Below are 72,089 nucleotides of genomic sequence, written 5' to 3'. Positions count from 1 at the left end.
ATATTAAATTTAAAAAAAACAGAAAATGATAAAATATTTCCTTCAAATTTAAAGTTTAGTTATATTAAATTTAAATTCACTATTTTAAGATGTCATTCAAAATTTATCTTATGAAAATATTGAATTTTCGAGTTCTTCCTAGTCTCATGCTCCATGTTAAAAAGTTTACAAATATTATGCAAAATTAAATTAGTCTAGTTTAATTTTTAGTAATTGTTACTAGTATTACTATTTTAAATTTATTAAAAAAACAAAAGTTACAAAATCCCTTTAAATCATTAGTGTTTATTTTTCTTTTGATAACTATATACACAACAATTATTAACATGTTCAATTACATTAATGATTAAAGGACAAAAATAAGTTAATTAAAATTTAATAATAAAATTATCCTTTTTCTCATTCTATAAAAAAACTGAAATATCTCACTACCTGTTATTCACATTTCTTAAGCTAAATTTTTCACAACTTTCTTTCCACTAATAATTTCATACTGTTGTTCAAAAATAGAATGATAATTAAAAAGGTTATTTTTAGAATGCACTTCTCTATCATTATAAATAGAAAAAAAAAGTAATAAAAATCCACTTGCATTTAATTCTACCAGTTTTCCATTACTAGTTTTGAAAGTGAAAGAGTTATTTTGTTCTGTATTCCACAGTCACAGTGGGTGACATTTCTTCAATTTATAAGCGACGTTACACTTTCTGAAGCCAAAAAGTCCCTCTCTCATTTCATGTCTCAGTGTAGCTAGCAACGTGCATGACGTGAAGAAATGAATCTTTCATAGATCTTCTTCCCTTCCAATAACTGTGTTCTCCATTCTTGCATAGTTCCTCAAATTCAACAGGTACCATTTTCATAACACTTATCTCTCATTTTCTGGTTTTTCTTAGTGCAGCTTTCTTTCTGTGTTTTAGCTCACTCCCTTTTGTCTCTTTTATCCAATGCTAATGTTGATGATGTATGTTATGTTTCATGAATCTCCTCTTTTATATACTCTTGAGTGTGTTCTTATGTATGAAATAGTGACAAAATATCTTATAATAAGAAACTCTTTTGTTTGTCTATTTTTATCTGTTTTTGATTGGCATTTTTTATCTGTTTTGCTAATGTTGATGCTTTTTGTTTATCTGTTTCATGTTTCCTTATTGAATATGGCTTTTAGAATTTTTTTGAGCATTCATAAACCCATTGAGATAAAAGAGAGAGAAGTGCAGGAACAATAATATTAATTTGAAATATATTTGTTCTAAAACATTCTCATCAATATCTATATTTTTTACTTTTTTTTTATCATATTATCTAGCTATAATATTTGTGTTTTTCTATCTTTTATCTTTTTCTCATTGGGTATTTACTATTGTATTATTCAGTGTCTACATGTATTTTTCTAAAATGTGGGTATAATAGGTGATACTGTGTGATGAAAAGGAAGAGTTAAACAGAAATGATAAACATAATAATATCTGGAAAACTGGTATATGCTATAATCATTGCTGTCTGTTTTGGAATAATTTGCTTTTTTTTTATCAGAAAAAAACTAAAATAAATTGAATGAGACAATTCAGAGATACCCAACCAAACTCTTGTACACAAACCCAGAAAACCTCAAAATACAATACAAAACATACCAAAAGTGAGTCTAAACCCACCAAAATTGCAAGCAGAAATGATTTGTATTTTTCTGTAAGATTTCTATTGACCTATTTTAATATTATTGTTCATGTCAATGCTCTTAGAGAAAAATAGGATTTTTTTAATCGGTTAAGAATAAACAAATTAGTGGGATCATTTTAGGACGAAACTCGGCGTTACAAAACATCATTATAAACTCAAATGTCGAAAACATTACATTCTTATACATGATTGACAAAAAAAACACATGACAACAAACACAAAATTCAGTGATAATACATCTAAGACAAAAATTCATGCTTCACCCTATCCAAATTAGGGTTTTAATCTCAATGTTACATTCTTTCTCACCTCTGCAATTGCTCAAGGTTAATGGCTGCTCTGTGTTCCTGCTCACTTTCCTGATGCAATAATATAGAATAAGTCTATAGCTGCCTCCTAAAGTCATCTATATGTTCCCTACACAATTAGCAAAAAAAACATGAGTTTTTTTAAAACTAATCAAATCTCAGATCCAAATATTAATAAAAAAAGAATACACACTAAAGAAGAGAGATTTCAACAATCATTAATCATATGTTTTAACCCATAAATTTCAGTCCTCATACCTACTTTCCAACTTTTGGATTGTGAGATTGTTTTAATACAGAAAGGGACTAAGGTAAATTGAAAATCTTTATCTTATATAGATCATCTTCTCACACATTAGCTTGGCAAAAGGATATGTGTTCATGTTCCAGTTGCAGCTCAGCAACATCAGGTAGTGTCAAGTCCTCCTAAGCTTCAGAGAAGGAAACAGCAGTAGAGCTTGGTCTGGAGGTGGCTGATGGTAAACAGCCTTGACAACTTTGAGGAAGAAAAAACAATTGACAAATCAGCATTCATTGAGAAGAGAACCATTCCATTCCTCTTCTCAGCCTTTTAAGAGAAAAATAGGATAATGAATTCCCAAGGAAATACAGTGAGTATGGTAGTAGCCAAAGGAAAAAATAATGAAGAGTTATCTTCCCATGCTGATGAAGAGAAGACTGTATCTGCTCCTGTCATAAATAAAGATCTTAGTGCAGAAATTTCTAATATTTCTCTGCCTGAAACTCCATTTCGTCCTTTGAAGAAAAGACTAATTGTTCTTGACATAAATGGGTTGTTAGCGGATGTAGTTTCTCCTCCTCCCAAGGATCGCGTGGCAGATAAAACCATTGCGAGGAGAGCAAGTAAGAATTGTGTTGTTCTTTGTTTTCTATGAATTTCTTGTTCATTCTTATGCTAATTTAGGTTATGTTTGAATTTGATTTCAGTATTCAAGAGACCCTTCTATCATGAGTTTCTGGAGTTTTGCTTCCAAAAATTTGAAGTTGGCATATGGTCTTCAAGACTGAAGTACTCTTCTAACTTAATGCACATGTCTAGATTAACTATGGCTTATTATGTGTACTTTTCAATTTTTGTGTCTTCATTTCTCTTTCTGAGAGAATTTTGAATTGTCCTCTTCTTTTGGGATACTTCGTTGTTAGCAATCAGCTTTAGCACAAACTTACGGTTTCTTGTTATCATAGGAAAAATGTTGATCGAGTCATTGACTATTTGCTGCCATGCTTGAAAAACAAATTGCTTTTCTATTGGGTAAGTATTTGTTGAATTGTTCTCTGACTAAGGAAATATCTCTGTCACTCCTTGTTCATCTTGTATCTCTTGATTTAGTGAACTTTTTAAAAATAATAATTTAGAGATGAAGCTTTTGAAGAAACTATGTTAGAAATTAACTCGTAAGTAGTTTTTTACTCTTTTCTTCATTTGATGCAGACAATGATGAGTTGCATTAACTCATAAATCCTTCTGTAGCAACTACATTCTTATTATCTTTTCATGAAATTGATGACAACTACCACATTCTACTTACTGATCACTTCTATCACTTTTGTTAAGGTAAACCTTTTGGCACTTCTGATTCTGCATTTTATTGGCTTCTAATATGCAGGACCTTTCTCATTGCACTGAAACACACTTCAAGACTCTTGAGAATAAACATAAGAAGGTTGTTTTCAAGGATTTGAGAAAACTTTGGGATAAGCTTGATCCTAATCTTCCATGGGAGAAAGGATATTACAATGAATCCAATACTTTGCTGTTGGATGATTCTCCTTACAAGGCATTGCTTAATCCTGTAAATAGTTTAACTAGCTTCTCTTTCCTTGTTACAGCTTGTCAGTTTCTTGGTATCTCCTAATCACTACATCATTTTCTAACATTCTGTTTTAATTTTCTGATCAATTATTTTAGCCAAACACCTCGGTTTTTCCTCATACATTCAGTTATCATGATGAAAACGACAACTCTTTAGGTACAAGTCTTTCTTTCATGAGATCTACTAGTATACATCTGAGTAAAGAACTCTTTAGTACTTTCTTTCTAACAATTTCTTCAATTTATTGAAAATAATCGATTTGAACATGATGGATTAACACAACTATAATTCATGACAGGTGAAGGAGGAGAGCTGAGAGTATATCTTGATGGCTTGACAAAAGCTGAAGATATGCGAAAGTATGTTGAGGAACACCCTTTTGGCCAAGAAGGCATTGGTGAAAAAAGTGAATCCTGGAACTTCTATAGTCAGGTTATTGAGAGTCTCTATGCAGGAGAAAGCAATGTTTGATTTGAAGAGAAAATGAGACAGAAAGGGTAATCTTTTTTGTCCTCAATTGAAACAGTTTTGATCCTTAAACTTTCTTTGAACATTGCTGAAAATTTTGATATAAATTACAAGGTTCTGCTACAAAACATGATACATCTGTTATCATCGAATTTGAATGGTGTTTTGTTCCTGTAAACTTCATCAATCACCATATTTGGTGGCTGAGATATCCTTTAAATTACTATTGGAATTTATGAACTCTTCAAACATATTATTACTCATGAGGTATGAACATTGTGTATAAGAAAGTCAACACTTTCAACTCAAAATCTAGATATGATTTTTTTTTTTTATATATTGTTCTTCATACTCATTCCTGGACAACTTCACAACTAGAATCCTAACATTGTTTGGATTGTTTCTAAGAATTTGTTATTTGGATTTTTTTAAAAGTAAACTTTTCTAGTTAATTTCATTTTCAATATTTTAAACTGCAAAAAGAACTTACTCTTATTATTCTATTATTGATTATGTTAATGTTAAAGGAACCATAACCCATTTAGGTATTAAGCTAGTGAATTTTTACATGACCATTACATTCTTTATCCCTCCAATTTTATCCTTAAAAAAATATATTTTGAATTATACATCATGAAATGTATTTTCAATTGGAAATACACTCAAAATATATTTTGAACTATACATTAGAAAATATATTTTCAGATTTGAAAATACATTTTGCTATGATAATTCCAAATTGTATACAACTTTAAAATAGATTATGAATTACGGAATTCGAAACCTTTTCAAATCATCTAGTTCCGAATCTTCCCAAACCACTCAATCCAGAATAGGGTTGTTTTATAAATATGAACGGGAGGTACTTTTGACATTTCACCATCCCATGGAGCTGCAATTTCAATCAAGGGGTGCAGAATGCAATTCCCAACCTTCCCAAATCCAGAATAGGATTGTTTTATAAATATGACTAGAGGTATTTTTGACATTTCACCATCATGGAGGTGCAATTTCAACCATGGGGTGCAACTCTTTATATTCATGACGCACTTTTTATATGGGAGTTTTTTCCTGCACCCTAATAAATGTCTTTCTGCACCCCATCATTTTCAAAGAAGACTGTTTTATCTCTTTAAAAAATATTTTCAGATTGTTTTTTCTGGAATATTTTCAGAATATATTTTCTGAAACAAATTTTATGAATTCTGGATTTATCAATCTGGAAATAGATAAAAAATGTGTTTTGGAAAAGATATTTCAGAATGATTTTTTGTTTTCTGAATTTCCTATTCCAAAAATACCATTTGCTTATGGAATCCTTATTTCAAAAACACCTTTTGCTTACCAAATTCCTATTCCAAAATCATCCAAAACTATGAATGACAATTTCAATATTTTGGAAAATGTAGGAGTGCAGAAAGAAATATGAAGGGGTGCAAGAAGAAACACCCTTTACATATTCATGACACAAGCTGCTACTTTGACCCAAAAAGAAAGGCCATTACAATCTCGTAAGTTTATTAACTACAAAAATATATTAAAATTGCATAAATAATTTTATATAAACTAAAACAGTTTCATTTTTCACCGTCATTTTTTTTTAAAAAATATTCCAATAAACTATGTTATACAATTTATCATATTATAAAAAATTATTTAACTTTTAAGCAATACTTCTAATACGTTTTTCATCATAAATCATGACTAAAACTATAAGGATTTTAAATACTAATTACATTAAAATAATTCAAACAGTAAGGAACGTTCAAAGTAAAGAACAACATAATAGTTAAACTCCTTTATTTTTTTCGAATCTCAATTGTAAACATTATTATGAGATTTTAGTTTACTTTTTGTAGATTTTACTGTGCCAATCACTTTCACAAAAAAATAAACTTTACTATAGTACAATTTTTTTTTATAAAATTCACATTTTATTTATTTTTTGTTAATTTAAATATAGAATAGTCACTAAGAAAACTTACTACATGATGCATTTATAAAAAAGAAAGTTGCAGCTTCTAAAAATGAACAATATCTGAGTCTCCTATGGAAGACTTAAAATAATAAATTGATTAGAAATAATATTAATGGTGTTAGAAATGAGTGGGCCACACACAATTGAGACATCACAAGTGGGCTTCAAATGTAATTGGGACCATTATATTGAAACATACCAACACCAGACTCAACATGTAATTTGGTAACAATGCCTTTATTGAAAATAATAATATATTTAAATACAAGATAAACCTCAATAAATTTTTAAAAATATTTAAAGTTATAAATATCAATTCTTAGTCTCACATGTCATAAAAAATTAGTCTCCATAAACAATAATATATATATATATATATATATAAACTTTGAAAAATGTTAGGGCTACTAGTACCAAATATCTCTCTCAAATTCTTTTTATGCTTTGTTCGTATAATTAATTATAAATGGAATGAAATGTACGAAATGTAAAAAAAGTACTTTTTTTGGATAGCTTATTATGAATGGACAATTTATTTATTTTGTTTATTTTTAACATTAAATAAAATGAAATGATTTATGAATTTATTATTTATAAATAGACTTAGTTATTTCCTTCTCACGTCTTGTAATAAAAACATTGCTACATTTTTTTATAATTTGTTAATTTATTAGTAACTATGACTTGGTGATAGTGCCTGATTGCTGCATCTGTAGACTCTCATTGAACTAATGATAAATAAATATGTAAAATGAAGGAAATGGAAATTCAATAAAGCTTATATAGACAAATTTCTCATTAAATTTGTTTGGAAAATAAAATAAACAATTTAAATAAAAATAAAAAATTACTTATAAATAAGTTTTTATGAAAAAATTATGTAAGAATTACTTGAAAATTTTAAACTCAATCAGGTTTAGTTCTTTAAATAATTCTTTTATATATAATTAAATATTTAAATATATTACTATTTCAAATATATTTCGGATTATTTGTCATGGAAGCAAATATCCATATTATTTGAGATAAAATTAAACTGGTTTCCCTAACAAGTTTCAAAAACTCATTGGAATTAACATGTTCGAAAAGAAAACTGATACATATAGAATATATATAGAACTTGAATCTAAATATTTATAAGTGGTATGATATCAACCGATATACCATACAACCATCGTTAGAATTGATTCTGATCTCATATTAAACCTAACTTATTCTCACAAAATCAACTTATAAAGTGAGAATTGTATTCGTTTATATACTATAAATTGATTTTTTTTACCAATATGAGATTTTTAACAAATATCACTAAAAAAAATCATTAAATAAAAGTTAATTTTAAAGATAAAAAATAATTAGTTATTATATTGACTAAATTAAATATTATTTTAGAGATTCAAAAAATTATTAGTATCTTAAGTAGTTTAACTTACTTGATAAAAATTTATAAACTAGTTTCTAAATTGGTATTGTAACAATTAATTTAGATGCTAAAGTTGGTAACTAATCTTAATAACTAATTGATACTAATTTAAAAATTAGTTTACAAATTTTGATTAATAGTAGAAATTATTTTATATATCAATAATTTTTTAGTTTGTAAAATAATATTTAATTTAATTAATATAGTAACTAATTATTTTTATCTTTAAAATTAATTTTCATTTAATAATTTTTTTTAATGTATATATAATTATTTTTATTTATCAATATATTCCATTGGTATAAGTTAGTTGCACTTAAGAATTTGATGAAACTAAATGGAGTAAGAAAGGTACAGAATTCTCCAAATGAAGAACAAGAATGGTCATTTTCAGGGAAAAGAGACACATTGGATCACACAAACACAACATAAAGCTGCTAGATTTCCTAACATAGTTATTTGTAGGGTTTGTCTGTTTATCATTTTTTGAGTGTCAGATTTCAGAGAACAAAAAGTGATGAAACTCCTTTCTTCATTTCAATTTCTAGTTTCCACTCATACATAGCTTTTCTACCTATAATTCACTATTCTGCCACTCACCATTACCTCAACTTTTGTTTAGGACTTAGGTTCTTTGCCATTACCACACCACACTGTGTTTGTTGAAAAATGGTTTCAACACTTTTCACTGTAACATATCCATATCATATGACACATGATACCAACCATTCACATAAAAAAAAAGTAATCACATTGTTCTGATTCTTTCTCACATAATCATCTTCTTAGTAACTTACCAAGTTTTTCTATCAAATTTAGAATCTAAAACATTGATAGCTAATTAGATACCAATTTAGAAACTATTTATCAATAATAGAAACTAATTTAAAAATCAATAATTTTTAGTCTTTAAAATGGTCATTAATTTAGTCGTTATATCAACTAATTATTTTTTGTCTCTAAAATTAGTTTCTATTTAATTATTTTCTTGTAGTGTCTGAAAAATGTTGTTCAAATCTAAAGTAATTTTCAAAAACTTCAGAAAAGGATCATAGAGAAATGTGATAATAACTTGTTTTATCATGATAAATGGACCTATTAATTTGTCTTTTCATCATATACTTTGTTCATTCCATGCCACATTTAGTTGTTGTAACACTTTCTTTACAAGGTTAGAAGTGATTAATTTCTTTTATAAATTTTATAAGGAATTGGAAGCTTAAAGATGAGACGAGGAAGTAATTTCAGGATCTCTTTGTCCAACGAGAACCATATTCGCCCAATGAATAGGTGAAAGTAAACATTGTTTAAAAAATTATATCTCGTTCAGCAAGTGGTTATGCTCATCCAATGTGAAAACACCTTTTTGGGATAGTTGAAAAAGACGAAATTAGAATTAAAAAGAGACTTTGGTGGGGCAAAAGAAACGGAAGAAGCTTTTGTAAGCTACAATTGCAGGAAGGAGGGGGCTAGGGAGACTTTCAGTTCAATCTTGCCATTGTCTTTGCCATTTTTGTGTGTTCTCTCAATGTATAGGAGTAGCTAACTCCTCTTTTCATTGGGGTTGGATGTAATAAATCTCAACTAATTACAATTTTCTCCTTCAATAGAAATTTTGACATGACTCTTATGTTCTATCTTGATGTTTCATGTTGCATGGTTGATTATCTATGCATTTTGATGTTTTGAAATATTGAAAAATATTTTTAGAACTTTATTTCAAGACTGAACAACTCAGATATCTGATTATAGAAATAATTTATATCACTTACCATTTTAAACACTTATTCTCACAACAAATCTTGAGTAAAAAGAACTAATTTAATATGACTGTGATTAAAATTTTCACATAAAAATTTAGAACTTATTTCTAAGTAATTAAGACTATTGAGTTAAGTTTATGAAATCCAGATTCTTTATATTTTAGTTTGTAGGTTTTCATCTAAACTTTACCATAATTTAAGATGTCTAAGGGTATTGTTTGTTTCTAAGGGAACATTAATCCACCATACCATTTTCTTTTAGATTTTTATCATGAAATCCGATAACTGTGATTGAAACATAAAAAAAAAAAACTAAAAAAACATATACTTAGATATTTTAGATATATACTTAGATATTTTAGATAGCACTACTTAATTTTACTTTACAATATTACTAATGTAATCTTGTTTTTGGATTGCTTCGAAATTTGAGTATAATTAAATCTCTAATAATGATATGGTCATTAAATATCAATTAATTTAAAAATAAAAAATAATTAATCATTATATATATTAAATTAAATATATTTTATAAATTAAAATATTATTAATAATTAAATTATTTTGTATTATTAATAAAATTTATAAAATATTTTCTAAATTAATATTTAATACTCTAGTTACTAAATCAATTACTAATTTAATTAAATATTAATTTAAAATCTAACAATTAATAATTAAAATTAATGTTAGATATTAATTTTAAAATTATTTTATACAATTTTGTTAATAATAAAAATTACTTTAAATATCATAATTTTTTTATTTTATAAAATATTATGAATATAATGATTAATTAATTTTTTTTATTTAAATTAGTTGATATATTTAATTATTTTTTTTAATAGATAATAAATATTCTTTTTGTTAAACATACTTTTAAATTAATAAATTTTACTTAAAAGAACTAAGAAACGAGACTCCAATTTCACTCTACACCAATTAAGTAGCAAATTCATTAACACTTGAATGTTTGAGTTTGGCACATTTTTTTAATGGGTCAACACATATGCTTTTCACTCTTATTTGATACATAAAATCCTAGACATGCAAGAAGTTGATCATAAAGCATTTTTTGGGTCCAGTTATTTGCCTAAATACATGTCTTAATTAAAGATTAAAAGGTATAAAAGTGGTTCCATCTCTGCTGTTTTAAATCCCAGTTGTTTAATTGATTACACATCTTGTTGACAAGAACACAAAAAAGGTAGAAAATGAATTGTTGTTTAATTTTAGCCAACAAAATTGAAACACAAGAGATGAGAGCATGTGGAAGTGTGAGGTTTTAGATCATGTTGCCCTGTCAATTCATATTTTAAAAGTAGCAAATCATTATTGAAGTTTAGTCTAACATAATTTCATATTCTTCTCCTTATTATTTTAATTCCACTCAAATTGATTGCATTAAAGTGATGCTAATTTTAATATTATCAATAATTCTTAGGGCACGTGATGGCTATTATTGATATCCACTTTATGCTCAAGATTAATACATAAAACAAATCCCACAGAATTTGAAAGTTACGTATGCAACTGATCATATATTAAACATTGAAAATTTTCTCTTCTTGTTCTTCTAAAAATATTAAAAAAAAAGAGGAATGATCATGCATCATTCAATTATTGGAATCATGTTATGAAAGTAAAAGATAACCACGCACAGTGAATTCAGTGTCTTGTGCGCCCCACCAGACAAGGACGAAAAGAAAACAAAGTTTTGTGTTTAGGGTTTAACCAAGGATTAGGATAAATTTTGCTATTATTTTCTATTATTTTTACTATGAAACAATTATTAAATAAAAAATAATTATAAAAATAAAAAATAATTAATTACTATATTGATTAAATTAAATATTAAATATTATTTTATATATTAAAAAATTATTAATATATAAAATTAGTTTCTATTTTCTAAGGGCTTGATCACCACATTTGATTTTTTTTAAAGAAGGGACCGTGCGAATGCAGGTCTCCACTGTAACAAATTATGATGTAAGTTCTGTCACTTGGACAAACTTTAGACACCCTTTCTCTGTGTAATGAAAGTCACTTCCCTAGGTCACAGACCTTCTAGATCACCACATTTGAATTTGAAGTTTAAAGTATTCTTTGTTTTGGAAGTCAATGTTCTATCATAATTTTATTTTTAAAAGGCATCTCAATAGATTGAAGAATGAAGAAGTATATAAATTGTCATTGTCCTCAACTCCTGAACGATGTAAAACTATATTCGTATCAGACTTAAACTAGCTTTGGATCAACTAAAGGCTTGGTCTTGGGTTACATCCAAGTCATAGGCTGCGCTTTTTTCCTTATCTGATTGGTGTATTGATCCTTTGGTATGTATGAGAATGATGTCATGATGTATTTTTTTTTTTTTTTGGAGTAAGAGTGAGTGTTTTAGGTGATTCTTTCCGGATTTAATTAAGTAGTGGTATATTTAAGCATTGGCGGGGACGTGTCGAGAGAAAAATGATAAAGATTGTGTATTTTGTATAAGGGTTGAACCACTCCTAAAGTGATTCACATTTATTAATTGTTTATTGCTGATAAAAAAAATATTCGTACCAGAAAAGTTTCTATTTAATAATTATAATTTTCTTGTAATGTTTATATTTATATTTAATTTAACCCTAGATAATGAGTTTGTAAAATAAGGATTATGTTTGAATTATTTATTGTAAAATAAGCATTGTGTTACCTGTTTTTCTCATGTGAGAAATAGGGACAAGATGGAATCAAGAGTTCAGTATATTGAATAATGATCCACCACACTAACATGATCTGTTCGTTGTTTAATGGTCACACCATCTTGGGACCCTTTTGGACACTCCCTTGGGATGTTCATTACTCTTGCTTTTCTTTCTCAATATATGCCAATTATCTCTTTCTATCTTTCTTTTCATTTCTACACTACCTATTTTTTAGGTGAATGTCCAATACCTTTCTTTATAGCTCAAAAATTACAAACTTTATAAATCAAAAAGCTTACACCAGTTAGGCTTATTCATCAATCATATCATTTCTGTACTTGCGTACAATATATACATATAATCAAACAATAGCCATTTACTAACATCAATTTTCCTTTTGGTCAAATTATTGATTTACTTTACTTGAACTTTAAATTCAATTATTGGGTTAAAAAAATGAGTAATGATATTTTCATATACCCTAAGAAATTTTTACAACAACTTTATATCTATTATTTTGTTCTTCATCTTGATTTTATAATTACAAAAAATTGTTTATTTTTAATGATTAAATTACTCTTAAAAACATGCATGACAAGAAAGTTATTAAATAATTTTAGAGATAAAAAATAATTAGTTGTTATATTGACTAAATTAGATACGATTTTAAATACTAAAAAAAATATAAGTATCTAAATTAGTATAAATAATTTTTAAATTGGTATTAAATAGCTACCAAGATTTTAGCCGATTAGAATTTAAATAATTGATAGCTAAAATCTTGGTAGGCAGTTAGATACCAATTTAAAAATTATTTAGATATTAATAATTTTTTAGTCTCTAAAATAATATCTAATTTAATCAAAATAATAACTAATTATTTTTGTTTTTAACATTGATTTTTATTTAATGATTTTTTAGTAGTAACATTGTGAAATAGTTGCTTTGTCAAAAGATATTTTTTAATTTTTTTCTTCTCATGTGAAGTTATACAAGTAATTTATTTTACCAAAAATGTTGTTTGAGTAACTTGTTTTCTCCTTTAACTACATCTAAACATAGAGTGGGGAAGGGAAGGGAGAATATTTGAGGTTTTTATCATCGAAAGTGATTAGCATTTTGTAGACATTGATTGGTGCAAAAGTAGATGAAAAGATGAGATGGCAATGATAGAAAATAATGGGGTAAAGGTTGTTGGAACATAGATGTTGATGATGAGATTGCTTATGAGTTTGGTTTATGCTAAAAAGTAAGGAAGGTTCCTCGTGGTGTTTCAACTTTTTGCATGTGATGGTGTATCCCTCTTTTTCAAATATCTCCAACAATCGATCACCATCAACCCCCATTTCTTTATACCAATAATCAAATCATTTCGACCTTTCCATGCAGCTGGAGTGTTCCTATACCATGTTTCAATATAATACTTACTTCCACTTACCATCATCACTACTCTACCCTATAGACTCTATTACACAATAGACAATACTTTTACTCTTTTTTTTTTTATCTATAATAAAAAATTTAATAGATGGGAGTATTAAGGATGTTTCAATCCATATAAAAGTAGAGAATAGTTACTTATGGAGTTTTTTTAAACATGTGGATTGTATTGTGTAGAAGAAACTTGACTTTTTATTTTCAAAACTTACTTTTTTTTTCTTCATTTTTTCTCCATTGTCAAATAAGAGTCTGGATATTTGTACAACTTCAAAGGAGATGCGCCACTATACAATCATCTATGTGACAAAAAAATATTAATATTTTAATTATTTGTGGATGCCATGTAATTTGCTGGAATTTTTTGAATTTTTTTTAAATTTTAGCTTTCCGTTTTTAGTTTAGGGTTTTTTTTTTTTTTACTTTTCTCTTCCAACTTTTGTGTTCCAGCTTTTCTCTTTCAACTTTTTTTGTAGTTGTGATATGTGGAAGTTTGTTTTTTCTCCCGTGTTGCTTGCAATGTGGGTTTGGTTTTGTGTTCGTCGTTGTTGGGTTATTGAAGACTCTGTCTCTTGTTTGCGGTGTGTGGTTGGTGGTTGTTTTGACGATGGTTGAGTGGTGCATTGTTTAGGTGGTGATGTGTTATGAGTTGGGGTTTGTGGTATTACATTGATGGTAGTCTTCAAAATACTTTAAGCGAGAAATCCTTAAAGTGGTGTATTTCATTTCAGCAAAGGTAATACATTTTCTCTTTATTGGTTTATTTTTTAAAGATTGATGTTGTTTAATTTTTGTTGGGTGATGAATAATGTAATGTTTATTTTTGTTATTTGTCCTGTGGTGACTCCTATAACAATATGTGGTGACCTAAAGTGAAATTTTTACAGACACACATTTATAGAATTCCATTTTGCTATTTCATGTTAGGGGTTATTTGGTGGGTATGTCTTTCATTGTTATTGTAGTATTTTATTTAATAGTAGTATGTTATGATACACAAAGAAGAGGAATTAGTTAGAATTAGAATAATCATGAGTTAATTACTTGATATGCTAGTTAGATATAAATAAGAAAGAAGGACAAGGGGAAAGACAGTTTGTGGAACATATGATGAGTACTATGGAGAAGTGGATCAATGAAGAAGGGAATGCATCAATAAAGAAAGTGAAGACTATGTGTTGTAATGATCTTTTTCTTGATAACCCAATTATAGAGCTAACCAGTAGGAAAGTTGAAGGTGGAGATGCAACCAATCATCATTTTTTTTCAAATTCAAATTTACATAATATGCATAAGAATTCATTGTTGGGTCTAGATTTGATAATGAAGGTGGCTAGAACATCAATGACATTCTACCATAATATTAATTGTTGAATGATATGTTTTTTTATTATATGTATTAATTGTTGAATTAATATGTTTTGTATGATATAATGATAACTAAGGAAAGTAGAAAGGAGCTTGGTAGAATAAAGACAAAAGTCATTAATTTGTTTCGCCAAGCGAAGGAGCAGGAGATTGCAGGAGATTGTCATCACCAGCCTGGAGAAGGAGATGAAGGAAAGAAAAAATTCAAAATATAACATGTGGGGTGAATAGAAGGTGACAAAGTTGTTCGTCGTTGAGGCACTTTGTTTATTTTTATTTTTTTAAAGTTTTTCTCTATTGTTTGTGTACAAAAATAGAGGTTAACCAAATGTAACTAATGTTATAGTTTTTTTTTTTTTTTTTTATCTTTTATACTTTTTATATAATTTTTTTTCTTTACATGACTTTTCTTTGCAATCAATAAAGTATGAAGAGAGCCTTTTAAACCAGCTCAATGCTCTCCCCTTTAGTGAAGTTGGGAAAAAATCGACATAAAACAACATTATTCGAGGTATACAAACTCATATGAGTAGTGTATATGTCCATGTGCTCATCAGGGTCGGTTGTTCCGTCGTAGCGATCAATATTAAGTCCCTTCCACATGAAGGGAAGTTGCGCCTCCATCACATAGTTAGTGAAAGTGTGTCTTCTTGTTATATCTAGAGAGTCTCGGTCGTATAAACTGACTTGTTGAGTCGGGACTCCTCCAAGGACGAATAGGTGTAGGATCCTCCAAGGACTTAACAAGTAGGGTTGTATGGGATGTCCCAACATGATGATCGGGCTCTAAAGATGGAGCTCCCACAATCAACTTCTTTTTCATCTCCTCATTCTCCTTTCAAAGAGCTTGTATTTCCTCCTCATTCTTCTTTTTCATTTCTTCCATCTCCCTCTACAGAGGCATCAACAATGTCATCTGCTCAGCATCTAACATCTTTTCACTCACCATGTTCCTTGTTGACACATATGATCTTCTCTTCCTTTAAATTCTCTCGACCCCACGGTGGGCGCCAATTGTTCTCGTACTAAAAGGGACTGAGAGAACTATTACCTCCTTCTTCGGTTGCTCGGTCACCTTCCTCCCATCTTCACCTCACTAAACAACTGCCTCCCTTTTACTCACTCTCGCTACTCCTCCTTCACTCCTTCGTAAACTTTCGGTCGGGATGGTACCTGCAAAAAATACTTCAACACTCAAGTAAGTTCTCGGTATTCGGTGCTCAGTGCAATTAATTTGGTTCTCAAAACTCATGACTATTTATATGATTATTATGAGTCCATTATTATTGGCTTGGATTAGAGTTTAGGTCATAATTAAGAGCACATTATCTAATACTTAACCACTGTTTTAGGCTTGTTAATACTTTGCGGAGTTTAATGGAATTGGTCATGCCGGTCGACATAAACCGAGCACTAAGATCTCCAACCTTCGTCCGTTGCCGACCGGTATTGCATACATTTGGTATAAGTCAATTTATTAAATTTATTTAATTCAAAGACTGTATGGGGATTAGTTTTTGAGAATTTTACAATTTAAAAAAAAATATTTTAAATTTGAATCATTTTTATTTTAAATTGTTTGATTTTTAATATTTTATTTGATAATTTTTTTTTCTTGTTTAAATAACATATTCAATTATCTTTAAATATAAAAATATCAAATAAAAAAAATTACTACTTCAACCATAAAAAATATAAAGAATTAATCACTACAAATTTTAATTAAAATCTACTATTCCATAATTATTATTTGAGAAATTTTTTATAAATATTAATTAATTTTGTGTCATATTAACAGATAAATAATACCAATAATAATAACTAAAAATAATTCATCTTAATATTAATTAAATTTTTTATTTACATTAGTCCAAAAGTAGTCTCATTAATATTGATAAAATAAATTTAACTTATATCGACTGAAAAATAGTAATACTTGTCGAGCAAAATCTAATTAATGTTAATAGAAAAATAACTTCACATGTATGTTAATCAATCTTGGTAAAAAACAACTCCCAATACCATCAATTGAAAATAATATATGTTGATGTTAATTGGAAAATTTATGTTTGATGTAATCTCAAAAATAATATTCATATGAATAAAAAAACCATCTAACTAATGTAGATAGAGAAATAAAACTAACATATATTAGAGAGAAATAAACTTGGTGATAACATCAAAAACACCAAAAATAAAATAAAATTAATCATAATCAATTTTAATCTAAAAGAAATGTTCTCTAATATTAGTGAAAAAAAACTAATGTAGATTATGATGAATTTTAATCTAAAAGAAATGTTCTCCAATATTAGTAAAAAAATATTATAAGTGTATGATACTTTGACCTTAGTCAAACTAACAATATCTTAATAAAATTAAATCGACAATATGTCAATTGAAATCTAGTTGAAAAGTGTATATAAAGAGAAAAGTCGTGAATTTAAGAGATAATGATATTTTTCAAATTTTTAGCTAAAATTTTATAAATTAATTTCTTTTAAGAATTTCTATTAAAATAATTTTGTTTATTATAAAACATTTCAATTTTCTTATGAAAATAAATCATCCTCTACAATTCATTAGGAAAAAAAAAGAGTGAAATCACATGTATGGTAAATTGTAGGAAAGACATGAACAATTTTTTGTGCAAATGATGCAGAGGAGATTGTGTCGTAAATATCTTTTTATTTTATTAAAGATTATACTAAAGTTTTGAATTATTTTGTGTCAACTTATTTACAATGTATACTTTTGGTATATAATTTTTATTAAGAATAATTAACTATGTTTTGAATAGGTAAAATGAAATATATTTGATTTTATTTCTTAAAAAATTAATATTATTATGAAAAAGTATTTTGTTTCTTTAAAATATTTTTTACATTAATTATAAAATAATATGTGAACTCTAATTTATTCTATACTAAGATGATCATGTTGATTTTGGCTTAATCCCAAGTCCTACATCGGTGGGTTCATTGTTTGGGAAGGAGGTTTGAGGGTTATAAATTAAACTCTTCTCCTTCACTGTTAGATATCCCAATTTGTAATATCTTCTCCCATAATAATAAAAGTGAGCTGTTTTTGATGTGCTCAGAGATTAGGCTAAATTGGCCGAACTTCGTTAACAATTTTCTGGTGTGTTTTTTCCTCTTTATTTCTTTTATTATTCCGCTCTGTTTATTCAATATTATTTGTCGGGTAGCTCTGTTAGGGTTCTGTTTTAGTGGGAAAATTACCCGTTTTTCCCAACAAGTGGTATCAAGAGCCGAAGGTTCGCCTTGGGTTGTTTGAAATTATTTGTAATATTGAATATTATATTTTGAGTTTGTAATGGAAAATCAAGAAGAAGAAGCGAAGGATGTATCCAGAGTGTCGGGCTCCTCGTCATCATGGTCGAGGTTCCTGGTGTCCACTTTGAAATTGTGGTGGAAATATTTGATGGCACTGGACATTTTGGCATGTGGCAAGGAGAGGTCTTGGACTCTCTTTTTCAGCAGGGTCTTGATATTGCTATTGAAGGAGAGAAACCAGAAGAGGTAGAGGAGAAAGACTGGAGCATCATCAACCGGTTGGCATGTGGAACTATTCGATCCTGCCTGTCCAGAGAGCAGAAGTATGTTGTAAAAAATGAGACTTCTGCACACAAACTGTGGAAGGCATTGGAGGACAAGTTTCTGAAGAAGAGTGGTCAGAACAAGCTCCTGATGAAGAAAAGGTTGTTCCGATTTGACTACCAACAAGGTACTACTATGAATGCACACATCACTATGTTTAATCAATTAGTAGCAGACCTGTTGAATTTAGATGTGAAGTTTGAGGATGGCGATTTGGCTTTGATGTTGTTATCATCTCTTCCTGATGAATTTGAACATTTGGAGACTACGCTCCTTCACGGGAAGGAGAATGTGTCGTTAGATGCTGTTTGTTTTGCTTTATATAGTCATGAATTGAGAAAGCAGGATAAGATGAAAACCAAATCAACGACATCAGAAGAAGCATTGGTGGCAAGAGGTCGTCAACAAAGTCAGACAAAGGGGAGAAGAGGGAGGTCTAAGTCTAAAGGTCGAGCCATTGCCAAAGATGAGTGTGCTTTCTGTCATGAGAAAGGACACTGGAAGAAAGACTGTCCAAAACTGTAGAAGAAAGGGAAGGCTCCGCAAGATGCAAATGTTGCAGAATGCAAAAATGATGTGGAATCAGATATCACTTTAATTGTCTCGCTTTCAGCATCATCGTATCCAAATGAGTGGATATTGGATTCAGGTTGTACCTATTATATGTGTCCCGTTCGGGAATGGTTCTTTGAATTTCGAGAACTCGATGGCGGAGTTGTTTACATGGGTAATGATAATCCATGTAAGACAACTGGGATAGGTTCAATCAAGCTGCAGAATCATGATGGATCCACCCGAATTTTGCGGGATGTACGGTAGGTGCCAAAGTTGAAGAAGAATCTCATCTCATTGGGGGCTTTAGAATCTAAAGGCCTAGTTGTGACGATGCGAGATGAAATTCTTAAAGCAACTTTAGGAGCACTGGTCATGTTGAAAGGCGTGAGGAAGAACAATCTATATTACTATCAAGGTAGTACAGTGGTGGGGACAGTAGCGGTAGCAACTTCTAGCACTAAGAAAGATATCGAGGCAACGAAGTTGTGGCATATGAGGTTGGGACATGCTGGAGAGAAATCCTTGCAAATTCTTACCAAGCAGGGATTCTTGAAAGGTACGAAGGCTTGCAAACTTGAATTTTGTGAGCATTGTGTTATGGGAAAACAATGAAGAGTGAAGTTTGGCACTGCAATTCACAATACCAAGGGTATTCTGGATTATGTGCATTCAGATGTGTGGGGACCTGCCAAGACTCCGTCAATCCAAGGTAGGCATTATTTTGTCACTTTTGTGGATGATTTTTCCAAGAGAGTTGGGGTGTTTACTATGAAGAACAAAAATGATGTGCTTGAAATTTTCCTTAAGTGGAAAGCTCAAGTTGAAAACCAGACAGGAAGGAAGATTAAGGTTCTCCGAACAGACAATGGAGGAGAATACAAGAGTGATTCGTTCCTGAAGGTATGTCAAGATTGTGGCATAGTTCGACACTTCACTGTTAGAAAAACACCACAACAGAATGGGGTGTCGGAGCGTATGAACAAGACACTTGTGGAGAAAGTTCGTTGTATGTTGTCTAATGCTGAGTTAGGCAGAGAGTTTTGGGCTGAGGCTGTGACATACGCTCAACATCTCGTCAATCGTTTGCCATCATCTGCTATAGATGACAAAACCCCGTTAGAGGTATGGTCTGGAAAACCTGCAACTGATTATGATTCTTTGCATGTTTTTGGTTCTATTGCATATTATCATGTGATAGAATCAAAGTTGGATCCACGGGCAAAGAAGGCTCTTTTCATGGGCTTTAGTCCTGGAGTGAAGGGATACCGTTTGTGGTGTCTAGAGGCAAAGAAGACGATTATCAGCAGGGATGTTACCTTTGATGAATCTGCCATGTTAAAGAAGGTAAATCCAGAAGAAGCTGACAGTACTCCGCAACAGGTGGAGTGTGCCCGGAAGCAGGTGGAGTTTGAGCAGACAGTGGTGATCCCAACACGAAATACTACAAGTGACTCTCCTATGGTAGAAGAAGAGTCAGATGAGGAAGAGGTTTCTACCCAAGAATCTCAACAACAATCAGTGCCAATTGCAGTTAGAAGACAGAGACGAGATATTCAGAAGCCTACTCGTTTCATGGATATGGTTGCCTATGCACTTCTAGTTGTTGATGACATTCCATCCACTTACCCAGAAGCCATTCTGAGTTCAGAGAGTGGTAATTGGGCAGGTGCGATGGAAGAGGAGATGCAGTCTTTGAAGAAGAACAAGACGTGGAAGCTGGCACAATTACCAAAAGGTAAGACGGCAATTGGGTGCAAATGGGTATTTGCAAAGAAAGAAGGATTTGCTAATAAAGAAGATGTTCGCTACAAGGCAAGGTTGGTTGCTAAAGGCTTTGCTCAGATGGAAGGAATTGATTATAATGAGGTATTTTCTCCAGTTGTTAAACATTCCTCCATTCGAATTTTGTTGGCCTTGGTAGCACAGTTGAATTTGGAGCTTGCTCAACTTGATGTAAAGACTGCGTTCCTACACGGTAATTTGAAGGAGGAATTCTATATGACTCAACTAGAAGGATACAAGGTTGATGGTAAAGAAGATTGAGTTTGTAAACTTAGCAAATCGTTGTACGGACTGAAACAATCTCCGAGACAGTGGTACAAACGATTTGATAAGTTCATGAAGGATCAGAAGTACAAGAGAAACAAATATGATCACTGTGTGTATTTGCGCAGACTTGAAAATGGTTCCTACATTTACTTACTCTTATATGTTGATGATATGCTGATTGCAGCAAAGAGCCAAGTTGATATTGACAGGTTAAAGGCTCAGTTGAGTAAAGAGTTCGAGATGAAGGATTTGGGGGAAGCCAAGAAGATTCTCGGTATGGAGACAAACAGGGACAGGGAGAGGGGAAAACTTTGGCTGTCACAGAAGCAGTATTTGCAGAAGGTACTACAACGTTTTGGTATACACGAAGATACAAAACCTGTAAGTACCCCACTTGCTCCTCATTTGAAATTGAGTAGCCGTTTATCTCCGACGACTGATGAAGAACGAGAATATATGGCGAAAGTCCCATATGCAAATGCAGTTGGAAGCTTGATGTATGCAATGGTGTGTATAAGACTAGATATTTCATAGGCTGTGACTGTTGTTAGCAGGTACATGCATAATCCGGACAAGGGACATTGGCAAGCTGTGAGATGGATTCTACGGTACCTCCAAAATACCTTAGATGTTGGATTGACATTTGAGCAAGATGAATCACTTGGTCAATGCATAGTTAGATATTGTGATTCTGATTATGCAGGTGATTTGGATAAGCGACGGTCTACAACTGGCTATTTGTTCACTTTAGCAAAAGCGCCAATTAGTTGGAAGTCTACCTTGCAGTCTACGGTGGCTTTGTCTACGACAGAGGCAGAGTATATGGCGATTACAGAGGCTGTGAAGGAAGCAATTTGGCTTCATGGGTTGCTTAAAGACTTGGGAGTTGGTCAGAAACAACTTGAGTTATATTCTGACAGTCAGAGTGCTATTCATTTAGCAAAGAATCAAGTCTTTCATGCACGGACGAAGCACATTGATGTTCGTTATCACTTTGTGCGTGAGGTTCTCGAAGAAGAGGAGATTGTTCTCCAGAAGATTCACACTACGGAGAATCCTGCAGATATGCTCACCAAGGTGGTTACAAGGACCAAGTTTGAACACTGTTTAGACTTGGTTAATATCTTGCACATTTGAAGTTGGCACCCAGAGGCGCAAATTTAAAGCACTGCAAAGTTTGTTTTTGTTATGTTTTGAGAAGATTTGTTTTAGGTGGGACTTGAAATTAAGCCAAGGTGGAGATTTGTTGATTTTGACTTAATCCCAAGTCCCACATCGGTGGGTTCATTGTTTGGGAAGGAGGTTTGAGGGTTATAAATTAAATTCTTCTCCTTCACTGTTAGATATCCCAATTTGTAATATCTTCTCCCATAATAATAAAAGTGAGCTGTTTTTTATGTGCTCGGAGATTAGGCTAAATTGGCTGAACTCCGTTAACAATTTTCTGGTGTGTTTTTTCCTCTTTATTTCTTTTATTATTCCGCTTTGTTTATTCAATATTATTTGTCGGGTAGCTCTGTTAGGGTTCTGTTTTAGTGGAAAAATTACTCGTTTTTTCCAACAGATCAGACATTCAAGGAATTTTCTAACCGTTATAAAGTATTAAAGAATATTTTCATAAGACACTTAACACTTTGCAAATCAATCAAATACTTTGCAATATTTTCATAAATATTTCACTAATCAATAATGATTACAAGTATTATACACTATCACAAAGTCACTCTTGATTATTCATTTATCTTCTCATTCTTCAATATAAAACATAAGTATTTCACATTATATAAGTTACTTTTGTCAAACTTTGCGCAATTTAGGATGAACACGTCCTCTACTTCGATTAATGAGGTTTGGAATACTATTTGGGTAGGGGTCGTGGGGGAAATCTGGATTCACAGAAACTCGGTTATTTTCAATAGGGGAGTGGCTGACGCGTCCGAAGTTTGTTCTTTGATGCAAGCAAAAGTCTGGTCTTGGATTTCTACAAAATCTCGTGCTGCTTCGGTCTCTTTTTCCAGTTGGTTTGGAACCCCTGGTATGCATTTGATTTTGTGATGCCTTTTTAGGGTTCTAGAGAGATCTGTGTTTTTGCTTTTGTAAATAGGTTGTTCCACCCCTAAAGTAGTTCACATTTATATATTTGTCATTATTGATAAAAAAAAAATATAAGTCACTTTTATCTTTCCTAAGTATTTTGTATTTCTCACTTAGCAACAAAAAGATGTTTGTAAAGATATTATCAGTATATGCATTAACTTGAATCATCTTATTTAGTATATGCATTAACTTGAATCATCTTATTTTGCTATGATAAGGCAGAACATGACATGGATCCCTTTCATGCCTGGCTGTGATTCAGACAAAAGAATTCAACTGTCCATACGAAAACTTCTAGGTTGTTGCAGCATATAATATTGATGTATATTATGCTAAAAAGTGTTGAAGACATGACATTAATTTAGTAACATTTATCAGTGAAATATGAACAAAATTAGAAGATTTAAGGGGACCATTATTGTCTCCATGGAGTCCAGTGCACAAGTTTTCGAATCAACACTAGAACCTAAATATAACATGGGGTCATCAATTATGTATGATAATGACTACAACTATAGCCACTCACCTCTTGCTAACACATCATTCATTTCACACAAACAATAATTAAGTTTGATGCTAAGTTTGTTTATAGGACATAAACTACCGTAACGCCACAAATTATATACGGATTATCCGTATTTATGTAATGTAACTTTGTACGGATTATCCGTATTTATGTAATGTAACTTTGACACCATGAAGAAGAGTGAAAAATAAAATTTACAAATGGGATTCGAAGTCAAATTTTTTCAGTGATCAAAGAAACTTTAACCACTACACTAGATAAATTCTTTAATAATATTAATAATATTAATCTTGGTTGTTAATTAGATACCAATTTATAAACTATTTAACAATAATAGAAACTAATTTAGAAATAAAAAAAAAATTAATCTCTAAAATGATATCTAATTTAGTCATTATAGTAACTAATTATTTTTTGTCTTTAAAATTAGTTTCTATTTCATGATTTTCTTGTAGTGTTAAATAGGACTAGTAGTAATTTTGAAGTAATTAAGTACCAGAAATAATAATAATAATAATTTTATGAAACTTTAAAAATGATTAGTGTAATTAGGATACAAATACGAAAAGAAAACAGAAGAACATAGACATAATTCTTTAGTATATTACCTTATTCAAGTTAAAATAGTCACGTACTAAATTTTTAAAGAGTTAAAAAATGTCACTCAATTATTCTATATTTTATAATAATATAAATTTAGTTTAACTAGATGACTTAAATTAAGTCGCTCTACACTATAAAAACATCAGTAGATAAAAATGAAGATGAGACAAAGGAAACTTACATGCATATGAAACAATATATCAATAAAAGTTTAATCTCATCCTTAAGTCATCAACTAATTCATGAAAAAATTGAATCAATTATTCCAATCATAAGAAAATAAGTAGAGAAACAAGTATTGAAACTAAAGTTGAACCCATAAACAAAACAAAAATTAAAAGAATTGAATATATTGAAGATAGAAGAAGAATGCACTAACACTAAAAAAATATCATTAAATAAACATCAATTTTAGAGATAAAAAATAATTAATTACTATATTGACTAAATTAGATACTATTTTAGAGACTAAAAAATTATTGGTATCTAAAGTAATTTCTATTATTAATAAAATTTATAAACTAGTTCCTAGATTACATGTCTTATCTAGAGTAGAATACATATGTATTCTAATAATTGCATTCTTTTATCAGCAACGAATAAATAAAATAAAATAAAACGAGACACTTCAGGGCTGTTACAACCCTTGTACGGAGAATCCCAGATCAAGTTTCTTAACACCCAACAAACTGAGGATCCAACAGACATTATAATACATCAGCCATATTTACATAACAGAACAAGGAACAAGAACACAACAAAATACAATTACATCAATCATCCAAAGGAATCACATTCTCAAAATAAGACAGAAAAAACCAAACAACTAAACAAGATCTTTACCAGCAAGCAGAAGCAAGCCAAACACGCAAGAGCCAAAAACATCAAACTGACCTTGCGAAGAAGATACAAATGCCAAAATAATGACTCTAAAAGAGAAAGAGCCACTAGGTGAGTTACCCTCCTTTATTTACACAAGTACAATGTCTCTATATAGAAAGACATGATTGTACTACCTTCACTCCAAAATGATCTTCTCACAAGCAGAAGGATTTAATAGACCAGAGTTTTTTTTTATGGGTTAGCTTATGTGTGGATGAAAGTTGGGATATCCTCATATACCTTTTATTATATTAATTTGTTATTGTTAATAAAAAAAATTCAAATTAAATGTCTCAAATGAGGATATAATTAGTAGATTGGTGTAGAAAATTATAGCATTAATTTCAACCTTGGTTAGTTATTAATTCCTATAAGTTTGATGCTTTTGTAATTTAGATTAATTAAGAGTAATATAAATTAAATATAAATATATATTTTAACTCTAATAAGATTTATAAGTTTTGATTTTGATTCCTATAATTTTTATGCTTCTAAAATTTGAAATGATTATTTCTAGTCCTTATAAAAATTAACGAGTTTAGAATTTTTTTATCAAATAATTTTTTATTTCTATTTTTATTGATGCCATTTATTTTAAGATAAATAAATAACATTCATTTTTTTAAAAAATAGTAAATATTATAAATTTTTATCAATACACATGTGGTATGTCTTTTGAAAGGACTATATATAAATTTTGTATTTAACACAAACAATTAATGAAAGTCAAGTGACGGCAGAGATAAAAAAATAATTTCTAATTTTAGAGAGAGGAAATATATATATTTTAGAATGATTAGATTCAAGACTAAAATTGTATATTTATATTATAAATTAGTATGCATAGCTTTTACATATTATAAATTCTGAGTAAATAAATATTTTTTAACTTAGAGTATATATTAAATTTAAAATTTTCTTTTAAAAATTAAAATATTTTATGTGGTCAATCTAGATAGTTTTTATAAAAAAAAATAATTTAGCTTCTTTATAATGTAATTATTTATTTATGTTTTTAATGTTTATTTACTATTGTTTAGATTTTAAAATTGCTTTAGATTGGTTTTTATATAATAACACATTAATAATATTAAAAAAGTCCATATTTTAGATCCATTATAACTCCTACTAATGTAAATCATATTCAATAAATATTATACTTCAATATATATATATATATATATATATATATATATATATAGGGTGAAACAGTTAAAATTAAATTACAGTAAATGAGGTTTCTTCTTCAGAATAAATAAACTTAAAAAGTCCTTCCAAAAAGTGATTTTGATATAAGTCATCCAATAATATTGTACCACATTATAGGCTCACTCCGTTGAGCACATGGGAATAAATTAAAATTAGAGTAGGACCACCATTATTATGTCATGAATTTTTGGACAATAAATTCTTAACAGTAACTTAATAATATTTTATAATTAAACTAATAAGTAAAGTGCACATGAAAAGGGGTTGGATCCTTGAAATGTACTTTGCCAAAGGATGTGTTTTTAATTATTGTCCTTGATTCAATTAGCAAAATGGTAGGAGAAAAATATATTAAAAAATTGCAGAAGATTCACTTCAAGAATTTCTGAATTAGCTGCATGTGAAAGTAGGGTTTTGTATTTAAAGTGGAGGATTGCGTAATCCTTTTCAGATAGATACAAGTATCAATTTAATTATATGGTTGATAGCTATTGGATTAAGATATGTCACTCATATATATTTAATGCAATTAGTCTTCTAAAGTAATAAAAAAATTAACAAAAAAAAGTCATGGTTTATCCAATATTCAACGTTGCACACTAAAACTTTTTTATGTTATTATAATTGTTTTGATTACACTTGGATCCAATCTGAAGCAAAACTCAACTTGATATGTAACTTTGAATGTTCAAGTCCTTTATTAGGTCAAAGGGTTATATATCAAAGTTTCTTTATTGTGATTCACTCACATTTGAACCTTATAAGAGTGTGACCTTTGACATTATCATGTAGATTTTTTTATGTATACATATGGCACTATTTTTTTATGAAAAGATTTAGTGAGAGAATAGTGTCTGAATTCAATGTAAGAAAAACTTCCCTAATTTAAAATACTTATATTTATCTCACATGAAGATTTAAATCTAGGACAATTAAATGTGAACTCAGATTTGCTCACTCAACAAGTTTTTTTATACATAATAATATGCTATTATGCTACGAAAGGTAAAAATACTTTATATATACTCATCTTAAACTAGCAAAACTAGTATATATCATGTTGATATTGTAAAAAAGTTGTTTGGTTAAAAGCAAGCCTTAGATGATTTTTTACACGACTATTCCTAAGATATTTCATTTTATTTAATTTATTCTTTGTTAATAAAATATATATATATATATATATATATATATATATATATATATATATATATATATATATATATACCTTTCTATTATGCTACCATCTCCTTCACATTAACTTCTAAACAAAAATTGAGCTAATTAATACGTTAATTTTTGTAAGCACCTTAAAATGTGTTCAATTCTTAGATAATAAAAAAGTTATCTAATGGAGCTTTCAAATACATGGTTGTAACTCTTAAGCAATAATAAGTTGGTAAAGGAATTTTTTTTTATTAATAGAAGTAAATTAATTAATTAATTTTTTTTATTAATAGAAGTGAATGAATAAATTAAAATATTTTTAAAACACTCCAACCCTATTACAAATATTACAAAATATTACCGACCACAATCCAAGACTTTCATTCACAAAAAACATATATTCTAAAGCTTATGTACAACAAAAAGATCACCTAACAGTGAAATCAAAACCTTTACAATCCCTCTATGTCTGAAAAAAATCCAAAGTTTCATACCCTAACATTGTTATAAAAAGAAAACCATGATCGATAAACACATAGCAGTTGTTGAAATGCATAATGAATGCTCTGCATGCATATTTATGCACCTACAAATGATTCAATTACCAATTATTTAGATTCTAAATTTATTAGAAAAATCTTGATAGATAATTAGATACCAATTTAAAAACTATTTATCAATAATAAAAACTAATTTAGAAACCAAAAATTTGTGTAATCTTTTAAATGATCTTTAATTTAGTTAATGTAACAACTAATTATTTTTTGTTTCTAAAATTAGTTTCTATTAAATGATTTTTTTAGTGATAATATCTAATTTTATGAATATAATAACTAATTATTTTTTATCTTTAAAATTAGTTTTTAATTAATAAGTTTTTTTTTCTAATACTAATCCAACAAACAGAACACAAGATTAAAATAGAGTTTACTTTTTTTCTGATAAAAAAAATCAATCTGACATTGGAATATGACATTGTTACTCTGATTTCATAAAGTCCATATCACTGCATATTCCTTTCCAGTTGAAGTTCCCTTTAGAGTTAAGAAAAAAGTAAGTAGAAATATTTAAGATGTTGTTTTGGGTTATGATGTGATACAATACTAATCCCCACCCAATTAAAACATGAGTTCCACACTTTTTCTGCTATTTTGCATTGAAAAAAAATATGTGTGATACTGTTTCATCATGCTCTCAACACATTAGGCATAGGAACTCACCATGATGAACTCTCATTCTACTAAGATTTTCCTTTGTTGTCGGTCTCCATGCAAAAAAATTTGTACTAGGTAAATTTTTCGTAATAGTTCATATGATTTCTCCCTATGCATATTTTGGAGTCCTTTACAACTTCATATGTTCAGTCTCAACGACAAACTCTAAGACAATTTGGCAACAATTCTTATGTTCATAATGTTCATAGTATAGTTCTTGATGGTTTGTCCCCCATAGAAACTGAACCAATATTGTAATGTTAGACATTGAGATAAGTGAAATGTATCTCATCCAACATCATTGACATGGAGATGTGGCACTAAATTAATAACATGTGACACTGTCTGGCAGAAGTGGCAACAAGGTAATGATAATGGTCCAAACCTATTCATGAGTTAGTACCTATCTGGCCCTGCATCATACTTCTCACGGACCACACTTCTGCAATCACCATGCACACACACAAACACAACTCATTCCACTATCCACCTTTCCACTACTCAACATCATGAATTAATAAACAAAACCTATCTTCTTCAATTCCAAACTTCAACACAATAAGATTCTCCTTTTTTCTATTTATTCTTCATGTTACTTGTTTTTACTAGATATATGAGTTCCCACTTAAATTCAAAACCTTACCTACACTATTAGAATAATTAATTACACAATATTTTTTTACTATAAAAAATTATTAAATAAAACTAATTTAAAAAATAATAATTAATTATTATATTGACTAAATTAGAAAATGATTTATAAATTAAAAAATTATTGGTATCTAAAGTAGTTTATATTATTAATAAAAAATTATAAAATAATTTTTAAATTCGTATTTAACCACCGTAAGAAAATTGTGAAATAAAAATTAATTTTAGAGATCAAAATAATTAGTTACTATATTTACTAAATTAGAGACCATTCTATAAACTAAAAAAAAATATTAGTATCTAAAGTAGTTTCTATTATTAATAAAAATTTATAAAGTAGATTCTAAATTGGTATCTAACAATTAGCTACTAAGGTTTTATCTACTAATTACTTATGTTCTAAATTAGTTTGTATTTGTCTTTAAGAGACTAATTTAGAATCTAAAATATTAGTAACTAAGACCTTGAAAGCTAATTTAAATATCAATTTAAAAATTATTTTATTAATTTTTATTAATAATAGAAACCACTTAGATACCAATACTTTTTTTAAATTTCTAAAATAATATCTAATTTAGTTTATATAGTGACTAATTATTTTTTCCCTAAATTTGGTTTATATTTAATGATTTTTTTATAGTGAACCATTAATTACCGAGATTTTAGGTATTAACTATATGAGTTTAACCCAAAAACACTAAATTTAACATGAAAAAAAAAAAGTTTTGAGAAAATAATTTTAGTTTCTAAAATTTAAAGGGGCTAACTTCATATTTTTCTTTCAAATTTGACACTAAACTATTTTTATTTTTATTTTTAATAAACTAAAATTTTGGCAACTTAAAGACATAATTAAGTGGCATATTTTTATTACTTATGAAAAGTTTTAATTTAAAATTTAAGAAATGTGTAATAGATTTTTGTTCTGACAAAATACTCCGTTTTTTAAATTGTTGGTTTTGTTAAAGCAACACAATTAAATATTTTCACAACTGAAGAAAATATGATATATTTTTTTATCAAATATTTAATTAATTTATATTTCTTACATTTATTATAGAACAAAAATAAAATTAATCAAAATAGAAAATATTATATATATATATAAATAATAGATATATAATTAATAAAATAGAAATTATTAATTAAGGTTATATTTAACTTTAAAATCGAGGTAAATATAAATATAATATATAAATTAATTAAAACTTAGGGGATAATAGAGATATAATTGATAAAATTACATTACATTTTTAAAAAAAATGACTACTAAAAAACTATAAATAGTAACACAGAAATCAGTTACTAAATTACTAAAATATGTCACTAATTAAAATAGTGACTGATTTGGTTACTATTTTCTTAGTGATTCATGCATAGTAAGTGAACTTGTGACTGGATGTAGTGACGGATTCTATCACTTAAATTAGTTATTGAATTTGTGACTGAAATATGTAACTTATTTTGGATCGATTTTGTTTTGTGATTGAAATAGTAATCAATTTAATAATTAAAATAATGATTGATTTAGAGATTAGTTTTAAAATATTATATTAAAAAAATAATTTTATTACTAATATATTACTATTTAGTAATATTAATAATATTATGGATATTACTCTTATTAATAATATTATTGATATTAATAATAATTAAATTAATAGTATTAATAATAGTAATAAAGATATATAATTATAAATAATAAAAATAAAAATAAAATTATAATATGAACAAAACATATATAATTATATAAACTAACAAATGAATACAATAATAAATATTATTTTTATCAATTTTAATATATTTAATACATTTATTTCAATTTAACATAAATATTTTTTATTATATTTTTTAATTTTTTATTAAAAAATACAAGTAATTATGGGTATTATATATTAGAAAAATTTAATTAATTCAAATCTAAAAAAAAATCATAATTCATTTTTCAAATATTTTTTAATAACAAGGATAAATTTGAGTTCGTCTTCTCTTAAAAATATTTGATGACTCAACCCCCACACTCCCTTCTTAAGAAGATCTTTTTCTAAAATTTTCAAAATCACTGCACATTGCTTTACAAGTCTTTTTCAAACATAGATTTCTTGATTAAACTTTGCTACAACATAGAAACCGTACCCCACATTAATTTTTTAATTTCTTCTGGGACAACAAGACATGCTCCAACATCCTTTGAAATGCATGCAAGATGATGCTTTAGTCTATAGATACCCGCAGTTTAAATCTTCTCACAGTATTTTCACTTCATGTTTCTTTATTTTCCATAACTAGAAACAAAATGATTCCATGCAAGGTATTTTATGATACTTCCTTTTTTTGTACTGTCACCACCTCCTGAAGCCATTATAAAAGGCATTGCCTTGGAGAAGAAAATAATGACCATGGTGACTGTGATGGAGAATGAGAGAAGAGGAGAATATGAGTGACGATAGTGGCATTCGCGAGCGACAACGATGGAGAACGATCGAGATCGCGACCACAAGCGTGGGCGATGGTGGAGAACGCGAGCGTAATAACGGCACTGATGGCCAACGGTGAAGATTGCGACCGCGAGCGTGGGTGATGGTGGAGAATGCGAGCGCGACAACGATGCCGATGGACTGCGATTCTTGTTTTCTCTCTTTAGGTTTGTGACTTTTCACTAAGTTTCACTCTTCACTCTACTATTTACTACTTCACTCACTCATAAATATGATTTTTGGTCGCACTGGGTTGCATTGGGCCTTAAAATGCTCGCGCTAGGTAATAAAATTTTAGCGCAAAAACATGCCGCTTTAGGGTACGAGGCAACTCGATGACGCCCTCCGTTGCAGGGATCCACCGAGCTGCACGATGACGCGGTACGATCCGCTCCAACGCTGATCCCCCGCTCGAGTCACCTCGGTTTGGCCTCTGAACTCGCTGCATCGTACGAGTTTGCAATTTTACTCACGATTTTAACTACATTGCTCGTGTGTCCACTCGTTCACTAGAAAATCCAACAATCTGGTTATCGTTAGGCTGGATTTCTGATTCTGGAATCCTCATTTTCTTGAAAGTCTTCTAGTACAGAATGTCAACCGAGCTGCCCTGATCCACCAAGACCTTGGTGATAGCAAATTTTTCTATCTCCACGGTGATGACCATGGGGTAGTCCTGGGCTGGATCGATGGCGATGAAGTCGTCATCTGTGAAGGTTATTGGTGGAATTCTCAATCGACCTTTGGTGGTTATTGAATGGACCGACTAAATGGCCCGAAGGTGCTTCTTTCGAGCGAAATTGGAATATCCTCCTCCGGCGAATCCTCCAACGATAGTGTTTATTTGCCCCCGTAGCGTGTTTAGGACTTCTGCTTTCCAGGGAAGGACTTCTACATGATCGTCCCTCCATTTGACTGATGCTTCTTGCTATGGTATTGATGACCTCCTGATTTTCGACCGATTTTTCCTCAAAGGACTCTCGCTCTATGGCTGATTCTGACATATAGGACTTTCACTCCTTCTTCTCTGCTTGGAAAGGCGTTGGTCATCGTCAAAACGATGTGATCCTTCTCATCCACACCATGTATACTGCTCTTTTCATTCCCTTGGAGGATACCTTTCCCTTTGTGGGGACCGGTACGAGTTGGTGTTTGTTTGAACAAACCTACGTAGATGACCAACTTGGATAAACTCCTCTATCTTGTCCTTCAATGCTTGACAACCCTCGGTCGTGTGGGCGTAGTTGCGATGGTACCGACAATGTTTAGACATATCGGCATTTCTCGGACTTTGCGATTGTTTTAAGGTCGGAACTAGTTCGACTTGTAGGGCATCGTCCATAATTTTACCCCTTGCAGCATTCAATGGGGTGTAGGTATGGAAATGAGGTCCTTGGTTTTCTCTGAACCTGTCCGACCGACCAGATGTAGATCGATTTCCTCTGTCTTTCTCTTTTCCTTTATCTCCTCAATTCTCAGGTCAAACACTTTTGTGGAATTCGTGCAATTCCTCAATCTACATGAACTTAGTTGTCCGACTCCACAATTCATCAAGATTTTTGGTCGGTCTCTTGATCAGACTATCGGTGAACTGGTCAGGTTGAAGTGCCGAGATCAAGTGATGCATGGCTATCTCTGGCATAAGATTTCTGATGCTTAAAGAGACTTTACTGAATCTCTCCATGAATGTACGTAAAGATTATCCTTTTTCCTGCCATATGTTTAGGAGGGCTAAAGATGACATGATGTGGTCGGCTCGTTGTGTTCTGGGTGGTGAATTTCGCTGCCATGACTTTTAAACTGTCCACCGAATTTGGTGGGAGCCGGGTGAACCAATTGAGTGCTCCTTCTTGGAGAGAAGTGGGGAAAACCTTACACCACATGACTTTGTTCGCCGTGTAGAGATTCATCTGCGTCTTATAAACATTCAGGTGCTCGTCCGGATCTGTGCAGCCATCAAAGAGTTTGATGTTGAGTCCCTTTCTTTTGGAAGGGAGTTGTGCTTCCATAATTTCATTGATGAAAGGATGTCTTTTCATATCCTTGTCATCATCGACCGGGTGGGGTCGCTTGGTTCGCTTGGAACATTGATGAGTATGCGTCCAAGCAATTGTTGTCTTCTTGGTGTGAGTGTGATCACCCGATCGAGATTGCTCCTCTTGTTCGATTCCATCGAGTCGTTGCTTCAACTCTTTATTCTTCTCTTTGAGAAGTCGCACCTCCTCTTCATTCCTCCATTGATCTTCGATGCCTTTTTGACGCATCTCCTCCACTTGCGCTTAGAGTGTTTGAATTATTGTGATTTGCTCTTCAATGACCTGACCATGGTTGACAACGTTCATTGTTGACACCATTGTTGCTAATTTGGAATTGACTCTAAATTTGACTGCTATATCTTGACCCCACGGTGGGCGCCAATTGTACCTGTATAAGCAAAGATGGTCTACATAGTACTTGGAACTGGTTGTACAATTGTTGACGTGCCCGTGATCTCCCTGCTCCTTCCTCCGAGTCTCTTTCCTCAAATGCTGGTGCTCGGTCAGGATTGACCTGAAAAAGGTACTTCGACGATCAAGTAAGTACTCTGTGTAAAGAGCGTATATCTATAAACTGATTAAAACGTATCTTACACCTATGTAAAAGGGTTTATTCATAGTGTTAGTCATTGACCCTTGTTATGATGGGCTGAATATCAGTTCTTTACTGATATGTATTGTGATACTTGAATTTATAGGAAGATATATTGGTATATAATTTGTTGGTATATCTGAAGAATGTCTGTATCATCTTTTAGTTAATCGGTATTAGCTGGTTTGTCAGAAATATTTCCTGCATAATCCGGGACATAAATGTGACTCATAAAGAACTATTGTAACTGTCATTATCATCATTTACTAAGTGTTTTAAGTATATTTTGACACGATCGATCGGTTATCGAGACCGAGTGACTGACTCGTCCTATACCGACTATTACATTACCCAATTTAAGCTTACCCTACAACATTCAATTTGTGTCTCTCACATTTCCACAACCCCCAACAGCTCTTTGCTATCCTTGTTTTTTAACAGTTGAGTAGTTTGTTCTTGGTCATCAACAACCATCCTTCTCTTACTTTCTTCCATCGAATCGTTGTATTCGAATTGTGCCTCATGCGTCTCCATGTCATTTGACTTCATTGAGTTATTATTTGAAGCCTCACTACCAAAGTCCCCCAACATTGACATTCTTTAAATTCCATGATAGGTTGTTCTTCCTCCAGCAGTACACCATATATATGGCCATTTATTTTCATTTTCGTCCTCAATGATGTCAAGCATGCGTTAGGCAATTTGACATGCAATCTAGTATATTTTAGCCTAACCCAATATACATTACAAGAAAATCATAAAATAGAAACTAATTTTAGAGACAAAAAATAATTAGTTGTTATAATGACTAAATTAGAGACCATTTTAGGAACTAAATAAATTTTTGGTTTCTAAATTAGTTTATATTATTGTTAAATGGTTTCTAAATTGGTATCTAATTAGCAACCAAAGTTTTTGCTACCAAATTTAGAATGTAAATAATTGGTAGTTAAAACTTGGTAGCTAGTTAGATACCAATTTAGAAACTATTTAACAATAATATAAACTAATTTAGAAACCATTTTTTTTTAGTTTCTAAAATAGTCTCTAATTTAGTTAATATTGCAACTAATTATTTTGGTCTTTAAAAATTGATTTTTATTTGATGATGTTCTTGTAATGATAATGTATCTTATCTTCATCCACCAATAGGAATGTTCCAACAATGACAATCACCTTTTTGAAAACTCTGTTGGTTCCACAGGAAAATTGTAAGACCTCTGCATCTCACCCAACAACAACTTTGTTGTCCAAAAAACTTCTTCCCTTGAAGAACAAAATAATAATTATCAAATTATCCATAATTATATACGTAATTATTATATACATAATTATATACAATATTAATTTAATAATTTAATAATGATAAAATCTCATAACTAGAAATCACCATATAACTAGTTTGTAATTTGAAAAGAAAGTCTCCATCCACAAGCAAGAGAATAAGAAATTACCATTTTTCGTACTATCTTTCTTATACAATGGATTCTAACATTTTTGACAAGTAAGTTTGAAACATAGTAGGTAATATTTAAGTTCTCTTTCGTTGTCTTCAGCTGTGTGTATCCCTTCCATCGATCACCATGGCGCTGCTTGCGTTCCTCCACATGATTGCTTTCAACGATTCTATTCCCAATGGTGTCTCCAAACCTACCTTCACTCCCTACAAAAGATGTTGTTCTAGACGATCATATCATGAGTGATTGGAAACAAATGAACTTTCATATCTCTTTGTAAAGTGAACTAATATTAGATAAGCTCCACTTTTAAGTCATGTCCCAAGTAAGGAAATGATGGAAAAAAACAATTTTGTTAATAAAATATTATACCTTTTGAATTTAATCAATAATGTTTATTCAGTAAAATTTTGAATAATGTTATACCCTTTGCATCATGCTTTTTATTAATTATTTTAATATTTTATAAATAAAATAATGTGTATTTTAAAACATAAAAACTAATATTTTTTTAAAAAGTCAACTTTATTAAAAAATCAAAAGTTTAAAGCTATTCTAAAATCTATTTCATGAAAATTTATTTATAAACTTCATCCTAAGTTGGTTGAAATAAATTCAAAATATTCATTTTTGATAAATTATCTATAAAAAAAGGAATATAGTCAACTAAAATAAAAAAAACACTTTACATGGTACATCTATTTTTGAACTAGCTATTTAAAATCAACAATTTTAATTATATGACCATCTAATGTAGTTTAAAAGACAATTTACATTTTCAATATACTAATTTAATATAAATTTTAAAAAATTTCAGAATTTATTTATTAATTTTTTACATAATTTAAAACTAAGCACTACAACAAAATAATTAAATAGATTTTTTATATTAAATTATATATTATTTTATAAATTAAAAAATTATTAATATTTAAATTAATTTATATTATTAATAAAAAAACTATAAATTAATTTTTAAATTAGTATTTAAGCTACCAAGATTTTATTTACCATTTAAAATAATTAGTAGCTAAAATTTTGGTAGATTATTACATACAAATTTAGAAACTAATTTATAACTTTTTATTAATAATAAAAATTACTTTAAATACTAATAAATTTTTAGTGTATAAATAGTATCTAATTTAATAAATATAGCAACTAATTAATTTTTCTCTTTAAAATTAATTTTATTTAATAAGTTTTTAGTACTAAGAGTGTATAATTTAATTTTAATAAATGTTAATTAATAGCATATAATTGTGTTTAGTCATAGTATTATCATTAGTAAGGATTATTTATGATATAAAAATGGTAATCAACCCTATAAAAAAAAAAACCTTGAATGCATAGAAGTTGAGGGCATGTTGTAGGAATAGAAATAATGTCATCACTTTATTCTTTTTAGAATATTAGTAGTGGTGTTTAAAAGTTGATTAAAAAAGTGGATGATTAAGTTGACAAAATTTGTTTGAATTGAATTACATATTTGAGAATTAAAAATGTTGATTTTATAACACAAATAATGATAACCCTAAAAAAATAATAGAAGTCCTTGAAGTTTGAAAAGGGAGAAAAATATAGTGATTTTGTTTTGTTTTTCCCTCTGAGTCTCTGACAAACTCCACATGCTCCTTGAGAAAGGCCCAAGCCACAGACCCACCCACGTTATTGTGTCTGCATACAAGTGCTAGGAAATGACCACAGCAGATCTACCTCATCTCTGACCCACGCATTTATACACTTTTTTTTTCTTTTTTTTTTCAATAATATAATTATCCAAATAAAATTTATTTATTTTATGTCAAATTCTAACATCAAATAACATAACAGATGACACCCTAAATTTAATAAGTTTTATTAAAAAAAATTCTCACATTACTATTTTGATCCTATCTAGGGTTAGCTCAAGATTTTCAAATTTTGACCATTTATCTAGATTAGGTTAATATGGAATCTCCATAATCCCTTTTTAAAATGTCCTTTTTAAGTGCAAAATATGCAATACCCATAATATTTTTTATCACTAAAAAAAATAATTATTATATTGATCAAACTGAATATTATTTTATAAATAAAAAATTATTAATATCTGATATAATTGTTATTATTAATAAAAAATTATAAATGAATTTTTAAATTGATATAAATTAGTTAGTAATATTTTAGCTATTAATTGTTTTAAATTCTTGAATGTATATAAATTATATCTAAATTATAGTTAATTTAAAAGGAAAATAATTATTAATTAAAATTTTAATAACTAATTTAAAATCTAAAATAAATAATAACTAAAATCTTGGTAGTTAATTTAGATATTAATTTAAAAATTAATTTAAAATTTTTTTAATAAATAAAATTATTTTAAATATTAATAAATTTTTAATTTATAAAATAATATCTCACTTATATAATATAATAATTAATTATTTTTTATCTTAAAATCGAATATAACCTGAAATTGGGTTTGTTTTTATTGAGATAATAATTAAAAGAACTCAACTACTAAGAATTTGATAACGAGAATTTATACATATATATATTTAACAGGTCTTATCTGTCTCATGCACTCTGATTTTGACACCTCAAATTCCACTCTTTTTCTCCTCTCTCTTACGTAATGTGAATAAGAAAAGGTGTCTCTGAGAGTTGTTTATTCTTGGCCAAAATTTTCAACACTTGCCTTCTTCATATATACACACCACAACTCCTCTCTCTCACACTCTTTAGCCTCTGCAGCTGCATCCTCTGCAAGAGAAAGCAAAACTAAAGATAAAAAATATTCTTCTGCTCAGTTAAAGAAACAAAAACATCTCTTCTTGGGTCTCTCAAAATTTTCCATCTTCTTTCTGCATCACTTTGGAATTGCTTCGTTTCTACTTCTTTTTTGTTCTTTCTATTCTGCTTTTGCAGGATATATATTCTCTTATCTGCTGTGTGAAACCCCAACATCACCCTCTTTCTGCAATTTTCTGCTTTCTTTCTCTTTGCTCCTCTCAAGGTCTTGGACATTCTCTTCCCTTCACATGCACATGCACACGCTCATACACATGTATGTAATGTGTGTAACAAGCAAAAGCATGAAATTTGCATGACCAAGTCTTCTCCTGGCTTAATGCAAGTTCCAGTCAATGCATTGATGTTATCAATTTATCATCTTTTTCAGAAACTTCTCTGATCCAAAACACCAATTCCTCCTTCTGAACCACCTTGACTACACACTCCAAATTCTTTCTACCCCAAAACAAAAGGCCTTTAATTTATTCTTTGTGGGAGGAGGATGGTAGTTTCTTAGGCCTTGTGAACTCTGAAAAGTTGAAGGGTATAGCAGAAAAATGTCTAAAAAGGTTTTCACATCAATGAAGGATGAAAATCCAGACTTGCAGAAGCAAATTGGGTGCATCAGTGGATTTTTTCAGCTCTTTGACCGCCACAGGTTCCTCACAGGTAGCAGCCACAGTCAGAACATACCAACTAAAGGTAATATAATCTGCAATATATCTGTTATTGCCATATATGCATTTTGATGATGCTTTTGTTAGTATTAATGTTACCTAGATACATTTTTTAATATGTGATATTCATAAACTTTATATTAAAAAAAGACTAAATAACAATTTTTAGTTGACATTAATAAAAATGACTAATTGACAAATTTTGATTGGCATGTATACTGAGTAAAATCGCTTTCTTTCAACATTAATTGGACTGGCCCTATCAACTTGCAATTTGTCAGTGATATAATGTCACAGTTTTTTCCCATTAGCTATTTTTTGTTCAGCTTTATTTTAAAATTTGATGGGATGAGAAGGGTAGTTGCTGATTAACTGGTTATTGGTAAAAGTTCTTTCACTGCCTGTAGTTACAAGGCAAAACAAAGCTCTTTTTTTTTTTCCTTTTTAACTGTTCTCCTGATTAACTCATGGATGCATTTCCAAATTAAATCATTGTTTAATGTAGAAATCATTGTTTCAGATGTTTAAATATTAAATGCTTTGGAATGTCAGTTTTCATTCTTTAGCAGTGCCTGAGATGCAGATATGTTTTTTCTTTTGAATTTGTACCATTCCCAGTAATTATTTCATTTTCCTCATTTAATATAAGATGAGTGTTTGGTTGGAATAATTATGGAGAAATAATTATTTCCTTTCAATGTGTCTGAAGAAGCTGGCAAAACAAATAATTTAACTAAATACAAACAAATACAGACTTTATACATTTCCAGGTAGAGCACATGGTTCTGCATAAATGTTTTATCATTGCTACCATGCAAAATTTTTGCAGATAAATAAGTACATTTCTGGTTCAGATTTTTCCATTAAAATATTAAGATTCCTTGTACGATAACTACTCTTAAATGACAAGTTTTTGGTACTGCTCATGATGGTTCATACATTCAAATTAGGTGTATTAAGCTAATAATTGTCATTACATATTTAAATAATGGTGTGTTAATGGTGTCATATTTAATGGTGTGTTAACTTTTAACTTATTACATTGAACTGGGATGATATTATTTTCTTTAAAGGCTTAACTTTTGAACCTGCCAACATAATCTATCAGAAAGAATTTAGGAATGAAGGCTTTAGTTTAGATTAAAATTTTCACAAGACATTCAAACTACTTCCTACTAAAATTCCCTTCCTTTCTCAGGTGGAACAAGGAACCAAGTGAAAGAGGTGAATAATACAAATCAAAAGGCAACGGTAAGAAAAGTGGTTAAAAGTTGAAATCATCAGAAAAACTTGGTAGAAACAGTTAAGAATGTGAGTTTGGTTGCAGGGAAACATTAATGTGAAGGTTGCAAGAGAGAATCAGCAATTCTCCACAGAATCATCAGGAACTTCAATGTCTTCATCCTCTCGTTCATCTAGCATGTCATCCCTTGAGTTCAGTAGAACAATTCAGATAGAAGCACCACCAATCAGTCCAATGAAAATTCCAGAGAACTGTAATTCAGAAATAGCATTGAAGCAACATGGCAACCGAGGCTCTCAGTCCCTTGATCTCTATGATATTGTCAAAGAGTCAATGCATAGAGATGTTCAGGGATTGTCAGTAAAAACTGTGGCTAAAGAGGAAAAGAAGGGTAGAATCTTGAAACACGTTGACTCTCCCAGGCCTTTGGAGCCCCCAAAACCTGTCAATATGGTTGCTTGGGATTCCCCCAGACTCTCTTATGATGGGAGGGACACACAAGATACATTAAAATCTGCTACAAAGCCTAAGGAACTCCCCAGGCTTTCCTTGGACAGCAGAGAAGGATCCATCAAAAGCTTCAATGAAGGAACAAAATGTCGCGGCCTTCTGAAGGGTCTACAGAAAGGGTATAGTAGCTCGGGCACAATGCTTAAGCAGCTGCAGGAACCAGAAACTTCTAGAAGATCATCCAGTGTTGTAGCAAGGTTGATGGGACTAGAAACCTTCCAAGAATGCACAGAAACTTGTTGTGATACTCAACAAAGGATCTGTACAAGCAAAAATGAATCAAATTCAGAACCTAGCACAAATGATGAGTACAAGCAACACCAAAATGTTGTATCATTGAAGGGATCTACCTTGCTTCAGTTTAGGAGGGATGCTTCAATCCTAAATGTGACTCCTTATTCACGGTTTTCCCTAGAACCAACTCTGTGGAGGCAGCCCGAAGCAAGTCAAGGTTCTCAATTACAAACTTCCAAGAGAAGTGAATCTTCAGCAAAAGCATCAAACCAATCGCTCTCGGTATACGGGGAAATTGAAAAGAGGATAGCAGATATAGAGTTCAAAAATTCTGGAAAGGATCTCAGAGCGCTTAAACAGATTCTTGATGCAATGCAGAGATATAAAGAATCATTACATATTACAAGGGATCAGGCTTCAAATTCTCTATCTGACAATAGGAGTAATAGCAGTCTTAGTGAAAGCTCGATAGTCAAAAGCCCAAGAATACGGCAGAAGGACCCAACATCCACCACTGTTGACATTTCAAATTCACCAATTTTCATAATGAAACCAGCAAAATCTGCAAGACAAACCAGCAAGTTTAGTCCTGCTAATCCTGTTAATGGAGTAATGGGTGGCAAACTTGACAGGAAAACAGCAAAGGGTATCAGTCCAGCAATCAGACATGCCAAGGATTCCATTGGTCAACCCTTCCACTCGGTGGACAAGAGTAACAATAAGATGAGAACATCAAAATTGTTGCAATCCCCAAAAGTTCCTCAAGTGATCCATGGGGAAAATGCCACCAACTCCAGCAATGCAACAGGGGCCAAGAGCCCGAGACTGCAAAAGAAGTTTGGTTTGGAGAGGCGCTCACCAACAACAAGCCCATCATCAGATTCAAGCAGTAACAGAAGACAACACAATAGGCAATCTGTGGAATTGTCTTCCCCAAGTACTACACCCAGACAAAAATCCAGTGAGACCAAAAACCAAAGGGGGGGTTTTAAGCATGAAGTTGGCGTAGAAGTCATTCACATGGATCATTCTGATAGGATCAACAGCAACTGCATCCAGTTAAAGGGCTTGAATCAAAATGTATGTATATCTTATTCCCATCTTTGAATTCTTGCAACTAAATCACCTGGTTTAATATTTTTCTTTTCATTGACCAGAATTCAGCAAATGATTTGAGCAAAGAAAGCTTTCAAGCTGAGAAAATAATTACAGCAGAACAACCAAGCCCTGTGTCTGTTCTTGATGCTGCTTTCTACAGTGAAGAACCACCTTCTCCAGTTAAAAAGAAATCAGACATCACAAAAGATTTAGGTAGGTTACACACTTCATTTCTAAGCAGCATAGATTGAATCATCTTTAAAATGAATCATGCACAAAATACATTATTTTATGCCATTATCAAAAAAACAAAAATCCAGTAAAGGAGGTTTTGTTACATATTATATTATTGACTTTATTCAAATTTATTGCTACAGATGATGCTCTTAACACTTATGATAGCAGCGAGGAGAACTCAGAAGATCTTCTTCTTTTATCCAACAATGCAAAAGCAAACTTCAGCAGTAGAACCAGTGATACTGACTTGAGAACTCCAAATTTGGTTCAAATTCTCCATCAAATTGACTCAAATGATGAGATATTTACCAATTTCAGAGACTATAAAGATCCTGACCATAAATATATATCAGAAATACTGTTAGCATCAGGATTGCTCAGCAGTCCAAGCTCTAGCTACGGTTTTCATTCATCAAGTCAGCCCATAAACCCAAAGTTGTTCCTTGTACTAGAGCAAATCAAGACAAACAAAAAGTGTTTCAAAATTGAATACAATGCCAAGAAAATTGCTGGGCTGAATAGTCCTGACCAAACGCAAAGACAGCTAATATTTGATGTCGTTAATGACATTCTAGCTCAGAAAATAATATTGGAAAGTTCTACTCCGTGGTGCCAGTCAAATCAGCCAATAAGTAGAACAGTACGAGGACAGCTGCTTTTGGATGAGCTTTGCACAGAAATTGATAAGTTACAACATAAACATAGGAATGTCAACCTGGTTAATGAGGATGAGAATATGAGAAGCCTCTTGTGGGAAGAGTTGATGCACTGTCCCACAATTTACACAAACAGTTACATGGAAATTCCAAATGTTGTGTTGGATATTGAACGGTTGATCTTCAAAGATTTGATAACTGAAGTTGTGAGAAGTGAAGTAGCTAACCATTCTGGTAAGCACTGCAAACAACTGCTGTTTTCCAAGTAGGACTTCTGGGTAATCAGTTTAAGAAATAATTTTCAGCCTTCATCTGTAAACTTTCTTTTCTACCTATACTTATACTTTGAGGAGGGGTAATTAATAGAAACTTTAGATTTTATTTCCTGTCTAAACTCATTAAGCATTGATGTCTACAATTATCTTTTTTTCACGGATTTATAGTGTATGTTGAAAAAATACATGTAGAAATGCAGATAAATGTATATATCTATCAATGACATGATCTTCTTTGTTAGGGCAAGCTCCTCCAGAGGTGCTAATGCCTCAACTTTTTATTATATGTTTCCTTCCATTCAAAATATTTCTGGTAATATTACATAATACTACGTTATCTGGTCTCTGCCATCTCTTCAGTAACAGTATAATAACCATGAAGATCATAAACAAAATGAAAAAGAAGTTCAGCACCATGTGGACTTTTTATTTGTTGTGTATCATGGATCAAAACTCAACCTGAACCTCAGTATTGCTCTTTTCACCAATTCTAAGAAATGGCTCACTGTCATATAACTAATTCCAATTATTGACTAGGAACTTGTATGCTAAAGTTGTGTCGCTTTTAATTTTCTGCACTTCTAAATGAACTCTTAGGCTTTAGCCATGTAAAACAGAGATTTGTAGCAATAACAACTAATGCTGAAAAAAGTAGATTCAATTTTCATATCAGTGCACTCCCTGTGAAGATAGTTCATACATCTACTCTACATTTCTTTTGGTGAATAATCAGTTAGTTACTTTCACAATATTGTAAATTTCATGAAACAAAAATGGTATACTAATATATTATTTATTTCTTTTATCCTAAAAAATTATTAAATTATACAATATTTATTACAAATTGCAAAAGCATATGACAGGGAGAGGGAGAGTAAACAGGTGTATCAGGTTTGCATTTTATAATTATACATTTCATATAAAATCATCCCATTAATAACGTTTCTCTCTTTTTTCTACCCTTTCCTTTAAAATATCAAACACCAATCATATGAAGTATTCAACATACCATCATAAATATCGCAAACAAACTTCAGTAAAAAGAATCACGAATCATGAATTAATTCACAAGGGAAATGATATTAGCACATACCTTAAAGACTGTTAAAATGGGAACATGCCTCTACAAGATAGTAATATACATACTATAATTGCCATAAGCAAACAGCGACCTAGATTTCACCACTACAGAACTATCTATTCTGACAGTCACTTGAACTAGTACAATAAATGTGTCAAAAATGGAAGCATGTACTTGTAGCTCACATTTTTTTATGACAATTTAGCATAATTTGAGGACTAGAAGCACATAATTGAAGTCTATCAACACACTGTATTCAAAACAATCCAATACACAATTGAAATAGCATAGCTGGATGGTGGAGAGCCTCTAGAAGCCACTTCTTCAACCTGAATTCGTAAAAGTACTGCAAAAAAAGTGTTTCTTTCCACTGTTTTCACAACATCCTAGTTTCTAACACATACATAACTCTGAAAACAATTCCCATCATCCATTAAAACTCATCACAGGAAAAACAAGCCCAAAACCGTAGCACGTGTAAATTTAAATGTAAAACATAAATGAGGGAAAAAGGAAATTTTGGGGTGAAGGGAAAAGAGGGAAAGATTCAAAATTGAGAAAGTAATGGGGCAAAATGAAAATAAAAAGTTTACCAGTGGATTGCAGGTCCTAAATGAAGGTAATGCATGAGAGGGATTGAGATTTAGGAGTATATATATACAACACAGTAATTGCATAACTGAATATACTTTCATTATCACAATACACAACATTTTTTTGTTGCTTGTGCTCGAGTTCCTCCATTCAATGTACATAACTTCCTTGCATGCTTAGGTAGTTCCAAGTACTCACCTTTTGTAATAGACAAATCTACACCATCAAGTAACTTGGACATAGTTAGTAGTTGATTTCTTTTATCAAGATGACCTACAAATTAATTATATGATAATTAATTCTAATCCTCCAAAATATAATGCAATATCTAAGGTTCCTTTGATATAACTAAAGATTCACTTAATAAAACTTCAATACTCCTCATTAGGATTGGACATAAATTTACTAATCGCTCTCATTATGTATGGTCTTGTACAAACCATGACATACATAAGATTTTTCACTACTTATGCATATGATATTCGAGATATTTTCTTCCTTAGTGTTTCATTGTTAGAACTTGTACTTGAGGATAACTTACAATTGATAGGAAGCTTGGTAGAAATTTTCTTACAATCCTCCTTGTTGAAGTGTCACAAAATTTTTGGTAAATAATTATTTTAAGAAAGCAGAACATTCCATCTTCTCTATCTCAAAGGATTTTCATCCTTAAAAATCTTACTTGTTGGTCCTAAGTCCTTCATATCAAACACTGTAGCCAACTGTTCCTTCAATTCTACGATTCGAGCTTTGTTGGGGTCTACCAACAACATGTCAACCACATACAATAAGATACTAAAATCATTCTCATCAAACTTATTATAAATGTACAATGGTCTAAACCTAGTTTGTTGCAACCAAGCTTATTGATGAAGAATCAAATCTATTGTGTCAACGCCTAGACACATGTTTTTGTTGAAGATGGATGAAGCTCATCTCTACCTAGTCTTAGTGTGTTTGATGTAGATGTTAGCTAGGTTGCTTTGTAGGTTGCTATATGTCTTAGATGATCTCATTCTTTAGGGTTGAGTGTATTCAAGGTTGCCTTTTGCTGCATGACCCATCCTAGATGCCAAATCAAGGTAGTAAGATCAAGCTCATTATGTGGTTAAATGGTTTGGAAAAGCTTTTTGAAGTTTTCTTAAATGGCTTAATTCAGTGCAAAAATAAATCTGTTTTATTGAGAGGTAATCGGTTTATTTTGTCTCTGTTAAAGGCTTTTCGAAATTCTGTTAGGGCACCAAAGGTACAGCTCAGTCTGTTATTTCAGTTAAGCTGAGCTGGCAACTTTATCATCTTTTAACCTGTTGTTTTTCACAATAAATCTGTTGTTTTGCTAACTGCTCTGTAACTGTTTTTTAAAAGTGGTTAGAAACTGTTCTCTATAAAATAAAATGCCCTTCTCACGTAAAGGGATGCTGAACAATCACAGTTTTAACAGAGATACAACATTTTGTGTGTGAGAAAGTGAATTGAAAAGGTTTTGCAAAGGTTTTTCAAAAGTGAAATACATGTGAGCTTGTTCTTAAAGAACCTTGTGCTGGATGAAGGTGCTGGTACTGTCTTGGAGCAAATAGAACAACTGGTTTATGTTCTTGCAACATTGTTTCAGGTGTAATCTTTTCCTTATTCCTTCTTGTATTGGTTTTGATCGTTAGTCACTCTAGATAGGGTTTCTTGGAGTGCAAGGTATGCTGGAATAGTGTTTTTCAGCCTTGATAGTTGATGTTCTTGAAGGGTTCAAGAACTGCTGTGTGTTTGTAATTGATTGTATCAGTTTTTAGTGGATTACACCTTGGAGTGAGGTGAACTGGACGTAGCTCTTGATGAGTGAACCAGTATAAAAATTCTTGTGTGATTCTTTTCTCATCTTTGCACTTAATTCTATAATTTCACATAATCTGTCAAGAAAGGAATTTGTTATATTGAAACTAAATCTGTTAATTCTGGACCTGGTTAGATATGTTGTTCTAACTTGTTAATCAATCCTCTAACCATAAATCAAGCTGCTGTGTGAATCTGTAATAGGATAAGAAGGGTGAACTGGTTCCTTTAACTAAACTGTGACATTTGGTTCATTACTCTAGATTGCTTATGTTAAGTAAAAAGCTGATTAATTCTGTACCTTACACTGCAACTTTATAAACAGTGAAGGTTAATCAATTTGGTTATGGTATTGCTGCTGGTTGATCTAAACTGTGCTGATCTTGTTTTAATTGTGCCAGATTCATCTGTAAAAACAATTTGTTCCTTTTAATATCAATATGTTCTTTTCACCTCTGTTACATAGTAAATTAGATTGTTTGCAAAAATTTGATAAGCTCAATTCACCCCTTCCCTCTTGATCTTAGACACTGCTTAACTCTAACAGTTTTAAATTGTATAGAGATTTGGTCAGCTTACGAACCAAATTTTCTTGCTCTCTTTAATTGGAATATACACACACACATATATGTATGTATATATCCTTATTAAGTTCTCCATAAAGAAAATGATGTTTTTACATCTAATTATTCAGTATATAAATAAAATGTAATACACGCGGTCACTATTGTGACACTGATTGTGACAGATGGTGACTCCACTAGGAACATTTTTTTAGAGAGTCATACCTAATTAATTAAATGTACAAAATTTGTGGTTTTTATGTTTATCTTTTCCATTTTCTAATATATATTCATTTTTGTTTGCTTTATATGTATTATACTATAAAATCCTAAGGTAGAATACAATTGTTATATCTGCTTAGACTTTCTGATTGTTTTGTAAGTGAGGGGTTCCAATAAACATTTCTTGCTCCCCTCATACACACAGATACACACTACTGCATATATTGAGTGAGGCCCTATACCTAGTCTAGGTAAGCATAAAATTAGATGGGTTGTGTAACAATGTCATTTGATGTACTTCCTGTATGGCTATTGTGAGAAATCCACACTAGTGCAAAATGTATAAACAAGTGCGGTTTATTTAGTGTGGCTTTGCGCTCAAACGCTTCTGTAAAAAATGTGGTGACATTTTTGTAATTAAGTTCATTTACAAGTGCGGCTATTTGTACAACCGTCCTTGTAAATCAAAACGCTTGATTTACGAATGCGGCATTACAAATAGTCGCCCTTGTAAATCAAGCATTTTGATTGACAAGGGCAACCGCCTTCTTAAAACCTTTTTAACCCTAATTCAGAAACGCACCACTTACATTTTGATACTCTCATTTCTGTCGCACTTTGTTTCTCTTATGTGTTTCCTCCATTAATTGTGCTTCCTCTTTTCTTCCTCTCTTCTTTGCATTGTCTTTGTACCATCAGTAAGCATTGTCTTCCTCTCTTCTTCTTCACCATTGATTTTTGTATGTTTTGCGTTTCTCTTATGTTTTGTTTTATGTCATTGCTAAGGTCATGCTTGGGAAGGTTTTTTTTTGCGCTTTCTACTGTGCCTTCTTCGTTGTTGTTGTCGCCTTGCTCCGTCACATATTTGCGTTTCATTGGAGAATTTTTATTCGCGTTTTCTGGACTTCCATTGGGATGAAATACGAAGATGTATAATATGGATGCACCAAGAGATAAAAAGAAATGCTAAAATAATGGTCATGTTCTTCGGAAAAGATCAAAGTTGAGAACATTGATTAGAAACCCAATCAACAGCGAAAAAGAAAAGAAACCCTAAATGCTTATCATAAATGCGATTTATAAATGCAGCTATGTAAATAGCCGCATTTATAAATTAAATTTATGAATGCAGCTATATATAGCCGCCTTCTTATCTCTTCTATTTACAAATGTGTGCTCATCAAATGCGGTTATATAGCCACCCTTATAAATGTAAAATAGTCGCATTCGTTTTGCTTTTTTGCACCAGTGCCAACTAGAGTTTGTTCTCTTCATTCATATTCCCACATCAAATTGATTTTCAACTATTGTGGGAAATGTTGTGAACTGAGTCTGGTGGACTTATATCTTTAGGATTATGAGTTGTCCCTTGTGAGTATGCATATATTGCCTTACATCTTTAAGTGTTACTACGTAAACCTTGGTTAAGGCACAAAAGGTAGATGTTTACATTTCTTTACCTCTCAACATTGCTTGCACTTTTTTAATAAGTGTATCAAATTCACATTTTTGCATATCATGTGGATCATAAGTGTCATTCGAGGCACAAACATGCATTACATATTATGCTTGATGTTTTTTTTGTACATATCATCATCTCACCATAGAAGAAGAAGGAGATTGAATGAAGTCAATCATGCTTTTTGTTCTCATGCATTTCAGTTTATTTTTTTTTTCTTTCCAAAAAAAAAACATTGTGACACCCTTATACGACTTGTGCTAATCAAAGGACCAGGGAAGATTTAGAAAGAACTAAAGAGAAAATAAAGGGTGATATAAGACAATTGAAAGATCAAATGAATCAGATTTTGAAGATATTTTAAAAATATATTAAATATATTTTATTAAATTAATAATTTTGCGCCTGTCATGTTGGTGTAACTAACACTAAGAATTGAATTAATTGTTTTAATAAAAAATTGTGTGTACAATTTTAATTTTTTATAAAAAAATGTTTTAAAATGTCAACTTAACTGACACTATATAATATATTTCTTTTTAAGTAAGAGAAAGGTAGATTATAGGAGATTATGTATTTATAAGAACCTTAAGGCCTTTTGTTTTGGAATCAACCATATGTTGTTGCACAAAAAACCATATCCCCTTCCTGAGTTACGACTTACCCCATTTAAAACCATTTTAAAAAAACGTTATTTAGCAGTCAAAATAATGACAGTTGGTTACACGTGTCGTTATAATTCATTTATAACGACAGTTTAGGAATCATCATTATAAACAACTTATTTATAACCACGTCCGAAATAACAATAATTCAAAAACCGTTATATGTCCTTTTTAATTATCGTTAATGTATTTTTTTTTTATATTAGTGATGTAATATTTATAGATATATTTTTATGTAATTGTCTATATATCTATGTGTATTTACATATATACAAATATATTTATATGTATATATAAATATTACCTACAAAGAAGGTCATATAAAACTTATCTATGAATTTGAAAATTCGTATGTAACTATTTTTCACTAAATTTTTATGTTCAAAAATTTTTCATAGGTAATTAAGTTTTATCTATTACTTTTTTTTTATTACATATACAAGCTGTAGATAATACTATATTTTTTTTAGTTTATGCCTTTAGTTATATGTTTGGACAACAAGAAAACTAAATGCACCATCAATTGCTTTGTCATGAAACAAATATATTTAATTAATCAATTGTATAGGGTTGCAATAATTTTTTTTCAGTATAATTTCTTTTACATAACTAACATTGAAGTCATATTCTCTAATTGTATAGAATGTAATACAAGAAAATAATTAAATAAAATTTATTTTAGAAATAAAAAATAATTAATTATTATATTGATTATATTAGATATTAAAAATTATTGATATTTTAAGTAATTTTTATTATAATAAAGTTTATAAATTAGTTTCTAAATTGGTATCTAATTAGTTATTAATTTTTACCAACTTTAAAATTTAAAGTACTTGGTAGTTAAAACCTTGATAGTTAATTAGATATCAATTTAGAAACTATAATTTATGAATTTTATTAGTAATAGAAACTACTTTAGATATCAATAATTTTTTTAATTTATAAAATATTCTCTAATTCACTTAATATAGTAATTAATTATTTTTATTTTTAAAATTAATTTGTTTTTAAAGAATTTCTTGAAGTGAAATGAATTTTGATTTAACATAGGTTGATTTATTTGAGATAGAAGCAATATTACAACATAACATGAATGATGATAATGAATAATTTAAAACATAGGAGTATTTTTTTTCTTTTTATGTGGATGGATGTTTCTCTTTGTTTTTTTCTGAAAGGGATTCTATAAAGTAGTGCACTGAAAAGAGATTTAAAGTGTTCTTCTATAACTGCAAAGTATGTTTTGTCTGCTGAAGTAGGGTGTGAGGTCTTATTTAGGGACTGACCCACATGTGTTAAGTCAATTCTGCTTATGGAGATTAAAACATGTTACAATTTTTTTTTCTCTCAGGAAAACCTTATGTATAGTTCATTCTAAAAGATTGGAGCACCCCATAATTTACTTCAATTTTAATTTATAATATTTTCTACTTTAAAAAAGCTTTAAAAAAATTCATATATAGCTTCATAAAATTTGTATCAATTTACTGAAATATTTTGAGATTATTCTAAACCTTTGATCTAGACTTAGATAGTGTGAAGACATTTTCCATAAGTTTTTTATTAATAAAAATAATATTTTAGTAGGTACAAGTTTAAGATTTTTATCAAAATAAATTCTTATATAATTTTTTAAAATATTAAGAAATAATTAAAGAGGTTGGAAGATTAACATGTAGGATGAAATTGTGAGATGTAATAGTAGATCCATACAAGAAAATGTTATATTGACTAAATTAGAAATTATTTTAGAAACTAAAATAAAATTTGGTTTCTAAATTAGTTTCTATTATTGTTAAATAGTTTTTAAATTGGTATCTAATTAGTTACCAATATTTTTACTACCAAATTTAGAATCTAAATAATTGGTAGTTAAAATCTTGTTAACTAATTAGATACCAATTTAAAAATTATTTAACAATAATATAAATAAATAAAAAATTAGTCTCTAAAATGGTCTCTAATTTAGTCAATATAGTAACTCATTATTTTCAATCTCTAAAATTGATTTCTATTTAATAATTTTGTTTTAACGATACTATGAGACAAAGTGACTTATCATGTTATTAGATTCGAATATCTCATAATGTCCCAATTTATTCATTGTTTATAAAATAAATTATAGATTATTAAAAATTAAAGAAATTTTCTTATATAAATAACTTTTTTAATATATAAAACTCATTTTTGTAAAATTCTTATTAAAATATTACTTTTAATAATAATGAAATCGTGTAAAGAAGTTCCATTAGAAATTATCTTAGGGATTCCCATTCTCAATACATGAATTCATGATCAATTAATGCACTGGAGTATTTATTAGGAGATTCTACTAGTCCAAATTAATATATCATGATATTCATATTTTCCCCTATCTTTTTTCTTGAGCTTATTATGCTTGTTTCAAGGGAATGGTTGGATGTATGGCCGAACAGTAAACATTTAGTCCTCAGTAGATCAGTTTCTGATCATTGTGCCATAGTGCTCCAAACAACATCGGTAGATTGGGGGCCGAAACCTTTCAGAAGTCTAGATGTGTGGCAAAGAGATGGAAGATTTTTAGATTTTGTTCGGAGCAAATGGCAGAATTATGAAGTGTTGGGAGGAGGGATGTTTGTACTAAAGGAGAAATTGAAGAAGTTAAAGCTTGATTTGAAGAAGTGGAATAGAGAGGTTTTTGGGAATGTCAATCAAGAAGGTATCTTATTACAAAAGAAAATTCAAGAGTTGGACTCAAGAGATGACGAAGGTTTTTTAGATGAGTTTGGGCGGGAGGAGAGGAGACTTTTGTTGGCTGAACAAAGTCAGAACTTATTTAAACAAGAAGCGATTGTGCAACAGAAAGCAAGGAAAAATTGGTTGAAACAAGGTGACTTAAATACAAAGTTTTTCCATTCATCGGTGAAATGGAGGAGAATGAGAAACGGGATTAACGGGGTAGAAGTGAACGGTCAATGGTGTGAGGAGAAAGAGGTGGTAATGAATAAGGTCAGGGAGTTTTTCGAGGCTAGATTCGTTGGGGAGCCCGAGCCAGTGGTTAGGTTGGACAATGTTCAGTTCTCCTCGTTATCAAAAGGAGATAATGAGTCTCTAGTCGGAGTTGTCTCTGAAGAAGAAGTTAAAAATGCTGTTTGGAGTTGTGATGGTTCGAAGAGCCCTGGTCCTGACGGTTTTAATTTCAGTTTCATTAAGTTTTGTTGGGATTGTCTTAAGGAAGATTTTATCTCAGCAGTAAATGATTTTATGGTCAATGGTAAGTGGCCTAGGGGTTCAAATGCTTCTTTCATCTGTTTGATTCCTAAGAATGATAATCCGCAACAGCTTAATGATTATAGACCGATTTCATTGGTAGGGTGTGTTCGAAGATTTTGGCTATCAGGTTGAAAAAAGTGATCAGTAAAGTTATCGATGTTAGGCAATCTGCCTTTCTTCAAGGAAGGGGGTTATTGGATAGTATTCTGGTAGCCAATGAAACCTTAGAAGAGTTGAAAAGGAAGAAGAAAAGTTGTGTGTTTTTCAAGGTGGATTATGAGAAAGCATATGACTCTGTGAGGTGGGATTTTATATACTATATGCTAGGAAAGCTTGGTTTTTGTGAAAAGTGGATTTCCTGGATTAAAGCTTGCTTGGAATCAGCGTCGATGTCAATTCTCGTAAACGGGAGTCCTACTAAGGAGTTTATTCCGAAGAAAGGGCTGAGACAAGGTGATCCATTAGCTCCATTCTTGTTTCTTATTGCGGCCGAAGGGTTAGCTGGGGTATCTAGAACTGCAGTAGAGAAGGACTTGATTGAGAGCTTGGAGATTGGAAATAAGTCGGTAAAAGTAAATATGCTTCAGTATGCTGATGACACTTTGTTCTTTTGTAAGGCAAAGAGCAAAAGTGTTTTTAATTTAAAGGTTATGTTGAACTGTTTTGAATTGGCATCTGGTCTTAAGGTGAATTTTTCCAAGAGTAGACTTGGTGGGATTGGGGTGGAGCAGACGGAGATTCTTCACTTTGCGAAAATTCTAAATTGTGAGGTAATGAGCATTCCTTTTAAATATTTGGGGATGCCTGTAGGGGGATGTCATAAGAGGGGTGAGTTCTGGGATGAGGTGGTTAACAGGGTAAAGAAAAGGTTAGGCAGGTGGAAATGAAGATTTATCTCGATGGCGGGGAGGATTTGTTTAATTAAGTCAGTCTTGTCGTCAATACCACTGTTTTATCTTTCTCTTTTTAAGATTCCGTCTATTGTTTTAAAGAAGATTGTGAGTCTGCAGAGGAATTTTTTGTGGGGATGGGGGTCAGATGGAAGGAAGATTGCCTGGGCGGCATGGGATAAGGTTTGTAAACCTAAGGAAGCAGGAGGGCTTGGTATTATAAATGTCAGACAGTTTAATTTGGCTCTGATGGGAAAATGGATATGGCGCCTGAAAACAGAAGCAGGAGGGTTGTGGAAGGAGGTATTGGAATCTAAGTATGGAGGATGGAGAGGTTTGAAGGAGCAGCGAGATAATAAAAGTAAGGTCTCTTTGTGGTGGAGAGATTTAAGGAAGGTCTGGAGGTCTGAGGATTGGGGAGGGAAGTTTGAAGATCGTTTGAATTTGGAGGTCGGAAACGGGAGAGAGATTATGTTTTGGTCAGACAATTGGATTGTCTCAGAAGAATTGAAGAGCACTTTTCCAAGGCTATATTCTTTATCTGTTAATAAGGAGGCAGTTTTATGTGATTGTGGATTGTGGGAAAACGGGACGTGGAAGTGGAACTTAAGGTGGAGAAGGGGTCTGTTCGCTTGGGAAGAGGAGCAAGAAAGTCAACTTTTAGAGTTGATCTCTAATAAGACACTAGAGACAGAAACAGTGGATAGTTGGGTTTGGAAGGATAGCGATTCAACTGAGTTTTCAGTTAAGTCCGCTTATGGGTTTTTAAGGGGAGAAGGTAGTGAGGAAGACTTAAGAAGGTATAAATTTTTCTGGAAAATTAAGGCGCTTCCCTCAGCTCAAGTCACAGCTTGGAGAGTGATTGAAAACAAGGTTGCTTGTAGGGTTAATATAGAGAGAAGAGGAATTGAGATCGAGAGTAATTTGTGTTGCTTGTGTAGGAGGTCAGAGGAGACAACAAATCATTTGTTTTGCGAATGCAGAGTTGCTTGGCTAATTTGGAATCTCTGTTATAACTGGTTAGGAATAAGATCAGTGGATTGTATGGATCCTGGGTCTCATTTTGAACATTTTAAGATTCTGGATGCACCTATTTCAGTTAATCTTATTATGGGAAACCTGTGGATTGCGTTGGTTAGTGAGATATGGAGGCACAGGAATAATTGTTTATTTAAAGGTGGAGTGGTTGATCACACTGAAATTTTCTCTCTAACACAGATTAAGGTTTGGTCATGGATCTCATCAAAGATACCGTCAGCTAATTTCTCATTCTCTGATTGGTGTCTTGAACCCTTGGTATGTATGTATTCTGTTTAGTTTTTATGTAAAAGGTTGTTTCTTGGGTTTCTTTTATTATTGATTGAGATGGGATAGAGAGTAGGAGGTCTTTTGGTTGATATGTAGATGGAAAGGCTCTTTGAGAAAATCTGTTTTGTTGTATAAGGGTTGGACCACCCTTGAAGTGGTCTTATTTAATTTCATTGCTATTTGCTGATAAAAAAAAAATGTTATATTTAGAGGCAGTTTGAATATAAAGTCAGAAGCGATTTTGAAATTTTCTCTGCTTAAAAACTCTTTATTTTCAACAAAAATTATTAAAAAAACACTTATAATTTATATTCAAGATGTCTTTACACTTTCTAACTAAATAAGTATCTATTTGCATAATTTTTCTCGAGCTGGTGAGAGTACACTATGAAGAAATCAGTTATATACTTTCATTTGCCATGTTCCATCTCATAGAATATATACACAGAGAATCAAAAGAATAATAAAAACACAATTTCTTTAGTAAGAAAGTAATTAACTAACATAGGACACTGAGACATCCTGTTCATACTGACACACAAGACCAGAAAGAAATCACAAAAGCACTATGAAAATGATAATATCTCAGCATATTATTACTCATATCCCAACCCTTCAACATAGAAGAGAGAGTGAACTTATCTCATCAACATGTGTTCTCTTTGGCTTAGCAATCACAATAGCACTTCAGGAACAGCTCTCATTCTTTTTGTATTTGAATGGCATTTATATAGATTCAACTGAAAACCAAAACATAACTTGACAAACGGATGTTAACTTATTCAAAAGCCAAAATGTTGAATAGTGTTTTCAACATGATGAACTTCCCACACAGTGCTCAAGATCCATGCATAATTTGTGAGGAGAAGCATTTTGGTAACTTTATTTTGCATTAGTGGCACATCACTTGGAAGGAAAATCCTGGTCTTTAGAGGGATGGCTTTCAGTGCTGTTAGGAGAATGAAAAAGTTTAGGCCTAACCAAGCTGAATGGCACTTTCCCAGATTGGCTACTCATGAGTTGCTGTGATGGAGTGAGAGAATTTGCCAAGAGATTTTGAGAACCTGAAGTCAGCATCTGATAGTGGTTGATTTGTCTTGCATTCATCTCCATTGCTGCAACATGGGAAGAGAAATATGGCTGTGTTGCTCCAGAAGGACACACCAAAATTTGAGGACTAGTACTCCCAGTTGATACCAAAGTTGATGAGATTGGAACTACATTAATGCTGTGTATATCCGTTTGATTGAAAAATCCATGGTTTCCCAATTGAGGAACATCACCTGAATTAGGCTCCCATTGGTAACCAAGTGATGGCATGGTGTTCATCAAGCCCAGAAAAGAAGGATGGTTTGGTCTTGGTAAGAGATTATTTTGAAAAACATGTGCACCATGACAGTGTTTATTATCACAATCATTACTATTATTATTATTAGTTTTGGTAGCATTGTTCTCATCTTCACTTCTGTTTATCCAATTTGGTTTATCACTGACAATTTCTCCTGACTTTGGTTTCCATAAAGTGTTGCTGTTTTGGCCTGAACCTTCAGGAGAGGTGTTAACTTCATTGCAAGCAACAAGAGATGGATGATAACCAAGGGTGAAGTTACCTGGAGGAATTGGAAGTGGTGGCAGTTCATCAATTTCATGCTTGGCTGCATTGAGCAACCAATCAACAACCTTGCTAGGTTGACTGAGTCCAAGCCTATCTTGGAGGTCATAGAGATGAATTGCTGTTGGGACTGAAAGCCTCACCCTCCTATCTCTTAGTCCTCTCACTGTGCACACCTTGCTGTGCCTGTCTTTTCCTCCAAAGGCTCGAGACACACGAACAATCCTTGGATCCTTCAGTTTCAGCCATTGGGAGGATGATGAAGCCTTTGCCTTTTCATGATCACTTGAAGAAAGACCTTCCTGTTTTAGTGGAAAGTCTGCTTCTTTTCTACTATTGATCATTGTATTCCCTTCATTGTTGCAATTGCTTTTCCTTCCTCTATCTTCTCTTCCACCTTCAACAATCAACCTCCTAATTTTGAACTGTAGATATGCTGTCCTAGCCCGTATCTGATGCAGAACAAAGATTGAGACAAATAAGAACACATATATACATGTTATTCAACCTAAAATGACATAAATATAAAAATTCAATAGAAAATCCAAAACATTACATAACAATACAACAACTAAAAAAAAAAAGTTCAAAATCAAGTTGTTTAGAGTACATAAATTCTTTGATAGTAGTTGAATAGTTGTGATAATCAAAATCCAAGAGATACTACGATTCAATCTGCTATATTGTTTACTATGTTGTTTACTTCATGAAGAAGAAGAAAAAAAAGTGATTAATTCCTAATTAAGTTATCTAAGAATATCAAAGCTTATTCTAATTTATAATTCCAAGAACTGAAACTCCATAAATATAACAAACTAGGTCAGTGTTCCTCATGTGGATATGAGCAGAACACATGACAGCAAAGAGATTTCTAACTGGCCAACAGCAACAGTTAGCCACAATTACATATGAACTAAACCATACTCTAATGTAAAGATTTCGGGGGGATTGGAGAGGATAATAATTAAATAAAAACACATAAGAATATGCAATAGCTCTTGAACCAAATTATGTGAAATGTTCGTGGCAAAATATTGTTGAAGTAAACGAAAGTCAAAGCAATTAGTGGGGTGCAACGACTACCATGTGAGTGTTCAAGGCAAACACACAAGATCAGAAACAAGTTTCACAACGAAAACGTGCATAATTGAAGAGGCTTATGGATAAACCCTAGAAGTAGATGATAAGATAAGAAGTATTAGGAAAAACACGCAGGAAAACCTACCAGTGATTGATGTCATGCAAAGTGTGTTAGGAGGAAAGGAAGAAGGGTGCAGCTTATGTATATAACTTTGATGGCAATCTGGAAGTATTTATGAAGGGTTTTTCAAAGTTTGGGGTTTGCTTTGATTGCATAGAATAAATTGGTGAGGTTGAGTCTGCAGCTTGGAAAAGGAAGATGCCGGAATGGCACCGACCACGCCGCACTGAAAGATAAAGCAGTGGCACATAGGTGGCCACGTGAGATATTACCCTATTGGTCAAACAAATTTAGTACTCTTCTTCTTATCATTTTCTGCTCCAAGTAATCATTTTCATTCATCATGCTAGTTAGGAAGGACTTTAGGGTTAATATACTTTTTTGGTCTTTTATTCTCATTCATCAGCTGCCAAAATTAGGAAAAGAAAACAGTTTTATTAGATTTTGAATACCAAAATTTCTTATTCCAGTTTGAGTTTAATGGATAAAAAAGACATCAGGAGAAAATTATATAGAAAATGATCAATCAAAATTTTAAACTAAAATTAGTAATAATGAAATTGTTAAAAGGAAATGATAGAAAAACTTTCCTTATACTTTCAAATATTTTTTATATGAATTAGAGTATCCTTCAATACTCTAATTTAAATATCCCAATTTATATACACATTTTTTCAATAAAAAAAAAACTATTTATTCTAATTGTTAAAATTAGCTGAATCGACTAAAATAAGAAAACCCAGTCATTAATGAGTCAAATGTAGTAGTTTTTAATCAATGTCAACTCAAAGAATGTTGGAAAAAAGTTTTAGAGAGAGTTTGTCTAACATTTCTCAAGTGATGAGTAAATAATTTTTTGTTATTGTCATGTTTTTGTATTATTAGATCTGTTGTTTAAGTATTGTCATCTTTTAAATAATTATTTTAATTCAATTAATTCATTATCAATAAAAAAAAATAACTAAAAAAAGGGTTAATTATTTTAATGTCTTTTTCAGTCTTATGTAGAGTTGGAGCAAGCTTTATATGATGATTGCTAAAGCATAAAAACTCTAAGAAAAATTGTATTGATCAGTATGATAAATTTGTGACAAAGGAACACAATTAATAACCCCAATGGACCATTCTCTACACGCTTCAAAAAGCGGCTAGTCACACTTTATCGACAACTACAAAAGATTTGGTTACTGAAACCCTTCACATGGAGGGGCCATAGAAGCAAGACAAAATAGTTAATACTTCTAACAATGTCATAAATATACATATAGTAACAATAACATGAATCAATAATAAATATATATACATATATATATATATAGCACTGAAATTATTACATGATAATTTGTATCCACAAAAGCAAATATAACATCTGTGTTAGTACATGAAATTTGATTAATACTATTTTAGGTAAAATACACTTCTACATTTTAGAAACCCTTGCTGAAAAAAAAGGATAAAAATGGATGTAGAAGACAAAGTGTTTGGGGAAGGGTTCACATGGAGAGAAACCACTTTGGATAAGTGATTTTTAGGTTGTAAGATTCAAAAGTTGTGGTGTCTAGTCCAAGAGAATTGTCATGTCTTTGTGTATGATAACTACTTCGGACAACGTAAAGCTAGGTATAGGTGAGGGACCAACATATATGTTATCTTTTACGACACTCTTTTAGGACCACACAATACTATTTAATACACTCTTTTTTTTCTCCTTTATATCAATAGATAATTGCTTTCAAAAGAATAATAAAGAAAATTTGGATTTAGATATTATATTATAATGGTTTCGAAGTTTCAAAAGTTGGTGATGACAAAAATTCTACACAAAAATGAGAATTAAAACTTTCTACAAGTGGATTATTTAATCGCATGCTTTCTCTTTAAACGAAAATCTATGATAAAGAAACGTACAAGAGTTTTCTTTCTCTTCTTCATTTGTCAAAGACGAGTTGGAAATGATTTAGTCTTCACCAATGCAAGGAACTGAAGGTAGATAGATAGATATATACCAATTTCCAAACCCTAGAATTGCCCAATGAAGAAAACTTTTTCTCTAAGTTTTCCTTCCTTCGTTTTAAAACATGGACGAATAACCCTGAAACATATGCAGAATGTGAGAACTGATATAAAAAAAAAAATTAATGAAAGTTAATGGTTGGTTTGAGCAAGAGAATAATAGAGAATTTAAGGAGTTATACCAAGAAGTTTTGGATTTATAATAATATGATCAATTTCAACCAGTAAGAAAATTCTAAAGAATGTGTTAGAAAACGTGTTTTTAATATTTCTCTAACTAGAATATTACTCCAAATATATATCAAACTAGAACCTTGATATATAGTTTGTTAATTTCAACAATTTGTGGTGTTCAATATCAAAAGGAAAATAAAACTAGAATAACTTTATTTCAGTAATTTTGTTAATTTTTCGCAACAGTGGGGATTAATTTCGCTCAAGATTTAATTTTCTAGGTTTATTCATTCGAGAAAAAAAATACCCTTCTTTTAATTATGATACATATATAAATTTGAAAGAAAGATTACAATAATATATATATTGCTTCAATTCTACGTCACATACACGTGACATGAAAAAACAAAAACCCTAACACATATTTGAGCTCTCTTACATGTTGGGATAGAGTTTGGATGCACTAACAAACAAAGTCATAAATCACTACTTAGTAATATTTTAAAAATTGGATTCATAATTATTGAATAAATAGAAGTATCGGTATATATAATTTAATATAAATAATTAAATTATATATATTTTATAAGATAAATATTATAATAATTAACAAAATATTAGCACCTATCTGTACACAATGCTGAGAAAGTGGTATTTACCAATTGAATAAATGAATTTTCTCCTTCGATTGATTGTCTCCTTTAATCGCTATCGTTCTTCTTTCTTCTGTAGTTCGGTCTGTAAAAACTTTATTCGACATTTAAGTGAGTTGAATATTTAAATATAATAAATATTATAATAATAACATATATTTATATTTATCTTGATTGTTATATTTATTTATGATATCTGATGGAATCTTTCACTTTATTGTGCATCACAATTAACATTTACATAACCTAATTTTCGTTATACCCTACAACTAATATACTTAAACCCATATTACTCAATACCGAATATAAACACATTTCGGAAATCGTTTGGTCCTTGACTGTACATAAATATATGTGCTTTATTATTTTAAAATATAAAAAAGACAAAAAGTAAAATGAACGAGGTTTAAATAAATTTTTTATCAATTTTTCACCCATTTTGAAACATGGTGTAATAATTTCTTATTTATATATATATATATATATATATATATATATATATATATATATATTAACCAAAATAAAATAAAATAAAATGAGCAATATATATATAAATAAAAGTGTGTACATGTTAAGTGCAATGATGGTGAGTAAAAAAAAGGGCAATCCATTTCTACAGTACACACTATTATCAAATTAACAAATAAAAGATGAAAAGATTAGGGTTAAGAAGTTTTGGAGGAAAAGGGAGAAGAATATAAGGAGAGGAAAAAGACAAAGTGAAACACAAAGAGAAAACAAATTCTCCTTCTCCTCTCTCTGAAAGGAAGTAAAATATTATTCTTTTAACTGTTGAAGATGTTCCTGAGGGAATCCACACTCCAGTGTTGTTTTTCATCTAGGAGCACTCCTGCTACTACCATGCATATACCAGAGCAGAGAAGGTTATATAGAGACAGAAAGAGAGGGACTCTAAAATCTTAAGGAAATTGAAATGAGTAGGGTTTGGATGTTAAGGGACTCTAAAGTAACAAGTAGTGAGGGCCATCTTAAGAGGGTTCTGGGAAAACTGAGTCACTGAAAAGAGTACAATTATGGTTCAATAAATGGTCCAGAGATTCATAACATAAGCCCTTGGTCATACCTCACGAGTAATCACTCTCACGTCTGAATAACCAGAATGCAGCAGTCTCAGAAATAATTGAGAAAATTTATAACAACTCAGGTACCACTTTATTAATTCAAACCAGATAACTCAATTATATGAGACAGTGATTAAGCATGATATATTTTCTGAACAGCAAAAAAAAACAAATGAGAAGAAAATTAGTTGAATGAAATGAATCATTTGAGATGCTCCAAACTCGTATAAACAAATATAAGCACATAATGAGCCAACTTCCTTACATTCTATTACAAAGATTACAAATGGGACTTTAAGCCTAACTCAAGATTTGCACCCACTTATATACTATGAAAGGTTCTAATTTCTAATCGATGTGGGATCTTTAACACATTATTTTGAAACATATACTACTTCCCGAACAAAAACTTTATGTAAAAACATATATTACATTCAAAACATGTACAACTATGGTTGCATAAGACCGTCTTGATCAGGACTGTGTAGACAGCAATAGCAGAAACAATGATACAGTAATTATGTGAACATATATAGCATCATTGAATCAGTCTTTAGTTTATAATATTAGGAGCTCAAAATCTCCCAATGTAAGCATAATATGGTGGCTTTCTTATATTAAAGAGATTTGTATTTGATCTCCATGTATAAAATCTAGTCAGATGATTAACAACCATAATATGGTAAAGAAAATTAATATGTAAATCCAATTAGCAGGAAAAACGCATGCGCTTATCGGACCACCCGTAATATGTTGTTCCACGCATGAGTTGTTACTCTCGGCGTCAGGAGTGTATTGGAGATCTCACATCGACTAGAGATTAGAGTCTTTCATAGTATATAAGTGGGTGCAAACCTCACCCTATGAGCCGGTTTCATGGGGTTGAGTTAGGCTTAAAGTCCACTTCTTAATAGACTATAAAAAAAATATTTTTAGTGTACCAAAATTATAAAATTAGTTTTTAAAGGGGGCCAATGAATGCTGGTTCATGGTGCCAGAAGGCATGTTGAAAATGATGGAAATCTATACTTTGACAGGATGTTTGTAATTAAGCAAAGGTGGACATGGTTATAGTGGTTTCCATTGGCTGGTCAATAATGACGCTAATTTTATGGGATTATTTGCATATTCCAATTTAAGGCAGGAGGTTTTCCAGTTTTATGTATATTGGTATGGCTTGATGTTTCCTTCTACAATTGTTATAAAGATTGTGTTAATGTGGAGGTAATTATGTTTGTTTTTTTGGAATCTTTAAATCCAGGTGGTAGAACTATCTCTTGGGATATAGGAATAAAAAGTAGGTCTTTTTTTATGGTTTTTGTATAAGGGTTGGAACACTCCCTAAAGTGTTCCTTTTATTTATTTAATTCTTTGTTGAAAAAACAAGGTATAATTACCCCCTCAAGCACTTACACCCACATAGGTCCCCCCAACACCACCGTTACTTTTTAATTGACTTCAAACAGACCAAAGGGTCCAAACACCATTGGGCATAAGTAAACGAGACATTGTTTCTCTTTTTTTTTTATCAGCAACATTGTTTACTCTACTCGTGAGCCAAGACCACACATTGAGTTGGGCCAAGGTGAAAATATTCTAACAATCCTCTTCTGTTCTTTAAGATGATGAGGTTCCTCTGTTTCCAAAATTTCCCCATTCACAACAATCCACATACACCTCCAATAATTGTTAATCTTTTGACAAGACCAACCCAAGTTAAACTAATTGAAATGGGAACAAGCATCCCAATGGTATACAAATGCCTCCCCAACCCACTTACTACACAAACTCCATACCTTCCAAGCTACCTTGCATTTAAAGAAAACATAACTCCCATATTTCTCTTCTTCCCCGCACAAGACACACGTACTCTTTTCCATAACAATCCCTCTTTTCACCAAGTTCACGCGTGTTGGTAACCTATCAACCAAGACTCTCCAAGCAGTAGTCATTGACAAGGATAATGCCTTAAGGTTCCAAAATACCTCACATCAATCCCTAACACCTGCAAACCTTTTATCTCATTCCTTATATTCATCCACCTAATTTTAAAATGGAAGTACATAGAATTAGTATCCCCTAGTTCAAATCATTTAGATCTGACTTTCTATTTCACTATTGAGTTTTCCCTTTCATAAAGCAGTCTAAACTCACTCAACAACATCAATCTATCGTGGTTGTTACATCCATACTATCAAGCTCCGCAATCTCTCTTATTAATTGCTTCTTCTTAGTAGTAGTGAAACCAAGGACCTCGATGTTCCATTTCTTTATATCTTGTTTCAGTTTCTGAAACTTTTCTTTTAGCTACAAGACTTTCTTCAGATCCTATATATTCACTCCATTTCCTCTTAATCATGACTTTGAACCTAGGGTCAATTTGCCATATATCCATAAATTTAAAAGGTTTAGGACACAAATCTTTTACAAAACACTTCAAGACTATAAGATAGTGATCAGATACAAGTCTTTGAAGGTTATATATGTAAAAGGGATTTGAATTGTCTTTTCTAGAAGTGTTTACAATTTCTACCACAAAAAAAGTTTATTCTATAACAAAACAAATCCAAAGGAACTGTCTATCACAATCACGCAAGCAATTCAGATCCAAAGGAAACGTTGAACTCCAGTTATGGCAAGTATCTATCAACCCAACTAGATGGATACAACTAGAATTCTCAGTCATTTTACTGCATAAAAAATTACTTTGATTTTAGTTTTTCAATAAAACCTTAAATTTCGCTTAAAAAATTGACAAAGTAATAATTATTCATTTGAAAATAAGTTCGGGATGATTTATCGATTACAAAATCAATGATTATGAATTTGAAAATTTATATATATTAAATTTAATATAGTTGTAATATTTTAATTAATTACCTCTTCCGAAAAAAGTAATAACTGATTATTATTAATATTATTATATTCTACAATATACTTTCTTCGTTTTAAGATTTAATTTATTCAATTTTTAAGGTTAATAATAAATAAAATTATTATTATTAATCTAACACTTTGAAACTAAATATTGGGTAAAAGATTAAAATATATAGTTGGGGTGCATAAAATGTAGTTTTCTTTTAAGTATTATAACAGTTTAAGAATTTTCATTCTCAAAAATCATAAAAATATGTGTTTTCAGATTTAAATGTTAAAAATAGAAATTAAAAATATGTAAAATATGTTTTCCATACATGATTTAGACAAATTGTTTTACTACATCAATAAAAATTTGGTTATCTTTATACAATAATTTTATTTTTTGTTTGGAGTTGCTAAAATTTATTTTAATTTTTATATTATTAACAGATTCTAGAAATATACTATTAAAAAATCATAAATAATAATTAATTTTAAAAATAAAAAATAATTAATTATTATATTGATTAAATTATATATTATTTTAGAAATTAAAATATTATTAATATAGATTATTTACGTTATTAATAAATATTTTTTAAATTGATATTTAATTGAGTATTAAGATTTTAATTATTAATTATTTAGATTTTATTAAAATCTCAGTAACTAATTAGATATTTAATTTAGAAATTATTTTTAAAATAAAAATTAATTTAGATATTAATAATATTTTTATCTTTAAAATAATATCTAATTTTTAATTTAATTAATATAGTAATTAATTATTTTTTTTCTATTAATTTTATTTCACAATTTTTTTTTAGTAAAAGAAAAATAATTACAATATTATTAAATATAACGTCATATGATCACTTAATGGTTATAATTAAAAGAATATATTATAATTATTGAGAAAAGGCACCGAGATCAATTAAAATTTAGTTAATGAAGTAAAAGAAAAAAAATGTACTGAAAAACAAATTTCTCAAAACTCTACTTATTAAAAATGAAAACATTTCAAATAAAAAAATTATCACTCACTTTAATTATCCATATATATAAAAAGCTCATCCTAATAATTATCTGTTTAATCAATTAAATTAATTACGAGAGATCAAGAAATTTATATTATTATAATTAAACCAAATATTACTAATTTTTATGAATAATATATTCTTTTTAATAAAAATATTATGAAATCATCATTAAAAAAGTTATTTAATAACAATTAATTTATATAAACAAAAATAATTAATCATTATAATAATTAAATATTATTTTATAAATTAAAAAACTATTAATATCTGTAATATTTTTATTAACAATAAAAATTTATAAAATTATTTTTAAATTAGTGTCAAATATTATTTATCAAAATTTTAACTATTAATATTTTAAATTTAAAGTAAAATTAAAATTCTATCAGTTAACTTTGGATTTAAAAATTATTTTATAAATTTTTATTAACAATAAAAATTAATTTAGATATTAATATATTTTTAATTTATAAAATACTATGTAGTTTAATTATAAATATAATTATTATTTTTTTAACATTAATTTCTTTTTTGTAGTGTACCAAAATTTTGTCTTGCCTCCTTTTTATTACATTAATAAAATAAAAAACAATATTAGTTTATTCCTTTTTGAGGATGTGAATGATTATATGTTGGAAGTACATATAAATCCATATGCTAAAATGAAATTTGGAATATAATAGTACAATTTTAGTGAAACAAATATACAGAACAAAGATGCTTGGTTGGGATGTGTGCGAGTTCTGAGGTTTTTGTCCTGAATGCAGTTCTTTGTCGTAGGCGTGCACATGCTCTTTCTTTTGTCGGCTCATTCTAATCTAATTTCCCTATTCCTTAACCATCTCACTATATTCTTTTTTACTTAGAGTGCCCACACAACAACAAGCACATGTACTACTATGCTTCTCTCTCAATTTAATTGAAATTATTTTAATTCACTCCAATACAATAAAAATATTAATTGAAATTTTTTATTTTTTATAAAAATAACTCATTAAAGTAGGTTGGTATGATATATTAAAATTTTAAACTATGATAAATATTAATATGTTCAATATTAGAACAGAAATGAACTCTAGAAGACTTCAAAGGAATCCAACTAAAAAATAAAATAAGGTATACTTTCATTTGTCTTTTATTTAAAAAAAAATATATATATATTTACATTTAAAAACTACAAAAGATACCTAGAAATTTCTCAAGATAAATGAGAATATAAGGATGTTGAATTTAGAGAAATTGTTATTATAAGAAGAGAATAAGTGTGTGTTTGCGTAAAGTAAAAGAATCTACTTGATGAGATGGTATAGAAAACTTTTTTATTATTAAGAAACTAATTAATGTAATTTGTGAATTTTTTTTAACAAAGGTAAACTATTAAAAAATATATACAAATTATATATATAAATAATTGTTAGTGCAAATTTATTCTTATATACATTTATATTGAGACAAATTATATAATAAGCTTTCTTCACTCACCAATAATAAGAGAGAAAAGATTGTAAAATTCTTCTATTATCATACACATATATGTAAAATTCCTCTATTTTCATACATATATATACTAGCAAGTATGTTACTTTATAATAAAAAATAAAACATACATCATTAACTAACATGTCATGATTATAGAATCTCCTTTCATTTCTTCTTATCTCTAATATTTTTATTTACATTACTTAGAATGTTAATAAAGTCCTTATATTTTGTCTTTATAATTGTGTTGATATTAAATACACTTTACTTCTTAAACCAAAAAAAGTTCTTTTTGTGGAACTTAAGAAAATTACTTTTAAACTCAACTAAAAATAGTCATTTTATATTTTTAGAAAATATGTTACTTAATAATAAGAAATAAAATAAGCATCACTAACTAACATATCACTATTATAATAGTGTAGGAACTTCCTTTGCTTTCTTCTCATCTTTAATATCTTTATTTACATGACTTAAAAGTTAATAAAGTCTTGATATCTCATTTTTTTTTAATAGTGTTGATATTTAATACACTCTACTTCCTTAAAAGACTATTTTTTTTTATGAAAAATTACTTTTAAACTCAAAAAAAAAGAGTATATGATTATAACAATTTACACACAATTTAACATCCAATAAGATAAATTCATTCATAAAACTTAAAGGAGATATATTACTTGATCTAAGAATGTAATAAATTACTCAACATTTTGGGAAAACCAAACCAACATTTACTATCAATTTTAACATGAAGTATATCTTAATTTCCACCTATCCCCATAATCAAAATCATAGTTTCACCATCCAATCAAACTAAGATAAATTAACCCTCAATAATTCAGCTGAACCAATGCAAACCCATAATTGAAATCCAAACAACATCTAATATGATTCAACTAAATAGCATTACTTATCAAACTTCAACATGTTCTAACTAGTTTAATTCATCAATATAAAAAAAAAAATCAATAAAGATAAAACTTTATTAGGAACTATCTCCAATTAAATTTTGATTATTCCAAACTCCCAAATCAACTTTACATGTTTTCACCTGCAACATCCATATTTATATTTTAAGCAAAAACTAAATCAATCCACTTAAATGACAAATTTTCAAGAATGTGAAGAAATGGTCTAGCTCCCTTTATATGGAAAAGATTTGGGATGCTAGAAATGCAAGGTTTGAGAAAGAATGTTGAGGCAAGACAGCACTAACTTCTTGATTAGTTCAAGAAATCCAAATCTAATTAAGAAAACATTCTTTAAACCTATTTTGGAAAAATAAAGAAGAATAAGCCTCATGCATGAGATCTCCTTTGTTAGAGCAAAGTTCAACAAATATAATTTAATTTTGCTTACGTGTTTAATCATAAAGTATAACGGTACATAATTTTATAAGAATCAAATATTGGAAGATGCAAGGTTGTGTCTTGCAAAGAAGGCACACAACATTTTACTTATATAACTTCGTCTAATAAGTTTTCGCTTGAACAAATAATAGGTACTTATAGTTTGAAGTGATTTGTGTTATATGTTAAACACTTATAAACATTTATTGTATGCTTGTTGAGAATGTTTGCCTCTTTGTTTTTTACAAGAGGATCTTGCAATGAAGTGTCTACATCACAAACCTCTTGAAGAATGTACCTAAAGTTATTTCATGCAAACAACTTTTCTAAAAAGGACAAATGTTAATCTTGTGAAGACAGTAAGCCTTGTTAGGTATCATGCTTTACTTAAGTTTGGAAAAAAAGTTATTAAACCTAGGTTTGATAATTCAATGTTGTATATCAAAGAGTTGGGTAAAAAAGATAGATGTATTTAATGTTGCATGAAGAACAATTAATGCATCTTCAAGTTTGAACTTGGATAGACTATAAAAGGATTTTCAATTACTTTTTTCTTATTAATCTCTATGTATAGGAAATCTTTTGAAGAAGAAAGGTTAATGACAACAATGATAAAGAGCTTACCTCTCTTGTAATCTTTAGCAATGTAATACACAACAATAGTTTCAATTGATAATTAATTGTATAAAAGACATAAGTTGTGTTGATGTTAAGGAATTAAAATTGTACCAAAACTAATAAAACTATTATTTTAATTTTATCAAACACTTATGAGGAATCGATAATAATTGATATGGTAGGTTATTGTTAAGGTTACACTTAATTGAATCTCGGCCTTAAGCATATAATCACTCAACTTCTTTTAAATTTAATGCTAACGTCAACCCACAAGTTTACTCAAACCCTAATTAGAATGCACCTAAGTTTTCTTATTAAGAGTCAATTCCTTAAGCACTTAATATGCAAACTTGCTTTCAAAACAAGGCTTTAAGACAACTAATAAATCAAACTCCATTCCTAGATACCAACTTCATCAGGTATTTTTACTTCAATTCTAGATTACAAAAGATATTTTCCAATACACAATAAATCAAATATCAAGCTATGGTTGATCAAATCACAACTAGCATTAATCACATAAACAAAATAGTAGCATTGATTGAAAATACATGTATATAGATAACAAACAATACCAATTACATGAGAGATTAATTGATTACATCTAACTTCAACAAAATGAGTTTAACTCTTCATTGTCTTCATTGTCATGAAGAACACAAAAAGAAAATAAGAATAATGGAATAAGGTGGATAACCAAGGAGGGAGTGAAGGTCTTCCATGAAACCCTAAGAGTCCCCAAGAGTTTTTAAAATGCACTCTTCACTCCACAGAAACCAAAGGATGTCTTTTCTCTCAAATAAATAAAAACAAATAATACTCAATATTTAGTTAGGAGTAGTTGTGATCCAAATAATACTATAGATGTAATCCAAGTAATACTTGCCAAGAGTGATTGGAGTTGACAAAATAATAACAATAAAAAACTAAATGTATGAATTTTCAAACAAGCGAAATACCTCTCTATCCTTATATCTTCAAATTACATATTATTATTCTACATCTAACTGAAGAATAAGAATTTTGCTAACATAAATTTTTTAAAAAAATCTTTTTGATAGGATATTTGTCAACTTGAAATTGCTTATCTACTCTTACAAAAACATTGCTTGACAGAGAGACTGTCAAAACTTTAAAAACTCTATTGATCAGCGTTTATGGTAAACAAAAGGTTTCAGTGTTACGTCATTTAAAAATAAATAAAATTCAGAACAGCTGCTATAATGTTAAGTATAAATAAATTTAGATTAATTTTGTTTCGGAAAAATTAACATGACAGTTGAAAATCTTAATTAAAGTAATATTTTTCAGCATTGTCCATCCACTATGACAAGACAATGCAAAATAACTTTAATTATTTTGTTTGTTTATAAAAGTAAGGTTGTGTGCAATCAATGAGTTCCCATTTTTAGATCCCTGCCACTGCTTAGAGCCACAGAAAGAGCTTTATTAGCAGGAGTAAAATCAGAAGGTAAACAGGGTGAAAACAGAAAGGAAAAAGAGTCACTGATGAAGAAAGAGAGAAACCAAATATATATATATATATATATATATATATATATATATATATATTATTAGTTCAACTTATTAGTGATAATTGACTTTAAATAAGATTGTTTGTAATAAAAAAATCTATATTTTGATGGTGAATATAACATCTCTATAAATTTTATTTTATTTTCAATTTGGTGAATATAATTTGTCTTTCAACTAGTCTATATAAGTTTATATGATTATTGGGAACTAGGTCGCTAAATATTTTTATGTTTGGTAAATATAAATATGTGAGATAATAATTAACATGAGAAACTATTAGTTTAATTCTTGAACAAGTTCCATAGATTTTTTAATGAATAAATAAATTTAATATAGTTCCAGAATGTATAGAATTACGTTAATATTATAAATTAATAATAAAATAATTTTAATTTCAGTATCAAATCATTAAAAAAATATTAAATAAAAGAGACAAAAAATAATTAATTATTATATTAAATGAATTAAATATTATTTTAAGAGTATAAAAATTATTAATATTTAAATTTATTTTTATTATTAATAAATACTTTTTAAATTAGTATTTATAATTAAATATCAAAATTTTAACTATCATCTTTAGAATTTAATTGAGTGATAACTAAAATCTTGATAAATACTAATTTAAAATTATTTTAATAAAAATTAATTTAAATATTAATATTTTTATTTTAAAATATTATTTAATATCATAATAATTATTTGTAGTTTTAAAATTGATTTTTATTTAAAGATTTTTTAATAGTGAATGAATTCTTATGTAAATGTCAATTTTCTTTGTAGATTAGATACTAAATTAGATTTTATTTTTCGTGA

The 72,089-nt window shown here is 29.9% G+C and overlaps 4 protein-coding genes across 7 annotated transcripts; 3 read left to right on the top strand and 1 right to left on the bottom strand.

Moving 5' to 3' along the window:
• Positions 1-2,327: 2,327 nt before the first annotated feature.
• Positions 2,328-4,598, top strand: LOC137836382 (uncharacterized FCP1 homology domain-containing protein C1271.03c-like). Its single transcript, XM_068645112.1, has 6 exons — positions 2,328-2,852; positions 2,937-3,018; positions 3,195-3,261; positions 3,617-3,802; positions 3,919-3,979; positions 4,122-4,598. The coding sequence occupies exons 1-6, from the start codon at positions 2,579-2,581 to the stop codon at positions 4,292-4,294; spliced, it is 843 nt and encodes a 280-aa protein (XP_068501213.1). The 5' UTR covers positions 2,328-2,578; the 3' UTR covers positions 4,295-4,598.
• A 34,056-nt stretch (positions 4,599-38,654) lies between these two features.
• LOC137836989 (protein LONGIFOLIA 1-like) lies at positions 38,655-44,080 on the top strand. The gene is made up of 5 exons (XM_068645799.1): positions 38,655-39,568; positions 40,742-40,794; positions 40,871-42,610; positions 42,688-42,841; positions 43,006-44,080. Exons 1-5 carry the CDS (start codon positions 39,424-39,426, stop codon positions 43,788-43,790), a joined length of 2,877 nt encoding a protein of 958 aa, XP_068501900.1. The 5' UTR covers positions 38,655-39,423; the 3' UTR covers positions 43,791-44,080.
• An 8,521-nt stretch (positions 44,081-52,601) lies between these two features.
• On the top strand, positions 52,602-55,666 carry LOC137836623 (uncharacterized). The gene is made up of 3 exons (XM_068645286.1): positions 52,602-53,438; positions 53,543-54,316; positions 54,431-55,666. Exons 1-3 carry the CDS (start codon positions 52,602-52,604, stop codon positions 55,664-55,666), a joined length of 2,847 nt encoding a protein of 948 aa, XP_068501387.1.
• A 452-nt stretch (positions 55,667-56,118) lies between these two features.
• On the bottom strand, positions 56,119-61,416 carry LOC137836987 (transcription factor TCP13). Of its 4 annotated transcripts, XM_068645796.1 has the most exons (4): positions 61,317-61,416; positions 60,379-60,562; positions 57,268-57,721; positions 56,119-57,195 (listed from the first exon to the last, which is right to left on the bottom strand). In XM_068645796.1, the coding sequence occupies exons 2-4, from the start codon at positions 60,400-60,402 to the stop codon at positions 56,561-56,563; spliced, it is 1,113 nt and encodes a 370-aa protein (XP_068501897.1). In that variant the 5' UTR covers positions 60,403-60,562; positions 61,317-61,416; the 3' UTR covers positions 56,119-56,560. The 4 variants fall into 4 exon arrangements, with proteins under 4 accessions (XP_068501897.1, XP_068501896.1, XP_068501899.1 ...); XM_068645795.1 differs by having other exon boundaries at positions 56,119-57,721; positions 61,317-61,413; XM_068645798.1 differs by lacking the exons at positions 60,379-60,562; positions 61,317-61,416 and adding an exon at positions 58,495-58,810.
• Positions 61,417-72,089: the final 10,673 nt, after the last annotated feature.

The sequence above is a fragment of the Phaseolus vulgaris genome, chromosome 4 (genome assembly GCF_000499845.2).
Source record: "Phaseolus vulgaris cultivar G19833 chromosome 4, P. vulgaris v2.0, whole genome shotgun sequence".
In the NCBI taxonomy this organism is placed as follows: Eukaryota; Viridiplantae; Streptophyta; class Magnoliopsida; order Fabales; family Fabaceae; genus Phaseolus; species Phaseolus vulgaris.
Note: the sequence above shows the minus strand (reverse complement) of the source record. Positions and strands in the feature narration are given on the sequence as shown.

Coding starts and splice junctions, on each gene's coding strand:
- LOC137836987 (XM_068645795.1), bottom strand. CDS start 60,402: ATGAAGAAGAGAAAGAAAACTCTT. Junction 57,722..60,378: donor AGAAGAGAAAGAAAACTCTT/GTACGTTTCTTT, acceptor GTTCTGCATCAG/ATACGGGCTAGGACAGCATA.
- LOC137836989 (XM_068645799.1), top strand. CDS start 39,424: ATGTCTAAAAAGGTTTTCACATCAATGAAGGATGAAAATCCAGACTTG. Junction 42,611..42,687: donor TAAAGGGCTTGAATCAAAAT/GTATGTATATCT, acceptor TTCATTGACCAG/AATTCAGCAAATGATTTGAG. Junction 42,842..43,005: donor AGACATCACAAAAGATTTAG/GTAGGTTACACA, acceptor TTATTGCTACAG/ATGATGCTCTTAACACTTAT.
- LOC137836382 (XM_068645112.1), top strand. CDS start 2,579: ATGAATTCCCAAGGAAATACAGTGAGTATGGTAGTAGCCAAAGGAAAA. Junction 3,803..3,918: donor ACAAGGCATTGCTTAATCCT/GTAAATAGTTTA, acceptor CAATTATTTTAG/CCAAACACCTCGGTTTTTCC. Junction 3,980..4,121: donor TGAAAACGACAACTCTTTAG/GTACAAGTCTTT, acceptor AATTCATGACAG/GTGAAGGAGGAGAGCTGAGA.
- LOC137836623 (XM_068645286.1), top strand. CDS start 52,602: ATGCTTGTTTCAAGGGAATGGTTGGATGTATGGCCGAACAGTAAACAT. Junction 53,439..53,542: donor AGGAAGATTTTATCTCAGCA/GTAAATGATTTT, acceptor TAATGATTATAG/ACCGATTTCATTGGTAGGGT. Junction 54,317..54,430: donor GGGATGAGGTGGTTAACAGG/GTAAAGAAAAGG, acceptor TCTCTTTTTAAG/ATTCCGTCTATTGTTTTAAA.